Source organism: Quercus lobata, chromosome 8 (assembly GCF_001633185.2).
Source record: "Quercus lobata isolate SW786 chromosome 8, ValleyOak3.0 Primary Assembly, whole genome shotgun sequence".
NCBI lineage: Eukaryota > Viridiplantae > Streptophyta > Magnoliopsida > Fagales > Fagaceae > Quercus > Quercus lobata.
In genome coordinates this window covers 21151750-21209020 of record NC_044911.1, presented here as the reverse complement: position 1 = coordinate 21209020, position 57271 = coordinate 21151750, and the positions used below count along the sequence as shown (strand labels likewise).

General features: G+C 32.7%; 1 protein-coding gene across 3 annotated transcripts; it reads left to right on the top strand.

Moving 5' to 3' along the window:
* Window positions 1–3168: 3168 nt before the first annotated feature.
* LOC115957591 (probable leucine-rich repeat receptor-like serine/threonine-protein kinase At3g14840) lies at window positions 3169–39164 on the top strand. 3 transcript variants are annotated; one of them, XM_031075876.1, is made up of 24 exons: window positions 3169–3346; window positions 3572–3731; window positions 17351–17422; window positions 17515–17586; window positions 17671–17742; window positions 18262–18333; window positions 18553–18624; window positions 18733–18804; window positions 18890–18961; window positions 19072–19143; window positions 19238–19309; window positions 20467–20541; window positions 21210–21272; window positions 22396–22452; window positions 22532–22567; window positions 22761–22801; window positions 23664–24040; window positions 24137–24332; window positions 24966–25100; window positions 25456–25574; window positions 25741–25951; window positions 26060–26297; window positions 31101–31251; window positions 38528–39164. In XM_031075876.1, exons 1-24 carry the CDS (start codon window positions 3256–3258, stop codon window positions 38918–38920), a joined length of 2991 nt encoding a protein of 996 aa, XP_030931736.1. In that variant the 5' UTR covers window positions 3169–3255; the 3' UTR covers window positions 38921–39164. The 3 variants fall into 3 exon arrangements, with proteins under 3 accessions (XP_030931736.1, XP_030931737.1, XP_030931738.1); XM_031075877.1 differs by lacking the exons at window positions 3169–3346; window positions 3572–3731 and having other exon boundaries at window positions 17671–17738; XM_031075878.1 differs by lacking the exons at window positions 3169–3346; window positions 3572–3731; window positions 17351–17422; window positions 17515–17586 and having other exon boundaries at window positions 17716–17797.
* The last annotated feature ends 18107 nt before the right edge of the window (window positions 39165–57271 follow it).

The following is a 57271-nucleotide window of genomic DNA, read 5'->3' as shown; positions in this document are numbered from 1 at the left end:
TAGCCCAAGCTTAGCTAGAGTGTAGATTTATTGACAATTTTTTTCAAAGTGAAATTGGAAGTAGGAACGAACAAAGAAATAGCAAAGATTTTGTTAAATAACTGTTACTTCATATCAAGAGATTATTTATTTGATATGGTTTTATGATTATTTCCTGCCATTTTAAAAAACCCTCTTACCCTTTCACTTTTTGTTGAAATTCAGATTTGCTGAGTTTTCCCTGTCAAGTATGAAACTTAATAATTCATGAATATGCCAAATTTCAACTTGGATGGTTTAAAATCTGAAAGTTTAGACTGTATAGTTATGGGTTTACCCTCTTTCTATTGATGTTATGGTCTGAGATTATTATTTCTGGTAGTTATTTTGCGTTGTTGGAATTTTGCTCATGAAGAACAGAAAAAGGCTTATATTTTAGAAGGTGATTCAGGTATTGTTGCTTTCTACTAAGCATTCTAAATTTTTTATTTTTTTGTGGGAAAGGGTCAAAAAGAAAGAAATAAACTAAAGAATAGAGGGCATGGTGTGTGTATAGTGTCTTAGGTAAATTTGGAGAACTATGTTGAATTGTTCATACACTAGAAGTTTTTTTCCCTGCCTAAAAAAAAAAAGAACCAAGAAATTAAACCAGAAATAATAGTCCATTTGAAGTGAAGGAAATGTCTATACTTCGTGAAAAGAAGGAATTTTACCTCTGTTCTCTTATGTAAAAGGTTAAGAAAACAAAAATATCCAAACTACTTGATGTGTTTAAATTTGTTAAAGATGAGATTTTAGATGCAATTCCTCCAGCATGTATGTGCTTCAACTTTGGACATCAGTTTAGTAAAAAATTTCTAAAGAACCATTTGAATTACAACTTATCAAAAAAAAGAAAACTATTTGAATTACAAGAATTATGTGCTTTTAATTATTAATAAAAAATTTCTTGACACTATAGTGCCTATGACCATTACACGCTTGAAACTTCCATGGAGGAGATTTGGTGGCTAGGATTATAAGATGCATTCTTAGAATTCAGACTACAAAAGATTGAGCAAAGTGTAACTTGGCAGAGAAAAAATATGAATTTATTTTTCTTTTCCAATTTTGTTTTAGGTTGTTTTGTGGTTTTCAACTTTTCATAGATTAAATAGTGTTTCTTCCAATAGATATTAAAATATTGTTTCTTTGTATTTATACATTGAAATTTTACCATATATTATTACTGAATATGTTCTCCTTAGTTTTTGTGATTGTTATAGATTAGCAAAAATAGTTTGAGTGGATTGTGGATAGAAGTGCACTTCTACTAAAGAAATTTTTTTTTGAAACGTGGAGCTCAAAAGGTTGTATTTTTGCTTCTATCATTTCAGAGGTTACATTTAAATAGGTCTTCATTATGCTATTGCCTCTAGTTGGACAAGAATCATCCATTTAGCACACCAAAGAATCCATTTTGTTCTTATTGTGTATACCATTGTAGTTGGCATGTTCAAGATGGACAAAATAAAAATAATGCATGTGAGAAGATATGTAGTTGTCATCATTTTATTTTCCAAGTGCTATTGTGCTATAGTTTTTGCAGGTGAATGATGATGGCCCAATTCATCCAAGTGAAACAGAGCTGGCACTTACAATTCATCAGGGCTAGAATATGGCTTAGCTCACTAAATGTTTTTTTGGTTTAATGAGTTCTTAAACTTTAATTTCTGCTATGGGGAATTTTGGACTTTTGACAATGTTATTGAACCTAACTCTATATCCCACAATTGTCATTTTTGTTTTTTGAATTGATTGGCATTATTAATAAAACAAAGCCTTTAATTAATAAACATATTAACTGTTGTATTTATTATATTGTTATGTCAAATTGATGGTATTTTAAATGTGTAAAATGTTCCTTGCGCATTGCATAGGTTAAATGCTAGTAAATAAATAAAATTATTGGTGCTGTTCCCAAATTTACCTAGACTACCAGCGTAGAGAAATTCTTTTAGAGGATGTAAGTAAAGACAAAAGACTAAAAAACGCCTTTACTGGAATAAATAAGCTGTTTCTAGTGCTTGCTCCTTTTCTTTTAGCTTCTGATGTCCCAAGTTTGGATACATTGCTCCCATAAGAAGTCATTTTAATTCCTCCTGTGTAGTATCAGATGCAGCTGTAAGTTCAGACTTCGGTTATACTTAGAACATGTACTTACCGATATATATACTTGTTATTCGAATGTCTATCTTACAATTTGCTTCCCGTATGTGATCATATAATTTGGGCAGTATTGGCTTATGTTTCTTTGTATTATTATTGAAGACCCCTTTATGAGTGGCAGTGTGAGTCTGTGCATGTATGTTATTATCTACACGTTTAATTGGGGGATATTGGGTCTAGGGAAGCCACACCTTTTCTCAGCCTTTGGGCTAATATCAAGTGTAGGTCCAATGAAGCCCTAAAGCAAGCTAAAGAGAGATTCTTTGTTGGAGGGATCATTGGATAAACCGCAATTATTGTCTGAGTTTGGTTGGCAAGTGCAAAATCTAAATTATTCTTAGGCTAGCAAATGACACCGCTGTGTTTGATGTTGCCTTATTTGGAAAAGGGAAAAGGGGGTGGGGGGGTGTGGTGTTAAAAGGCTTTAAAGCATGTTCCCAACGCCTATTGTTTAAATATTGTTGGAATATAATTCCAATAGACTTAGATCTATAGTTGCAGGTTATTTGTACATCACACATTATCTACCTATATATAAGATAAGAACCTTATACTTTATTACTTATAATTTAATACACAAATTTTCAAACTTCCGCATTTATAAACAGAATGTCTTTCAGTCACTAATTTACAAAGGGAGACAACGTCGAACTTAGAAGTTAGCATGAAATAGCTTTGAGTAGCCATGAATACCGTTAGATGAATTTGAAAAATTAAACAAGAAATATTTTAGGTTAAATGCGAAATTGGTACTTTACAATTTCAAAATTTTCAATAGAATTTATTATTTTCATCATAATTTGCAATATTGCAATTATTGAATCAATCGGGTGGGAATAGCTTGACTTAATAGTTGACCTCCAAGTGTCTTAAGGGTCTCCCATTTCATACCCTCTTTTGAAGAATTTTATATATATATATATATATATATATATATTCTTAACTTTATTGTCTTACTACTTTTATCTCCCATAATCTCTCTCTAGCATATGTAACGATTTTACACCATTTTGGACACCGTATATTTTTGCCTTCGAAAGTTAGGTTTGTTTATCCAAAGAATTCAAGATGTTCTTCATTCGACTTCTCCTTGCTTCAGCCGTCACCTTTTGCTTCACAAGTTTTGTTTTTGGAGCCACTGTATTGGTAGATGATGAAAGTATGTTCTCACTCTCTCTCACGCGCACACAGTTGTGCATATGATAGCTTGAGTTTCTTTTTTTTCTTTTTCTTTTCTTTTCTATTTTCTATAAAATTATTGTTTCCATGTGTATGGAATGGAACTCAAATTTGGTAGAAAATATTCACTAGTATAATTGATTTGATTTTCTTTTTAACCTTACTTTTTTTCTTTTTTTTTGGGGGTGATGATAACGCTGCACAGTACAAGCTTTACGTGATATAGCGAAGACTTTGAGAAAGACGGACTGGAATTTCAGAGTAGATCCATGCAGTGCACAATCTGTATGGGTCAAAAATAAAGATAATGCTGTTCACTGCAATTGCAGCATCCCCAATACCATCGGCTGCCATGTTGTCAGAATGTAATAATGAATGTATGCTCTCTTTCTCTCTCTCTTTCTCATACGTGTACGTGCACCAAACATTTATTTATCTACCAAACCATTGAAGTACTGTGTTATTGCCAAACCAATAGAGTTGCGAGCGTGGTCGGATGAATTTATTTTGTCCAAAAATAGAACTATGCATATAAAAATGTGATTTTTAACCTCATCCAAAATAAATAAATAAATAAATGTGATTTTTAACAATTAAGCATTTTATTTCGGTACCAATCTTTGACATATCGTTTTGGGCAATGCAAATATATGTGTGTCTATATATATATATAATATTTCATATCTTATTACTATAGAAAAAAATTCATAAAAGTTATTATTTTTAATACATTTATAAAAATTATTATTTTAAAATTGGCCTAATAAATTCATTTAAATTATTATTATTTTAATTAAAGTACTAATTAAGCTTATGCAACAATGAAACAACTGAAATAAGACTGCGGTGGTTTTAATATTTCAGCTAGCATGCTACCCAAGCCAACTCCATCTCTAACACATTTTTCCCCCCACCTACCTGTTTCACTTTTTTATCTTTTTTTTTTTTTTTTTTTTTCTCCTCCACACACATCTTCCAAGTCTCTCACCCTTCCACTTATCCACTTCTCATTGTTAAATATCTTCTCATCTATATCATTTCTTTCATTTAATGTTTTGGTTTTCTTTATGTTCATCCCCAACCCAGGCCAGTACTTGTACCAGGCAATACTTGTAACTCATTTTTCACTCTCAGTTTCCTCATTAGCAACATGCCATGCATTATGGTCTCATCGTCAGCCTTTTTTTATGTGTATAGATTTGTTTAGGTTTTAAGATTTTTTTTTTTTTTTTAAAGTCCAAACTTCATGCCAATCAAATCTTGCATTTTGGCTGGTATTTACCGAAACACCCGAAACGATGCAAGATGGCTTGGAATTTTCTCCAAGGTGAAATGGAGAGGGGTTGGATGGTTTACCATTCCCATTTGTTTACCAGTACAGTATTTTCCATCCATTTCGGCCGAAACAGAACAAAATTCATAACATTGGATAAAAATAGTGTTATTAGTGATACCATGTAAAAAGATGTTACGTGAGTTATAACTTATTGTCTTACTATGTTGCAAAGTTCTTCATATCAGAAAGGAAAAAAAAAGTTTCAAAGCTAAAATAATATACAACCAATTTTAAGAACATAATTTATAAAAAATAAAATAAAAACTTGTTGAAATGACAATGTGATGGGTACCAACCTCATTTTTATATAGTTACTCATTGCTACTCTTTCTTTTCTTTTCTTTTTTTTCTTTTTTTTTTTCTTTTTTTTTTCTGTGTATAAATTATATATATACCATCTCAGGAGCGGAACTAGAATTTTATGAATGGAGGGAAAAATAATAATAAATATAAAATTGAACTAATTTATTAGTATCATACAAGAAATATGAAGAATTGGGGGCTATCATATTTCTTTTGAAAATTTTAGGTAAATTTAGGGCTAAATATATAATATTTAAGAAGTTTGGGGGGCCAACCATATATTTTTTGAAAATTTTAAGAAACTTTAGTGGTAATTTTATAAAATTAGAAAAGTTTGGGAAGACCATGGTCCTCCACCCTTCCAAGTGGATCCACCCCTATACCATCTTAACCGATGTAAAATAAATTGTGAATAATTTTGCCGCACTAAGATTTATTCAACAAAATAGCCTGACATTCATGAGTAACATACTCTTTCACCACTCCAATCAGGGCTTTGGACTTTGTCAAATTTACATTCAATAGAAAAAAACAATAATAATAAATAAATAATATTGAATTGAGTTGTGGTGATTAGTTTCAATAAAGTCTTCTAAAAAAAGGGGTCTGTGGACAAACTTTATATCCTTTCACAAATTACACAAAGCTTGCTTAGCAAAAGGAAAAGCCGAAAACGGAAACATATTTTACTTCTTGAGGGAAAAGGTCAAAAAACTGATATTGAATTGTTAGACCTGGTCTTCGTTTCTGCAATTATTATTCCGCAATAATTGAAAAGTATGATGATGAGACCTGGTCTCTTTTTTCTAACGCGTCGTGCAATTGCCCCCTAAAAGAATTCATGATAATTGTCAATTGAGTCATAAGTTAAAAGTTGTTAGACCTGGTCTCTTTTTTCTAACGCGTCGTGCAATTGCCCCCTAAAAGAATTCATTATTTGACGAAGACTTTATTTCTCCGAAATTAAAAGTATACGACCGTGTTGGCCGGTTTGGTGTCTCTATCAACTATTGCAACTTTTTTTTTTTTGGTTAAGAGAGGTACTTATATTAAACAAAACAACACAGAAGTTACATAACCATATTAGGCATAGTACTGGCACAGCGCCTTACATAATACATTCCAGCAGCATCAAGGTTAACAAAAGAAGAAATTTCAGGCGTTGGGGGATTGTTAAACACTACAAAATTATCCTGCTATAAGTACCCCATTCTAGCCATAGCATCAGCGCAACTATTCGCTTCCCGAAAGGTATGGTTCACTTTGATTTGCTGAAATCTGGTGAGAAGGGACCTGTAGTCAAGTAACAGGGGAGTATAAGTTCTGTTACGCAGCAAGTTAGAGAGTAATAGGTCTGTAACTATCTTAGCATCACACTCGATTTCAAGGAGAGGAATGCCCATTCGGGCAGAACTTTGCAACTTGCAATATATCTTTAAGCATTAGCATTAGGGCGTAAGTTGTTTCTCAAAAAATATATATATAAAAAATGCATTAGTGTGTAAGTTTTTTTTAGCATCCGTAAACAATAAGACTACATTTGATAGATTATAATAGGTGTTGTAATCAAGATAGTCAATACCATACCGGTACCAGCCATACCGACTGGTATTTACCGTACCGGTATGTATACCAGTATTGAAACATCAATGTTTCGTACCGGTTTAAATACCAGCCATACCGGCCAATTTTGGGCAATACCGGCCGATACAGAAAAAGTTTTTTTTTTTTTAAGTTTTGTAATTTTTGAATTTTTGTTAGGGTAGAATGGTAACTTATTTGCATTAACTTATTAGTATTATTTCTTTTCTTAGTATACAATGGTAACTTTTAAGCTTTTTATTTTTTATATTGAGTTTTTTTTTTTTTTTTCTTTTAATTGATACTAAAGTCTAAAACCATGAATAATTAGTTCTGAATTGAGGAAATGTTTTATGGTAAAATTTTATATTTATTATAATATATATATACACACACACACATACACACATACATACATACATACATACATATATATATATATATTTATTTATTTATTTATTTATAAATATAAAAAATAGCAGTAAACCCGAAACGGTACACCGGTATCCGAAATATATTGTACCGCTGGCCAAACCGGTACAGCCTCTGGTACAGTATTGACTCCCTTGGTTGTAATGTAATAGTTATTCCTATGGTTTAGCTATTTAGTAGTTTGGTTATGTTTTTATTAAAGGAAATAGTCGTTCATTATAAATAGCTATTCTTTAAAACTAGTCGCTAACCCATGTGATGCACGGAAAAACTATTGACCCTGGAAAAAAAAATCCAACAATAAGTAAATAGACATTCTGAAAAAAAAAAAATTAATTAATTAATTAATTGAAATTAATCCAAATAAATAATGAATCAACCAAAAATATAGTTTTTAATAAGAAAACAAAAAATCACATGAACCTAAATAAAAAGCATTTAAGGTGAAGAATTAAGATCAACCTACTGAGACGCAAATACCAAAAACCCCAAGACTTAAAACTTTAAAATTTATAGAATCCTCAAATTCTACTTCAGAACCAAACTAAATTCAGAAAATTTATATATAACATACCAAATAAAAATTTTTGTTCCCTAGGTTGGAAGACATTGGTTGCATCTTTGATTTTTTTCCAAAAAAAGAAAGAGGTTTTATTTGCCATGTACAATATAAAAATATAATTAGTAGAAATTTTAACCCAAAAACCAAATCCACGATTATCAACGTGAGTCTCTTTTTTTTCCAACGTTAGGCTTTTTTTTTTTTTTTTTTTTTGAGTCCTATCATAATTTTTGTTTTTATATAGATTATCAACGTTTGAGTTTGAATTTAAGTTGGACTTGTTAGAGAGATAAATTTTTACTCCTTGTTAAGTTTTGATTAAACAACCTTCTCAAAAAAAAAAAGTTTCGATTAAACAAAAATAATTTTATCTAAAAATAATAATAATAATGAGTTTGAGTTTAAGTTGGATTTATTAGGGAGATAGAGTTTTACTCTCGGTTAAGTTTGAACTAAAAATAATAATTTTATTTAAATATTGTGCTGACGTGGAAAATTGTGAGAGTTTTAGAGGTTTCGGTTATATATATATATACATATATATAGATGAGGAATAGTTATTCATCTCTAAAAGACTTGTAATAGTTATTCCTTAGTAGGTGTATTAATTTCTAAAAATTAATATATTTCTAAATAAACAAACTTTTCATATGCACATAACAATTATGAAAATAAATAATCATTAAAAAAATAAATAATCTCTCTTTCAAATTTTTTTTAAAAAAATTACTTTTTAGGATATTTAATTATATGAGTAAGATATTTCTTAAAATATATCTTAAGTTTGATTTAAAATATGTTCATTCCATTGTCTTCTACGTTTTATTATTATGTTGTCACCAAACAAATAAACAGTAATTACCATTACAATCTATCAAACGTGCCCTAAGAGCACTAGCATCCAGGGATGCCAAAAAAAAAAAAAAATCACATCTTTAAACACCACTTTATTTATTTTACCTACTTATTTCACAACTCATCATACATCCCAGTTTTTTATTTTTACATACAACACAATAAAATAATAAAAAGTACTGTCTCTCTCTCTTTCCTCCTAGTCTCTGTTTCTCTTTATCCACAATCACAAATATCACACTCTAACCACAAATATAACCAACCACCACACCCACAATCAAAATTAGCCGCCTCCACCATAATCAAAGCCAACCTCCATTGCCACCACAATTAGTATCCATCCAAAAATCAATCCCATAGAAGGAAAAAATAAATAGATAAAAAATAAAAAAACAACACAGCACAACAACCACCACCCACATAGCCCACCACCACCTAAAATTCAACAACAACACCACCACCACCAACACCAACATCAACAACAACCACTGCCAAATCCATACCCACAAACCCAAATAATATAAAAACTAAAACTAAAACCAAATCAAAACCACAATGCACAACCACCTACCACAAAAAACACAACAACCACCACTGCAATCTACCACCACATAGATCGGACTCCACCACCTCATGACCCACCAAAACCCAAACCCATACATCCACAACCCACTCCCAATTCCCACCACAAACCATGCCCACCACAACCCCACGCCCACAGGCAACCCACAACCTAAAACCTTCCACTACCAAGGCCAATCTACAACTACCCACCCAAGGTCAATTCAAAGCCCACCCACCCAAACTGATCTAAAACCACCCTAAACAGCCAACCAAAATCTTGGGAGAGATAGAGAGAGGCAAGTGTTATCATGAGAGGAAGAGAGGAGAAAAGAAAGAAGAGAAAGGAGTTTGAAAGTGAGAGGAAGAGAGAGAGAGTGTGTGAGTGATGAGGAGAGGCATAAAACATGATGAAGAGAGAGAAAGATGAGATATTTGTGAATAAAATAATATATATATATATATATATATTTTTTTTTTTACATCCTAAGCTACAGTTGGTTCTCATATATGACAACTAATTGTTCACAGATGGTAAAAAAAAATTTAAAACCCATCCCCAGATGTAGCTTCTTTTTGCCCTGTTGGTTGCTAAAATAGCAACTTGGGGGTTTTTACACCCTCAATGCTAGTGCTCTAAGGTTGTATATATACAATCCTACTGTTCATGGATTATTAAAAAAAAAAAAAAACACACACATTTTAATGGAGTGAGAGAGGAAGAGAGGAATTGAGGGAAGAGAAAGATGGGAGAGAATTGATTTGTTTATATTATTTGTTGGTATAGTTTATATTATATTAATGAGTTGTATGTAAAAATAGAAACTGAGATATTGGGTGAGTTGCAAAATAGAATGGTAAAATAGATAAAGTAGGTTCTTACATTCCTGGATGCTAATGCTCTTAGCTAGTTATTAGAAGGAAAAACAAATAGAATAGTGCTACTCAATTATATATGCCTTTTTCTCCAAAAAAAGAAAAAAAAATTATATGTGCCTACATAGTTGTCAAAAATATGTGTATATAGTTGTCAAAATTGAATTAATATTATGAATCGATTTTTAATTTTTTGTATAGTATATTATATCATATCATGTATAGTAAAACACACAAACACTTCATATTTTTTTTTAAAAAAAAGATAGATATACATAATATTACATATAAAATGTATGTTTATTATAAATTCAAAATATATTCAACTAATAATCAATTTAATAATCACTTATGTAATAATATTCAAGAAAACTAACTAAATTAATCAAATTAACATATGTTTATAACATATACATTTAAATGGATTAAACTCAAAAATAATAATAAATGTTATATATGAGTCAAAATAATAATTACTTTTCATCATCTTGCCTAATCAACTCCATCTAAGTCAATGTTATTGTCATGCTCATCATCTTGCAAAACTATTTATTCATTAACATCTTTTTCATCATCATCAACATTTACTATCTCTTTTCTTGCTCTTTTATTCTATTTTTTTTTCTTTATATTTCTTCTTGGCATTCTTGCTTCTTAGACTTATAACAATAATAATAAATTTTTTTTAATTTAATACATTATTCATAGCATAGAAAAGAAATTTGTAAATATGAAAGTGAAGTGTCAAGTATATAACTTGAATTTTGTAGGAGAAAGAGAAGAGGGGGAATTAACAAAAAACTTATTTTAAACCCACATGTCAATGTATTGTACGATATATACAATTATTGATATGATACAATTCATATAATATGTACTTATGTATCATATGATTCATGAGCACTTCCATTACAATACAAAATCTTATGTACACCATACAATGAGTATCATACGATACAAACTATAGGTGGAGACATAATTTGCAACTTTGTATATGAAAAAAACCCACAATTTCGCCACTTGGGTCAACCATTGATTAGTGTTGGTAAAATAGCTAGTTGAGTTATAAGGTTTAGCCAATAATAACTTTACTTAATGATAGAATCATTTAAAAAAATTTTACTTTCCACTTCAAATTCACCAATCACCATTGGTAGCACTAACAAATTGAGCTACAAAACTCTTAGCCAATCATAACTTTACCTAATAGAATCATTTAATAGCATCAACTTTTCATTTCAAATCCAATTAATAAATAGAATTTTTCTTATTAATTAATCATAGAAATAAAATAAACTTATTTACCTTGAATGTGGCATGTGAGACAATAAAAGAGTGATGGTTTGTTGGTGACTGGTTGGAGAGAGAGAGAGAGATGTTTGATGGAACTAAGTGAAGATATTTTTTAAATAATGGAAATAATTTTTTAAGTTAGAGAGAGAAATAGAATAAAAAAAGGTATATGAGTGTCTTCTTCTTCTTCTTCTTCCTCTTTTTTTTGGGGGGGTGGGGGCGGGGAGGGGAAGATGGAGTTCGAATCATAGATATGGGTGGTGGCAAAGGATGTTATTACTACCGGATTATCGTTTGAACCCTCTTCTTTTTGTAATCATACACAGACCACTTTCCTTGGGAAAATGGGTATGAGATATAATTTTGTTTTAGAAAGAGACGAGGGAAGATGACACAAAACTGTTTATGGTTTTCTTGGTCATATTTGTAAATTAGCAAATATGACCCACGATCTCAGCCAATCGCAGGCACCAGTAAGGCTGCCCACTTCCATCCTATACCTTCATATTTTTATCATCTCCAATGGCAAAAACACCATCAATTCTTGAAAAGTGGGTTGTCTTGATTGGCAAATCACACAGCAGTTTAGTGGATTTGACCATATTTCAACATATCTTCTTTTCTATGATCTCCCATTTGAAGAAAAAAATCCTAGCACAAATTTCAAGTACTCAAAATGATTTTTAGTAGAAAACATTTTTGGGAAAAACTGTTTATTTTCTAATGTTTGTCTATGTTCATAAGAATGTTTTGGAACACAAATCCGACAATTGGCTTGTACGAAAAACCAAAAAACTTTCTATATATTTTTTATATGATATTAAATTACAACTTTGATTCACCACTTAAAAATATTAATACCTAACATATAAAATCATCCTAAAAATATGAAAATCAAAATGAAATAATTTAAAATTACACTAACAAGTACGTACAATCAAAATAAGAGTGCAATAATAAAATAAAAAAATTAATAAAAACTATCAATTGAACTTCTTTATATATATATATATACAAAATAGGCTAAAATACAAAGTGCATCCTCTAAGTTTTACTAAAATATATTTCAGTTCTCTAACTTTACTTTCGTTCTATTGAGTCTTCTAAGTTTCAAAGTTATTTAATTTAGGCCTTTTATCCAATTTAGTTTAACAAATTTGTCATTAAGTATGCAATTAACTAATGAAAAAAAAAATTTGAAAAAAAAGTTCTTACGTTAAAAATCTATAAAATATTTTTATTAATTTTTTATATTTTTTATGTGAAAAAAATATTTTTTAAGGGCAATTTTTTTACAAAATTGATAGAAGGCCTGAATTAAATAAATTTAAAATTTAGAGGACTCAATTGAGCGAAAGTAAAGTTAGAAAACTAAAATGAATTGCAACCAAACTTAGACAGTGCAATTTGCATTTTAAGCCTACAAACTGCTATCAACTTTTAATTTTAGGTGAGACCCAAACTATGCATTCACCGAATTACACTTTTGCTTGCATAATTACAAAACACTTGAAACGTTCAAAGGAACGCTTGAAAATGTTTTTGCATGACTTAAACAAATTTGGTAGCAATTGCCAAAGTTTTAAGTCATATTGTGATTGCTTTGAAGTTTTCCTAGGGTATCTTGGTCATTTCCATGGTTTCATTTTTTTGTCATTTTAGGGGCATTTATGTCACATTCAAGATTTTAAAGATATTTAGTCATTTTGTTGGGGAGTGCATTGGTTGAGTTGAGAAATTCTTAACCAATTCATTACATGTGTGGAAACCAACCCAGCCAACATGGGTTGGGTTCGGTTAGGTTGGATCAGTAGGTTGTGTATATATATTTTATATATTTTACGCCTTGTAAAAAATTAGTCTTTCTTAAATATTTAAACTCTTTTTTTCAATAAATTGTTACTGTTCATATAATATACTTAGATTATATCAAATTCATTAAAATTAACTCTTATAATACCAAAATCTATAAATTTAAAATAATGATATTAAAATAAACTTATATAAATAGTGGATTAAATGGGTTAAAAAACTATCCACCTGAACCCTACTCAACCTAAGACTCAAAATAGAATTCAAATCTAACCCAACCCACTAACCCATGAAAACCAAGTCAAGGCATCGAGCTTGGTTAGTTTTTTTTAGGTTGGTGAGTTTGATGCACAGCCCTAATTTTAAGTGTATATTTGTCATTATAGATGTTTCCAAAGTATTCTAGTCATTATAGAGGATTTTGATCATTTTGAAAGTTGAGTGGCATTTTGGATGTAATGATGGTATTTCGATTATTTTGGAAATATTGGTGGATATTTTGCCATTTTGAGGGTTTTAGAGGTGTTTTGGTTATTTTAAAGGCCTCATTGTAGTCAATTGGGGGTTTTAAGGGTATTTGTATTATTTTGGAGATTTTTAAGAATATTTCTATAAGTTTGGAGGTTTTGTGGTATTTTACCGGTGAAAGTGATGAGTTGAGTAACGACCGCATAACAAAACTAACCATAGGTAATTAAAATAATACTTTTCAAACTACAAAGAGACAACATAAAATTAGTCCTAATCAATAACCACAGGCTGGTAAATTGTTATCAACCCTTAAAAATATTATAAAATTCCAACCCCTTTGTCCCTTTTTGGTATTGTCCTTGGTGGTAGGTGGCATCTTGGGACCACCCCAATAGATACCTCCTTATAGTTACCGAGTGTGGGTGGGGTGGGAGATTACACATATATGACAAAATAATCAAACCTTGAAGAGTTATGAACACCTATGTTAACAATAAAAGAAAACAATAGGTGCTCTGTTTGTTTTGACATTAATAGTTTTTGGAAAATGAATAATTTTAAAAAAAGTTTTTTTTATAATCTAAAAAAACTATCTCATTTTCCTATGTTTAGTAGCATTCTTAAAATGAGTTAGGAAAATATTATTTTACTTTCCTTATTAAGCTTGGCATAATGAGTTGTTTTTTTACGCCAAGCTAAAAAAAAGAAGGTGGAAATTACACTTTATTACCCTAAACTATACTCTTGATTACACTTTGCACCCTAAACTTTTCAAATGCATGTTTTACACTCTAAACTATAGCTCTTGTTACATTTTTCACCCTTGACGTTAAGTTTTCTGTTAACTTGGATGAAAAAATATGGTAATAAAAAGAACTAATTGTCATTCTTCTCAATGCTTTAAAAACAATAAATAAATTACATTTTACCACCCTAAACTATATTCCTGATTACACTTTGTACCCTAAAATTTGAATTTCCATCCAAGTTAACAGAGAACTTAACGACAAGGTGCAAAGTGTTACAAGGATCATAGTTTAGGGAACAAAACGTACATTCGAAAAGTTTAGGATGCAAAATATAATATAGAGTATAGTTTAGGGTGGTAAAGTGTAAACTATCTCTTGACTTCTTTTCAAATTTTTGTAAAATTCTCTTTTCAAAAGTTTAACCATAGTTAGTATAAATATTGCCAATAAATTTAGAATAAAAAAGCAAAATTCACCCACACCCATTGGAAAAAAAAAATGAAGCAAAACTTGTATTTAATATTTTAAAATACACTTTAATTAAAATTTTAAAACAATGGATTTTAATTTAGGGAAGATAGTTTGGAAACCTGCCTTTAAGTAAATGGCATGTTAGCATACAATATTTTCAACATTAACTTAACAAAGTTTGGTTAAACGGATGTTAAAGGGGGGAAAATATTTTTCCCCTCAGGTAGGGCTATAAACGAGCAGTGCTCTGCCGAGTTACGCATGTTTGAAATTAGCTCAATAGTAAAAGTCAAAAGTTCAAGCTTGGCTCAAGCTTGAGATAAGCCAAAAATAATGTTTGAGCTTTAACTCTTGGAAAAGCCAAGGAGTTTCAGCTTGGCTTAGCTTGACTTAATTAATTAGTTAAGCCAAGTTCAAGTTTAATATCAAGCTCAAACTCAAATCAAGCTTTTGAGCTTGAGATCAGCAAAATTACATTATGAAATGCTTAAATATCTGAAAATCAAGTAAACAAAAATAAGAAAATAGCATACTCATTTTTATCATGTTTTTGGTCCCACCTATGATTAGCCACCGTTTAAATTACAACTTTACATTATTAAACCCATCCATTCATTCTTACTTGTCTATAAGTACAATTGTTCAAAATAGAATTTTTACATCTATGAGAAGGTGAAGAACTAAAAAAAGACTTGTTTCGTAACTGTTATGAATGAGAAATGACTAATATGTTTCATAACTTTACATTAAACTAGTCGCTAACCCGTGCGATGCACGGGAAAACTATTAGAAAATAATAAAGCATGCATATATTAAAAGACAATTTAAGTTCATGTGTGCTTGTAAGGGATACATACCTAAATAGTTCTTGCGGTAGAAATAAAAGCCTTACCTTTGAGATAAATAACTGATGTAAACAAACTAACCTTACATAAAACAAATTAAAAAAAAAAAAAAAAAACATAAAACTGATGTCACGAGAAATTCAACCACATAGTAGTAATATATAAATCTCTTGAAACCTAAACCTAAACATAAGGACTAAATATATAAACAAACTAACCTTACAAAAGCTAAACTTTATAAGCTAAAATCTATACCGTGCATTGTAGATCTTGAATGCTTTAGGGCTTCCTACGTCTGGAGAGAGAGAGTTTGCAGAAACCGTGGTTTTATATTTCTTAACTTGAGAGAGGGGTAAGGTTGCTAGGGTTTTGTAGATCTTGAATGCTTTAGGGCTTCCTACGTCTGGAGAAAGAGAGAGTTTGCAGAAATCGACATAAAACAAATTAAAAAAAAAAAAAAAAAAAACTATAAAACTAATGTCACGGGAAATTCAACCACATAGTAGTAATATATAAATCTCTTAAAACCTAAACCTAAATATAAGGACTAAATATATAAACAAACTAACCTTACAAAAGCTGAACTTTATAAGTTAAAATCTATACCGTGCATTGTAGATCTTGAATGCTTTAGGGCTTCCTACGTCTGGAGAGAGAGAGTTTGTAGAAACAGTGGCTTTATATTTCTTAACTTGAGAGAGGGGTAAGGTTGTTAGGGTTTTGTAGATCTTGAATGCTTTAGGGCTTCCTACGTCTGGAGAAAGAGAGAGTTTGCAGAAACCGACATAAAACAAATTATAAAAAAAAAAAAAAAAAAAAAAAAAAAACCATAAAACTGATGTCACGGGAAATTCAGCCACATAGTAGTAATATATAAATCTCTTAAAACCTAAACCTAAACATAAGGACTAAATATATAAACAAACTAACCTTACAAAAACTGAACTTTATAAGCTAAAATTTATACCGTGTATTGTAGATCTTGAATGCTTTAGGGCTTTCTACGTCTGGAGAGAGAGAGTTTGCAGAAACCGTGACTTTATATTTCTTAACTTGAGAGAGGGGTAAAGTTGCTAGGATTTTGTAGATCTTGAATGCTTTAGGGCTTCCTACGTCTGGAAAAAGAGAGAGTTTGCAGAAACCGTGGTTTTATATTTCTTAACTTGAGAGATGGGTAAGGTTGTTAGGGTTTTGAGGAGTTATAATTTTTATTTATTTTTTATTTTTTATGCTGACGTGGAAAATTGTGGTGTCAACAAAAGTTTCAGTTTTATATAGATATATAAATGATAGATGACAAAAGATTATACGTGGCCCACTTAAATTTATTTTTTATTTTTAGAATATAACTAAATATAAAGTGGTGTTTGGTTAGTGGTGGAGTTTGTTTGTGACTTCCAGTTAGCTTAACTGGTAAGATCTCTGATGGTTGTATAAAAGATTTGAGGTTCAATCTCCGCCTACACCAAAAACTGATTGGCGTTTTGGTCTGATAATAAAGAGCTATCATTAGAGCGGACGCCATAAGTTAAAACTCTATTAAAAAAAAAAAAAAAAATTGGTAGTGATCCTATATGAACCGTATCATTATTAAAATATGTAAATAATGATATGGCCCTTTTTTTTTTTACTCAAAAAAGAAAAAAGAAAAAGGAAAAAGGAAGGAACCAATGTATTGGTACGACTTCCTATCCAAAAAAAAGAGTATCGGTATGACTAAGACCAACCATATTTATTTGTGTCTTCTTTAATTGGTATGAATTTTTAATTTAATTTTTTTAAGGAAAAAAATAAAAATTAAAAGGAAAAACACATTTTTCTACTGCTGGAAATACAGAGTTCTGAAAGGACAAGATCTCACGGGCACTCTGCCACCAGAACTGGTGAACTTGCCGTATCTTGAACAAATGTAAGTACTAGTCAATATAATAAATAATTAACTTGTCTGTGTTTTTGTGATTTTCATCTCTTATTTATAATTTATGGCATCTCCTTATACAGTGACCTGACCCTTAACTACCTTAGCGGCACAATCCCTCAACAATGGGGCTCCTTCACAAGGCTTCTCAACATGTACTATCTCTCTCTCTGTCCCTGTGTGTGTGTGTTTTTTTTGTGACTTTCATATTGTTATTCATGGCTTCTCTTGTATTGCAGTTCTCTTCTTGGAAACCGGTTGACCGGTTCCATTCCCATAGAGCTTGGAAATATCTCCACTCTCAAAAGTTTGTGAGTTCTTACTCTTACTGCACTCCTCCACCATTTCACTCTGTTTCTATACAATGTATGATGCCCCCTTATTGATATTGAATTAGTTGAGTGTGTGTAGTGTGGATGTGTGATAAATCCCATGTCGGGGCAAATTTTGCCAAATAATATTATTTGGATAATAATGATTTAAATTGGTACTGTTTTGAAATCATTTGGGTATTTAGCAAAACCCGATTCTGAAGTGTTGAAAAACACAAGCACTTAAAATTCAGTCAAGTCAGCTGAAATCGTGTTAAAACACAATTTTAAGTGTTGAAATTGTATCTCTAAAACATGATTTTATATTAGAGGCTATATTCTCAAATAACTCCAAAACGGTACCAATTTAAATAAATATTATTTAAAAAGTATTGTTTTACAAAATTTCTCCCCATTTCAGGCATATGCTAAACTAGTTATTTTAAGGTATAGCGTAAATGTAGCCAATATTTTCCTTGTATATTTTGTTATAAAGGAATTCCAATTTGTTATCAACAGGGTCCTTGAGTTCAATATGCTTTCTGGAAGTCTTCCTAGAGAGCTTGGAAACCTAATCAATATAGAAAGGCTGTAAGACCCTTCATTTGAATTACTATATTTTAAAAACTTATTGCATCATACTTTATTTCTTTCTTTTGGTTGGCCTCCCTCCCTGTAGTAAGATGTAAAAATGTCATTATGATCAAGCAAAATTAATTTACATTAATTTTTTTTTACTTGTATATGTGTATTGATGCATATCTTTTTTAGCTTATTGGCTTTTCTAAATTGGTATTGTTATTGTCATAGACACTTTACTTCAAACTATTTTACTGGGGAGGTACCTGAAACGTTTGCAGGGCTAATGACAATGAAAGACTTGTAAGTTTCAAGATCTTTCTTCTTCTTCCTTTTTTTAACTATCTTGAAGATTTTATACATCTATTTTACCTTCTAAATTCACATATTTTTCTTCCCCCAATAATGCAGTCGGATTGGTGAAAATAAATTTTCTGGAAAGATACCCGATTTTATTCAGAATTGGACAAATCTCGAAAAACTGTGAGAATTTGACTGTTTTCTTTTTAAGAAAAGAATTGAACTTGATGTATTATTTACTTACTAAATCAAAATTTCTTAACAACAGGGTGATTCAAGCAAGTGGTTTGAATGGGCCGATTCCTCTCCACATTGCTTTTTTGGAAAACTTAAGTGACTTGTCAGTGTGGCTTTGTAAATCTGTAGCTATTTATTGTTTTATAGGCAACTGCATTTTATTTTATTTTTATTTTTTTAAATTTTTACTCCTATTCAAATTTCAATATCTAGGAGAATTAGTGACTTAAGAGGACCTGAAGCAAAATTTCCACCACTTCATAATATGACAAAGATGAATACTCTGTGAGTTAGATACTTCAATTAAAAGTATGATTTTATTATTGTTATTATTGTTATTATTTTGCAACTCAATATAAAATATTTGGTTCTGTTTCAGGATACTAAGGAATTGCAATATTACTGGGCACCTACCTGAATACCTTGGGAAGATGAATAAGCTGACAACCTTGTCAGTATATAATTCTTTTTTACTTTCTTGTTTGCTGTACATTTTTTCCTACTAATTTAAGGGTCATGTAGGATAGGCTAAATCAAATTATTGACTCTGCATTTTGGCTGTCTGATGGTAGCAATTATCCAAAAGGCATTTTTAAGTTTTAACTACCAACCATGGATATACATGCATATATGGTAGCATAAGTACAAGACATCTATATATATGCTGATGGACTACAAATCCAAATGTTTTTTTCCTTTTTATTCCTTCTCAGAAAAGAGTACTAATTTTTTAGGAGAATAAGGAAAAAGTGAATCTGGTGATTAGCCAGTCAGAGGTTATGAAAATGAAGAGAAAGGCTTCTATGGTAAAATCATATCAGGAACCCACAAGAAGTGACTTCCTTGAGAATGGAAATAAAATTTTTCATTAACTTAGTGAAAAAAGAAAAAAGAAAAAGAGTTGTATCTTAAAACTTTTGAGTTTCCTGTACCCCTGGAGCATTACCTTGTAAGCAAATGATATCTGAATGCCCATGTGGAACACAAGCACACGGTTTTCTGTGTGTGTTTGTCTAAGTCATGTGCATGTGTTGTGTCTCATTCCATCTCAAATGAATTAGATGCTTGATACAAGTATGTTTACTCAATAGTTATTGTTGGTACATATTTTGTGAAGTGATATGCATGAGCAGGAAAATGACAAATTTGAATAGCCATTTTGGCTCAAAGTTACCACTGCACATAAATCAAGTTCATTTTTATTTTCAGCTTCATTGAAAGAAAAAGGAAGAAGAATTTTTTGTTCTCATTTATTTAAAATCCAAATCATGCTCAAGTCTACAGTAGGATTTTTCCCCCCAACTTGCTTGAAATTTTTTTTTTTTAAAAGAGATAATTTTTTATTTTCATTTATTTAATAACCAAATCAAGTACAAGTTTCCAATAAACACTTGTTTATGAGATAGTTATGTAAATAAATAGTCTTTTAGTGTGTGTATTTTTTATTTATTTTTATTTATATTTTTTCTTACGTTTCTTTCTATTGCAAACTTCAATATATTATTTGCATAATACAATTTTTCGAGTAAATGATTTGGATTTTTTTTCTTTTCTTTTTGGGAGAGTTTTCTGTTTCACTAAAATTTGATTATATAAGTTCTCTTGCAGAGACCTCAGTTTTAACAAACTCACTGGAGGAATTCCAAGCAGCTATGACGGTCTTCTAACAGGGATCGATTTCATGTAAGCGTTTTGACTTTAGATGTAGATTTCCTTACACTGAAGTAAAGGAAGCTGTCTAAGAAATTGTGTGAAAATGTTTGATTTTGTTCCATTCTGAACATACCAAGTAGCCACTATATCAATTTGATTAATTTTACAAATCCAAAATTTTGGCCTTAAAACATCTCGAGTAAGATAAACAAATTTTTTGCATTAAATTAAAATGCAATATGAATTTTGGGCCTAAAGTTGGCTAGTGTGTGCCTAATCCAACAATAGGCTTCAAGGATAGAGTTGTCAAAAAGCCTTTAGAGTAAAATCTGGCCATCCATAAAATGATTACTGAAGTTAAATGTAGACCATTCTTGGGGTTCAAGTGATAGTCTAGTAGAGATGGCATCCTTTATGGTGCCTCATGTCCGTGGCTCAAACCTCCCTCCCCCTTCCCCACTATGGTGGATGTAATTGACAGTCCTACTTCTATTGGCTAGAGGTGGGGGACCTTTTTATTTTTCCTCCAATTCACCACTGTTAATATATATTCTAAAATCATGAGAATGTGTACATGTGTGTTTGTATTTCAAGTTAGCCATTTCACTGAGCTCAAAATTTGTGTCATTGGCAAGTCATATCAATGTGCTGTGTAACTACATAAGTTGTTCTGAATCTTGTAGATTGAATTTGTTTAGGTATCTAACTGGAAACTTGCTAAGTGGACCAGTGCGTGATTGGATGCTAAACAAAGACAGAATGTAAGCTTCTCTTCCAAATTAATGTGAAGGAGTTTGTATCATTTACATTAATAAATTTAAATTCATGCATTATTTGTTCCCCTTTAGTTTGCTAACTCCTGTGGAGAATGTCTTGTATAATGTAGGCAATCTAGGTTTAACTGTATTCTCAACATCTGTTGATAACCATTGGTATTAAGTAGTTATTCGCATGTTTGGATATAATTTCTTCCATCTGATTTGTTGTGGATGGTTATATATAAAGGAACTTTTTTTGCAATGAATAATGTTTCTTTAAAGGTTAATTTACAAAACCATCTTAGATAGTTAATCAATTGTAGCATAAATGAGTGCATCAAAATATATTAAATAGTGGAGTCATAGGAAACATGTTGCCTATACACTTCCCTAGCATTTTACAGAACTCATAAAAGTATTGTGGGGATTCCAAAAGTTTCTAAATGTTTCCAACTCTCCATAGTCTTCAGCTATTGTATATTCATTAAAAAAAAAAAAAAAAGGAATTATTTATTCGATAAATTTTAATCACTTAATCGCTTCAGGAGCATCAAAAGCCTAATCTTCTACTTCTACGTGATCTTTTCCTTTGCACTGATGCATATAAATTGTCCTATCCCTTGCAATCCCTCACCCATGCATACATCAATTATCCTATCCCTTGCAATCCGCCCATGCATCATCCAAGAATTGAATGTGATGAGCCGTATCACTAAGCTCCAGCTATCGTATTATATCTCCTTTTTAACTTCAAACTTTAAATTTTAGTATCTTTGTATAGTTCATAGTTTAACATGAAGGAAAGAGTCTCCTTATTTTAGGTTAGCTCTTATGATCTTGATATTTGCATATGGGGTTGGTTATTTACATTATCAAAAACACAAAGGTGGGCTTAGGTAATGTAATGGTAAGCATCTTTCTCATATAAGAGTGGTTTAGCTTATATGTGGGAGTTTGGATGAAAGCTTTATCTACTAAAATATGTAGGATTGAGTTTCACTGAATTAAAAATGAAATATTATTACCCCTTCCATATATGTTATCAACTATCCTGTGTAAAATAAAAGTTTATTATTCCTGCTTCATTCTGTTAGGTAATGAATTACATCATAATTTTTATGTGCAGTGATCTTTCGTATAACAACTTTCCCAATGGAAGCTTTATTTGTGATCACCAAAGCTTGTAAGAATGCTTTTGTCTGTGTGTGAGTGTGATCTTTTATTTACTAGCTAAGCTTTGGACTTGGTGATATTTTATGTAGGAACTTGTTTACAACCTCTTCAAAGGGGAGTGACACGTAAGTTTTTTTTAGTTTCACCTTTCAAAGCATGCATTACAAAGGTTTTTTGAAATTAACTTTCTGGTATATTGTCTTGATTCATTTTTTTATTTTATAATCTTCAATGTAATATTGTCTTGAGTCATGTAACATATATTTAATCACAATGTAATATTGCTGACTTGCTTTGGTACCTGAATTGCCTTATCAGTGGAAATATTTTGTGTCTGAGGAGTTCTTCTTGTTCAAAAAGTAAGTTCTTTTATGGGCTATTATAAAATTGATTTAGTATTAAATTCTTCAAGATTTACCTATGTTATACTTATGATTGCTTTGGTTCAGATCTGTACCAGTTCCTCAAGTATATCCTAAAGGGTTTTCTCTCACGCTTGTAACCATACTGAATAATGAATCTGTTTTAAGAGATCCTACTTTACATCTATGTTTTAAAATTCTTCTAAGCTACACAATTTTGCGGTTGCTAAATCATTTTACAGTTTCAAGTCTTTCTTACAGACTTGCAGTCTTTAATGTGACTAGGCACTAACCCTGTTTTAATTTTTTTGTGTTCGGAATTGAGGGCCCCTCCCTTGCTTGTGGTCCCCAAGATTGGAAATTTATTGTAAATGCTTCCAAGTTTATGAATCTTTCTCATCTAATTTATGTATTACTAAACATTTTAATTTTTAATAAATCTTCCAAATTTTGTCTTTTTGAAGTTTGCAAAATAATGCTAATGCACTGGGATTGAACTTTTGTTGTTAGGATCCATTTCTAGCCTTTATGTAGTTATCTAGCTATCTTATCTAACAGTGGCATAAGTCTCATTGGATATAGTAACACATGAGTGCACCCCCCTAATAGTACTAAACACAAGAATGAGCAGTGTCCTTGAATGACCGTCTCATTTGGCTTGATTTTGCACCAAATGAAACTCTGTCTCATCACACACTCCTCCCCAAACCGCATTTTCCCCCAACTCCCCCCCCGCCCCCCCCAAAACAAAAAAAAGGGAAAAAAAATATTTTTTCCCTGTTACTAATTTGCATTAATATTAATTTAAATATGTTTAAAATGTTCAGCTGTTAGTAATTCATTTTTCCTGTTTCCCCAGTTGTCTACTACCTCCAGATAAATTGTGGCGGACCAGAAGTAACTATAGATGGAAATACTATGTATGATGATGATACAGAGCCAGGTGGACCTGCAAAATTCTTTAACAGAGGAAATTGGGCATTTAGCAGCACTGGTCACTTCATTGATGATAACAAACCAAAGGACATTTATATTTTGGGAAATTCCTCCAAACTCACTATGGCTAATCCTGAACTATACATGACTGCACGCCTTTCTCCTCTGTCTCTTACTTATTATGCTTTTTGTTTGGGAGCTGGAACTTACAAAATAAACCTCCATTTTGCGGAGATAAAGTTCACCAATGATAATACATATAGCAGCTTGGGAAGGCGTGTATTTGATATTTATATTCAGGTATTTAATGACATTATGCTCTGACCTTCATCAACCAAAGTTCTTATGTTTATAGCTTGTTACTAGCTGGTCACTAACATGTTTAGAATATTGAAGGGAGAGCTAGTGGAGAAGGATTTCAATATTGCAGATGAAGCTGGTGGAGTTGGCATGGAAATCATAAAACCTTATCTTGCAGTTGTGAATAATAACACCTTAGAGATCCGTTTTTATTGGGCTGGGAAGGGTACAACTGGCATCCCTGGAGGAGGAGTCTATGGTCCTCTTATTTCGGCAATTTCTGTTCATCCTGGTGGGTTTAGAGTCTTTAGACCTTGCATTTGCTTCTTGTAATCAATTTCGGACGCTTAGAAATAGACCATGTATTAACTTGCAAATCCATGTTTATCTTCATTCTATAAATTCAACATTGTCAAGAAATTCTTTTAGGGTAATGCCCTAGGATCTACAATCTACTCATTTATTTAACTATGTGACTAAAGTCTTTTGGGTTTTGGCTTTTCAATCAAGAATTTTTTTTTTTTGGGGTCTAATTTTATTAGTTTGATATATAGGACCCTAGAATGTGTCTAAAGTCTTATACTATTATTGTGATGATTAATGCATTCCTTCCATCAGTATGTGGTACAAATGCCACAGAATTCAGATGGAGTGGATTTTATTTTTATTTTGCTTCTTAAAATCTCTACTGGATTCAGGACAAATTAAGCTGATAATTGTCCTTGTGTTTTGAAAAACAGTCGTGTTCATTTAAATTTAGAACTTGTGAAAAGAGCGAGTCTTGATTATTTCTTCGTTGAAGTGGTTGTAATGGTTTTGATGGTTTTTTGTGTTCCTTTACGCATTACATAGTTGGCTGGAAAATGATTTTACCCCCTATCTGAGGCATCTAATATTATATCTTTTGAACTATTTCTTTCAATAGACTCTACAAATGGCAGCGGTGTATCAGTAAGAGTAGTAGTTGGAATAGTGGCTGTAGGAGCATTTGTTCTATTTCTGGCTCTGGGTATCCTCTGGTGGAAAGGCTGTCTAGGACAGAAGAGCAGAATGGGACAAGGTATTTAGTATTGTAAATGCATATTGATCTGTTCCTAAGGAAAACTTATATGTTCAGTGAATTGGATTTTGCATTGGAGCTTTTTGCATGTGTATATATATGCCCCTGATACGCATGCTTGTAGAATGACTTTAACTATTCAAAACATAATAAAAGATATTAAATATTTACCATTATATGCTGCTAGAAAACATCATTTTGCCTGAATGCCTGGTGTAGGAATTGACTGCATATGGGTGTTTTAGAAGTTATGATTTATTACATCTGCTCAAATGTTTTGACAAAAACTTAAAAAAGTGTAAAATTTTTCAATTTTCCTAGATATAATTCATATGTGAATTTGATTCTTCTACAGATCTAAAGGGTTTAGACTTGCAAACTGGTTTGTTTACCTTGAGGCAAATCAGAGCTGCAACTAACAACTTTGATGCTTCCAATAAAGTTGGACAAGGTGGTTTTGGTTCTGTTTATAAGGTATTTAACACTAAATTTAACATTGATAAATTCTATTTGAACTTTCATTATTGAGTTTTGACTCCACGCAAAAAAATAAAAATAAATAATAAAAAAAATAAAATCCCTATCCTTGTTGCAGTTTCTTCTTTCTTATGTTAAGATGTTGAAAATTATATTCGCACAGGGCCTCTTGTCAGATGGTACAACAATTGCAGTAAAGCAGCTTTCTTCCAAATCAAAACAAGGAAATCGCGAGTTCGTAAATGAGATAGGCATGATTTCTGCTCTTCAACACCCTCATCTTGTTAAGCTCTATGGATGTTGTATTGAAGGAAATCAACTATTACTAGTATATGAGTACATGGAAAACAATAGCCTTGCCCGAGCTTTGTTTGGTAAAAATTTACTTCATACACTTGATGTTTTTGGTATTTGTAACATGCTGTAAGTAAGATAATGTATATATGAATAATTGATTTTCTATTAAATTTGACAAATTAAAGGCTTAGAAGAATGCCAGTTGAAGTTGGATTGGACAACAAGACATAAGATCTGTGTTGGGATAGCAAGAGGTTTGGCTTATCTTCATGAAGAGTCAAGATTGAAGATTGTTCATAGAGACATCAAGGCTACTAATGTTCTGCTTGATAAATATCTTAATCCTAAGATATCTGACTTCGGTTTGGCCAAGCTTGATGAAGAAGATAATACACACATAAGCACCCGCATCGCTGGAACTTAGTGAGTTACTGCCTTCATTAATTTCTCTTTTATGAATATTATAAAAAAGTGCTGATAATAAAATTTTATTTATATAAGGGAAATATAGGTGTTTTTTCTTGTAAGAAAATATCATAAGGATAATGGTTATGTGACATTAGGAGGACAACAACAACAACAACAAAAACAACCAATTTTTAATCTCAAAATATTAGGGTTGGGTATAGATCCTCAATAGAGTAGTTAGAGTTGGCTAGATGCATTCTTTTTTACTTTCATATTCATTGTTACCTCCTTAATTGACATGTCTATTTTTACTAATTCTACTAATTTTATTTTAGGTCTTCCTCTATCTTTTTCCATTCTCTTAACTTGAATCAATTCTCTCTTTGTCATTGGTGCATTAATCACTTTCCTTTCTACATGATCAAAATTTTTTAAGCTATTCTTCCTCATCTTTTCATTAATAGGAAAAATCCTATCTTTCCTTATATTTGCACTTATTTATATTAACACCCTCATTTTAGTTATGCTAATTTTACGAGCATGTTGCTTCTCAAAACTCAAAATTTGTACCTAAAAAAAAAAATTCACCATTCAATACCATTGAGCATATCTACTCTTACAAAAAATTTTCCTTTAACTATTCTACTACACAATGCTCCTTATGCCCTTCTCTACTTCATCCACAATGCATTCGCATTCTCTTCATTCTTTTCATCTTTATGAAATTATTGGAAACTGATTCTAAAGACATACCTATTCTTTAATAAGAATGAGATACACAATGATAATATTCTGTGTCTCTTGTATAATAAATTCATACCTTCTTCAATATCAACTAAACCCACATAAACTGTACATGTAGCTAAAGCATGGATATGTTGATTTTACGTTTATTGACGCGGTCTCATTTATGCTACCATGACCATATAATAATCACTTTTGTAAATCTGATTATATAATAGGTGCACCATTTATGTGGTTAAAGCGTAGACTACTGTTGTCATGTATCATGTTCATTGTAATAATCAAAATGAGATACAAAATGATCAAATTATATGGGTGAAAATACCATTTTGGTTCCTACATTTTTTACTTACTATTAATTTGGTCCATATATATTTTGGTAGCAGTCAATTTAGTCCCTGTTATTTTCAACTTGTAGTCAATTTAATTCATATTATTTTCAATTTATAGTCATTATGGGTCCAAATTTGGGTTTTTTTTAGTTGTTGAGTTGATATGTGTGTCTACTAGAGTTGGAGATTGGTAAATTTGATTTGTGTTTTTGTATTTGGTTGCCAAGAAAGTTCAAGAAAATGCAAGAAAAGTGATGATTTGACTATAGGGAATAAATTGACATGTTGAAAATATCAGGGACTAAATTGACTTCGACCAAACTATAGGGACCAAATTGACAATAACCCCCAAATGTAGAGACCAAAATGGAATTTTCACCTCTATATGTGTCTTGTATCATAAATTCATACCTTTTTTTTATCATCAATTATACCCACACAAACTCTAAATGTAGCAGGAGAATGGATATATAATTGTTCAAGTTAAACATAGATACAATATTTTAGATATGGTTCCTTAAGTAACCCTCCTAATATTCAGCCATCTGTCCACTTAACGAAAACACTATGTGGCATTAACACCATCCATTTCTTTCTTCTTTTTTGTTTCCCCTGTATGTGTTAACACCATATACACAAAAACACAAGAAATCCTAGAACCCCAATTTCTCTGACTTCTCAATTTTCACCCTCAATCGCTGACTTCTAAGTTTGTGAAGAAATTAAGCTCTGCTTGCTTCTTTCTCTCTCCCTTTCATAAAAACTGGTCCAAGACACGAACAATCACCCAATATAAAAGGTACACTTGAGATGTTCAATTTGACCACATGGAAAGGAGGTAATGAAAGTGCCCACATCTACTGCTTTAAGAGTCCAACATAGCTAAACTAATAAAAAAAAAGAACACATAAAGAAGTCATGTGCCCAAACCCAGAACAAGCATTGCAGGCATTGAACTTACATCATAGAGCCGATAACCAATTAAAAAAACTTATATTTTATGGGGAATCATTTTAATGGGAAGGAGTTAAGTTTTTCTCATGGAATGGGTTTTTTGGTTCTCTTGGGGAAACAAAAGTCGGATGGTGTTTACATTGTTTAGTGTTTTGGTTAAGTAATCAGGTTGTTGAAATTTAAGAGGGTGCCTAAGGAACCATACTTAAGATATTGTATCTAAGTTTTTCCCTGATTGTTCTATGTCCTACACACAACAAACACAACAATTGAAGTTTATAAACATGTTCTCATAAATGTCTGCATTATGACATATTAATCATTTTGGTATAGTTGATTATAGTCATCAACCATCAACATACTGTGTGTTTGCCAAAAACCTAAAGTAATAAGCATAGGAAATCTGTGATCAAACACCGAGGTCACGTTTGGAATAGAAGACACATAGAGAGAGTCAGAGAGTTCTAAGTGTCATAGCTTATGACACTATAGTGGTGTGCCTCGAATTTCATAACATGTTGACTTGTTGTAAGGAGGTGTTTAGGGATCCATATTAGTTCAGTTTAAGTTTGCTTATGGATTTATGTATTCATTAGACTTCTCCACCTACTAGCTTAATCCTTTTGGTATATTGGAGATGGAAAGCATGTGGTCTGCCAAGAGGGTGAGTGGGATGTTCATGACCTGGGTCTCCCCAGCCAATATCTGGTCAGCTGGAAGCAAGGTTTCACCGTTGAGAGCTACCCTATAAAATTAAGGAAGGTGGTGGTGGTAGTTCACTTGAAACTAACCTCATTTGAGTTTTTTGTAGGGTTTGAAGTTGGGGTTATTAGCACACAAAGAGAAGAAATTGTGCATCGGTAGTAATTATGGAATTGGAAAAATCCATCGGTTTTGTGAGGATTTAGAGCTGAGATTTGTCATCCTCAAATCCTAACTTAAAATCCAATTGGAAATTTTAAATTCTCACACCAGAATTTGTAAATATTGAACCCAAATGATGGCTATGATTGGCGCACCCAAACACACGGTATCTTTCTCAACTTGCCACTCTCTCCCTAGAAAAAGCAAGTATTCATTTTCGTGCATAAAAAATGGTCCATTGATGCAGACAGTCAATAAGAGTTGTTCTAGTTTTGATGCAGGGCCTTCTTGCCACATTTCATTGGTTACTTTAATTATTACTGAGTCTTTGAAGTTTTTTGGTTAGAAAGTTGTTGGTTCAGTTTTAATTAAAAGTATGGTTGGATAAAGGCAACTTGGTAATTTCTAGATTTTCTGGAACGTGTTGTCATTGGCTGTTGGAAAGGCCCATGAGTCTTATTTTGTGTTTCGAGTCCTTTTCCTATTAGGTTTAGAAGTTCTTAAGTATTCTTTGTTATTAATAATCCTAGTCTTTATAGAATTAGGTTATTTAGGAGTCCTATTCCTTCTAGAAAAGGTTTTAACAATAGCTTATATTAAGGTTTTATTGTAGTCAATAATATTCATAATGAAATTGATTCTAACATATTTCCTACAACTTATTTTAAGCTTTGAGAGTGTGACTACCTTTCCCCTACTTAGGTGTGATTGGCTTAGGGTTTACCTTTCTTTAAATCTTGTTTTATTCACAGTTTTAATGCCAAACATCCATCAACATCAATCCTAATTGAAGAACCTTTCAAAATCTCATCAAGAAATCCAATTTAGTGTTGAATTCCAAAAAATCCTACATCATGAATGCAAGTTGTCTTTCATTCCACCTCATGCTATTTAATTTTGTTCTAGTTGTTTTCTTACAAATTCCCTTTAGATTGCCTCATATATATGAAAAATTTCCCTTTAGATTGTTTTCTTAGCGTGCTAGAGTAGTAACAATTAAACTTCTAAAGGTCATATAGGTCACAATTTTGGGTTACTTATCAGCTTAACTTATCTTTATACCAAAATGATACCGACAATGCCATGTACATGAATATGGATAAGATAAGGTTGAATTTATGTTGTATGTTGTGGTCAACAAGTAAACACTCAAGCCAATCTAAGAAATCCCACATTGTCTTGTATCATTATAGCCAAAAACAATCTGAAAGAAAATCCTTCATATCTTTTCACATAATCTCGAGACTTATATAAGAATTTGTTCCATTGCTAGTTTGCTACTACATCGACAAAACCAACAGGATGCTGCTATCGATGTCAAGTGTCAGCATCTCATTATAATCTTTATCTAGGAAATTTTAATTTAATATTTGTAAAGGTTGCAACTCTAGAGGTGGCTGGACTATGGCATATGGCACCATGAGTTTGGTCCATGAAGGTTTTGTTGGCTTTTAACAGCATTTCTTCTTGATCTTCATCCTGTTGAGACCATTTTCATCTTACTTTTACATAGGTTTTCATTTAGGAACTTCATTGATGAATTCGCAAATGCTTCATTAAATGACATCAAACTCACAAGAATTTTGACTTTTTGAAGGAAAGTATTAAGGAAACAAATCTAGAATAGAAGACATTCAAGGAAACTATTTATTAATTAGGGAAGAAAACGAGAGAAAAATCAAGGGAATTTTTACACTCAGTTTGGTTTGAAGGAAATGGGTGAGGAAACAAAAGGGGGAAAAAAAACAAATGTTTATAGGAAAATTTTAATATTGAGCTTAATGCAAGGAAAATGTTTTGAGTATCCTTCAATTCAACTTTGTTGAATATTGCTATAATAAGCATTCATCTACCTATTAAAAAAAGGGTAAAACATTGAAATATGCTTGGTGGAAAAGTTGTGCATAATTTTGTGTTATTGCAGTGGATATATGGCACCTGAGTATGCAATGCGGGGTTATTTGACTGACAAAGCAGATGTTTATAGTTTTGGGGTTGTTACCTTGGAAATTGTTAGTGGGAGGAGCAACACTAGTCACCGACCAAAGGAGGAACCTTTTAATCTTCTTGATTGGGTAAGTTTGATCTTCTACTCTTTTCATTTTATTGCTTTTTATTGTTCTTGTTTAATTTTTATTTGGGCTCTTTATGTTTTTGGGAAAACACAAGTTAGGGGGTATTTTATATATATACACGCAAGTTAAGGTCATTTTGATTTATGCCAAATATGTTTAAAATTTTGGATTTGAATCCCTACTATTAGATATTGGTTTAATTCAAGCCCATCTGCCTATATTCATTTTTGAGATGGCGGTTAAATGTTACTCAAGCTCAAAAGGACAAAATTTTAATGCACCAAAACTATGTCATTTTGTCTAGGTCAAGAAAAAAGTCCATACCCAATTTAATTTTTTTTTTTTTCTTGCTAAGGGCCTTGTAGCTCTACAAGCAGTTCTTAAGTGCTTTTAACCAAGACACTTATAGCATGGTTTTAAAAAAAGACCAGACCAGTTGGTTCAACCAATTCAATAGTGAACCGGTGCTAATACCAGTCAAGATATTCACAAAAACTGGTAATGCATAAAAAGTCCACTCAAAACCAGAGAACCGGTGATTTAATTGTCCTGAATTGGCAACCGGGATGATTGAACTGGTTTTGAGTGAAGAGAGATTTTTCAGATCTAATTAGATATTTGGTCAACGATTTGAATGGTTGAAGTGGTTAAGGAGAACACAAAGACTAGGAGAAGCTAGATCTTGGATCTAAACGAACAATAACTGTAAACAATTTCGCTAGAAAGGAATCTCAAAACTTGGATTTGAAGTTTGTGATGCGAATGGTACACTTGCTAGTATTATTCTTTGCAACTTATTTGTTAGATTCTAGACTTCAAACTTTAGATGGCTCTATAAAATATTATTATTGTGTGGCTCTTTTATTATTATTTTTTTCATCATTTGTACTGCTCTCTTTCAACTTACAAGTTACAAGTTACAACACACAATACAAGTTATAATAACAACAACAACAACAACAACAATAATAATAATGATGATGATGGTTAATTCCATTAACTTATTGTAATATTTGGGTTAATATTAACTAGGACCAAAACATTTCAAAACTGATTAATTTGGTCTCTTAACTTAACTTAGTCCCGAAACACCGTTAGGCTTGTTAGTAATTTTTTCTCTTCTCTCTTACGGACCAAATTGGATTAGGGACCAAATTGGTCAGTTTTGAAATGTTTTGACCTATTTGGCATTAGCCTAAACCTGAGAATAGGTTATTAGAATTTACCCCTAAAATATAATAAAAAAAAAGAAAAAGAAAATGCAAACTATTTGGTTCTTCTCCCATCTGATATATTATTATCCCATAATTGTGCCAATAATTTTATTGTTTTGTATTTTCTTTTGGTTCAAATACTCCTAAAAGGTCTTTTTTATTTTTAGATTTTCTTTGTTAAAACATGTAGAACATATTATTGCTTCCATTTTTTTAGTATAATAAGATGGAAAAAGTCACTCACAAATTATTTTTGTAAGGACACAATTTGTAACGACCCCAAGATAATATTGGGCGCGTACGTAAAGAGGGCCCAAACAATATCACTTATAGAGCGTAGGTTTGAAAGGCTAGGTTCTAGTCACTGGACGGTAGTTCGAGTTGGCTCCGGTCAACGAATCTCGTCCGAGGAATCTGGGGAGCTCTATGCTCTTATTATTCTCCTCGTTTCTAGGACACCATGGCTGGGAGGATGGGTTTTTTTCCCCCCCCCCCCTCCCCACACTGCCTCTCTTATCCTTTTATACTGGCATTTATCCTCTCACCAGCGTCCACGTACAAGCCCAATTTCCCAGGACTTATGACCTGTCCTGTCAGCCCATGCCTAGAGTGGTTGGGGGTGGTTGTAAAAGCTGAAGAGCGTGGCTCTGTCAAGTGCAGAGTATTGAATGGTAATAATGACAGCTTTCCGTTTATCCTTGGTCGTTATACTATCCATCGTCTCCTTTTCTATTGACATAGATATTTTAGATTTTTTCCCAAACTGTTCTTATACCGTTTTTGCCCTTTCTTCCAGGAGGACCTCGGATATGCCGAGGACAGAATCATCCTCGGCTGTGTCTCAAGATTGTTTGGACTTTTATTACCCATCCTCGACTATAGCCTTCCTTGGCTCGGGCCTTGGGCCCCAATGTAAAAATGGGCCAGGGTCACAAATTATTGGGCCCCACAATAGTCCTTCAAAATCCTGCTGTCCGACTTCTTGGTCGGAGAGGAGGGTTTTGATGATGCCAAGCCTTCATTATGGTTCGTTTAGCTCTGCCCTTCATTAATGTTGGCGTCTCTTCATCTGCTTAGGAAATGCGTTGGGTTACGAGAAATTCTTCTAGATTTACACACGATGCACTCCCGTCGTTTCAGTGTACGAGGCGCGTCTTTAATAAATTTCCTTTACGAGGCCAATCAAATCTGACAATTACAGATGACATTGGGGAGTTGAACATACGCTACCTTACTTGCAAATCTTCTTGGAGATATATACAGATTAAATGCCAATGAATTCACCTTCCATATAAGAAGCCAAACGAGAGGGTATTCTCTTCGCGTAAAGACTCTTTAACCTTCCTAAAGCCTCAACCCTCAAGCTGTGCTCTAAGTCTTCCTTATCAGCATAGCCACAGCTTATAATGTGACACATTTGAAGTAGAAGGAGGGATGAAAAGATCACATCCTTCTCAGAAGCGTTCTGTCCCTTCGAAGCTTAAGATGGCTTGGTCAGGACAGGGATGGCAAAGACTCAAGATACCTCTCATCCTCCCTTCAGCGAAAATCCGAAGCAGGGGCTCGTCGCGTCAAACTTTTGGTGCGATTGAGTTGGGGTCACCCATTATCAGTACCAGCCGCTCTCTTATGAGCATAGCTAACATGGCACCAGCGTGTTAGAAGTCAGGACTGACGCAGGGACAAAGTATCCCTGCTTCTTCCTCTCTTCTTTCACTAGTGCCTCCTTTTGCCTCCCTTCTTCTTCTTTCCCATCACCAGATCCATCCTGGTGCTTTTCCTTTTTCCTCTTCTTCTCCTCTTCCACCAAGGGAGGTCCTCCTCTCAATATGGGTGCCGTTGGGGCAGAATTTGGAAAGACTTCGGAGCAGAGCTTAAAAAGACTTCTGGCTGTTTGTTTGTTTTGTTTTTTCTTTATTGTTTTTGTAATTCGTTTTCTATATAGGCTTGTTTAAACCCTTCGTTGTACGCTGTAATACCTTTTTATATTAATAAAAGTAATCATTGTTTTATTTCGTATATTCTATCTTTTCTTTCTGAAATGGTTATGCCGTGAATAGACGTACTACCATATGACTTCTTTTTTTGTTTTTACATTTCGAACGATGCTTAGGGCCGAAATCCCCGTTAATAAAAAGACCTTGCTCTGCGCTTATTGAAATTATCCGGCATAATAGTGCTGATTTGAACAAATGATACTTAGGGCAGAAACCCTTATTAAAAAAAAAGAAAAAGATATTATGATGAGCTTATTTGAGCTGTCTGGCATAATAACGCCGACCTAAGAAAACAATATTTAGGGCCGAAACCCCTTATCAAGAAAAAAGATGTTATTATGAACTTATTGGAGCTATCGTGTACAATAAGACCGACCTGAAGATGGGTTGTACACCCCAAACTTGAACGAGATGATGGCTGAATGCTCGGTGCCGTGTAGGAAGTAATCATCCGAGGATATATAACCCAAAGTGAACAGCCCCTGCAGGTCGCTGAGTAATAAGGCGTTTCGCCATCTGCGCTTATTGAAATTATCCGGCATAATAATGCTGATTTGAACAAATGATACTTAGAGCAGAAACCCTTATTAAGAAAAAAGAAAAAGATATTATGATGAGCATATTAGAGCTGTCTGGCATAATAACGCCGACCTAAGAAAACAATACTTAGAGCCGAAACCCCTTATCAAGAAAAAAAATGTTATTATGAACTTATTGGAGCTATCGTGTATAATAAGACCGACCTGAAAATGGGTTGTACACCCCAAACTTGAACGAGATGATGGCTGAATGCTCGGTGCCGTATAGGAAGTAATCATCCGAGGATATATAACCCAAAGTAAATAGCCCCTGCAGGTCGCTGAGTAATAAGGCATTTCACCATCTTCCTAATGACCTTCATAGCCTTAGCCTTTTTTGGTATTTGGTCCGAGGACTGAACGACTTAAAATTCTTCTTAAGTAGCTAACTTCCCCATAGGTTTGAGTCCGAGGACCATGCAATACCTTGGTTCTATCCAAAACTTGATTTTTTAAGTAGTTGGGGGAATTAACCCCTCGGCTATGGCGTGGAACCTTGGTTTAGGGGGATTAACTTCTCGGCCAAGCCCCTAGAACCATCCGTGCTGCTGACGCTACGAAGCGCAGCCCCTAGTGAAGAAACGTAGCCCCTAGAGGAACTTTACGATAGAACACTACATCCGGCTATTGGAAATTATGTGAGGGATTGTCTCAACTCACCACCTGTGCCAAGACACAAGCCTTCCCCATAGACGGCGCCAATTGTAAGGACACAATTTGTAACAACCCCAAGATAATATTGGGCTCGTACGTAAAGAGGGCCCAAACAATATCACTTATAAAGCGTAGGTTTGAAAGGCTAGGTTCTGGTCACTGGACGGTAGTTCGGGTTGGCTCCGGTCAGCGAATCTCATCCGAGGAATCTGGGGAGCTCTATGCTCTTATTATTCTCCTCGTTTCTAGGACACCATGGCTGGGAGGATGGGTTCCCCCCCCCCTCCCTACACTGCCTCTCTTATCCTTTTATACTGGCATTTATCCTCTCACCAGCGTCCACGTACAAGCCCAATTTCCCAGGACTTATGACCTGTCCTGTCAGCCCATGCCTAGAGTGGTTGGGGGTGGTTGTAAAAGCTGAAGAGCATGGCTCTGTCAGGTGCAGAGTATTGAATGGCAGTAATGGCAGCTTTCCCTTTGTCCTTGGTCGTTATACTATCCATCGTCTCCTTTTCTATTGACATATATATTTTAGATTTTTTCCCAAACTGTTCCTATACCGTTTTTGCCATTTCTTCCAGGGGGACCTCGGATATGCCGAGGACAGAATCATCCTCGGCTGTATCTCAAGACTGTTTGGACTTTTATTACCCATCCTCGGCTATAGCCTTCCTCGGCTCGGGCCTAGGGCCCCAATGTAAAAATGGGTCAGGGCCACAAATTATTGGGCCTCACAATTTTAATTATCTAAAATATTTTCTAGTTAATATTATTAGTTATTATAAATGTGTAATTTATTTGTTTAATTTAATAATTATTTATTAAATTATTTATGACATTACTGGTTTAACCATCGGTTTAACCTTTGTTGGACTAGATAGTCCCCTTTTTAGTTCTTTCTCCATTCTAGTTTTTAAAATTATTGTTTAGTTCAAATCCCTTCTAGCTCTCAATTTGGGTTAACTGAGTTGAAGTGACATCACCGATCATGATAACCACAATTACCACTTAGCCAATCAAACCACCAAATCTCAAAATCCCCAAGTCTCTACATGATCGACCCAAATCTCTTTGCACTCCCTAAACTAAGAGCCTTGCAGTCAAATTCAAAAAACACAATAGCCTTTAGCTATTTGAATTTCACTCTATTTAGATGCCTAGAAACGTTAGGATTTGAATTCTTTTCTTTTATTTTTGATTCATTTAGTTTTTATGTATTTCTTTTTTTAATTTAAAACTTTTTTGTTAGACTATTTAATTTATGTGAAATAATTAAGATGACATATCATGATTTTTTTGGACTAATTAGCACATGTGACAAGCATGAGTGGTATTTAACAGACACATTATCAGCGAGCATGGATGAAAGGGCTTATGTCAAAATACTAAATAACATTAAAGGTTCAAATCTAAATTTTTAAATATTAGGGGGCAAAATCTAAATGATCCCATACTCTAAGGGCTCAATTTACAATCTAAAATTTTGATGGTCACATTTTCATTTAAGGCTAATTCCATATTGATAAAAAGTTTTATAATTAACATTAAGAAATTTAACTCTTTATTTTTTTTTTTTGATAAGTAATAAAGATGTATATTCGAAAATACTACCTCATGTAGAAAATCATAAGGCAGAGATAAGAAGTACAGAAAAAGATGATAAAAAACAGAAAGAAAAGATACTAATTACAAAGAAGGGAGTTAAGGAACATAGAGAGAGAATCACTAGAGGTGAGTCCCCAAGCCCTAGACCAATCAAAAAGGGAGCCATTAAAAGAAGCCAATAATTGATCATCAGAACTATCCATGTCCTCAAACATCCTCCAATTTCGCTCCCTCCACAAACACCACATTAAGCATAGCGGAGCTAAATTCCAAATACTAGACAAATGCTTCCCAAGCCAATCCCTCCAACCAAAGAGAGTATCCGCAACTGATCTTGGCAAGACCCAAGAAATCCCAAAATATCTAAACACCAAACTCCACAACCGGTAAGCCTTACCACAATATAGTAACAAATGATCCACCGTTTCCCTAATACAACGACACATAATGAACTAGTCAACGAAGTCCATCCCTCTACCCCTCAAATTGTCACCTGTAAGGATTTTATCCCATACAGTAGTCCACACAAAGAAGGAAACACGCCGAGAGGCCTTAGCCTTCCAAACACTTTTCCAAGGAAATATAATGGGCATGGGTCCTCTTAACTTATTATAAAACAAGCGGATATCAAAATTCCCATTCTTCGTCAACTTTCGTTGCATACGGTCTCCATTCTCAGTTGGAGGTAAATTAGAGCCCAAAGTACGAAGAAATGCATCCACATCACCCATTTCCCAATCATTTGGTCTCCGAATGAAGCGAACATCCCAGCTTCTCCATCCCTCTATCCCCAACCGTTCAAGAGAAGAGGCCATTGATGCCCCTTTATTGGAGGCAATCCCATACACAACCAGATAGGTCAATTTAAGTGGAGAATCCCCACACCATTGATCTGTCCAAAGCTTCACTCTATCCCCCACCCCTACCTCAAACTGAATATTTTTACTAAAAGCTTTCCAGCCCATTCGGATACTTCTCCACAAACCACACCCATTAACCCCTTACTCCTAAATTCTTCTTTCTTATTTATATACTGGCTAAGCATATGTTAATATGTGTTTATTCCCAATATGAGCGTAGATTATTGACTAGTAGCAAGTTTAGATGTGTCTCTACCAAGAGCCTTATAACTCAATTGATATCTCTTTGTGTTTCCAACATAAATATCTAGGATTTAATCTTCATCCCCCGTTATAATTCTTCATTTTTATGTTTCTGTTTCTAGGCACACCTTTTGAGAGTGGAAGGGAATTTAATTAAGCTAGTTGATCCAAGGTTGGGCTCAGACTATAACAAAGAAAAGGTGATGGTCGTGATCCATGTGGCTCTCCTATGCACTAATGTTTCTTCAGCGGCTAGACCCACTATGTCTTCAGTTGTGAGCATGCTCGAAGGCAACATTATTGTTCCGGATTTGGTTTCAGATATGAGTTTATTACATGATGAAATGAAAGCGAAGGAACTGCAAAAGTATTATCAAATCAATGAGGAAATCAATATGAGTGAGAGCACGAGGCAAACAATGTCAATGGACGGCCCGTGGACTGCTACTTCTTCATCTACTGCTGATCTCTACCCAATCAATCCAGATTCTGGTCTCTTGGAAAATAGATTTTAGAGAATCTTAGAGGTTTCTCATCATTTCTTAATGTTACAAATGATTTGATGCCCAACTATTTTAAGAAACATGAAGTTGAAATCATAGAACTTTATATTTTTGGTTATTTTTTCAAAACTCAGAGAGGAGAGCGAGACACAATATTGATAGATGGTGGAATTCTCTTGCAAGATGAGGATGATAATAAAAACTAGCCTCCTTACACGAGAAAAGTGCATGTTCAAAGGCTTTTGCCTTTTTTTTACATGATTTTGTATTTAAGAATTTGAAAAAAGTTATTGTTTTGATAAAAAGAGAACAAGTTTTGCCGATTTTAACCTTATCCCACATGGTTTAGAGGCTATAAGAGCATACAAGAGTGGAGCTAAAAATTTAGCTATTTGATACCTACAAAAGTGACTTTATCTATTTTATCTCTTTACACGAACATCAATGAATTTATATTTTTAGCTATTTGATTAAAATAATACAAATAACTCATTAGAATAATAATAAAAACATCCGCCACAAACTTCAACAACCAACCACAACCACCTCCACCATCAGCCACACCCACACCCACACCCACACCCACCACCACTAGTCCACAGCAAGGAAAAAAAAACAAAAACAAAAAAAAGTAACCAAGCAGCCAACAAAATACAAAACACAACCACAATCACTACAAATATTATTGTATATCATTCAATAACAAATTTCATGAACAATAAATATATAAATTATATAATACTGCAACAATATACCTCAGACCCAACCAGCCAACCAAAAAAAAAAAAGCAGTCACAGACCCATTCTCAGCAATATATCACATTCTACAACAACATATCACTTTCTAATGTTTTTATTATCTAATGTTATATGACTTATATCCTAATGTTTGTTTCTAATGTTTCTTTTATTTATATCAAAGACTCACAATGATTCCGATTCAGAATCGAGGCAAGCGAGAGGTGAGGTAGAGAGAGTGAGAGTTTGAGAGACTTACCAGCTGCAAGGAGGAGGAGCTCTAGTCGTTGGTCTGTGACGACAAGGTCAGAGCAGAGACTTCGAGATGGGTCTGCGGCGTGGGTCGACGGAGTGGGTCAAGGGCGTGGGCCGGTGACGTTGAGCTTCAGGTGGGCCGGCGGCGATGAGACAGAGAGGTGAGAGTTGAGGGTTGAGAGAGTCGAGACAGAGGTGAGATAAAAAAATATATATATATATATATATATATATAAAATAAACGGAGGTAGAATAAAATAATAATTTTTTTTTAGCTTTCAGTTATGCCCAGCAGCCCTATATAGCTGTGCACTATAGCAATATAGATAAAAAAAATTTACCTATATCATCACTATTGCAGCACCCTTTTTATATATGTTAGTGCTAAAAATAACTTTTTAGCTTTTTAACATTATTATTGTGGATGCTCTAACAGAGGTGTTTGACAAGAGCTTTACTAAACAAGGTTTCACATTAGCTACAGCCCTATATTTATTTCCTTAATGTTCTGCCTTCCCCATTTTTTGTTAGACCATGTGTGATGCCCTAAGTTGATTGGATATTAATTGAATGTGTGTTTTGTGAGCATGTTTTGAGTCCTACATCAAGCACTTATTGGGTCAATATGGGTTTTGTTAACAACAAAAATGAGTCTCGACAATTGATACCGGAATTGTAATACTCAAACTAAATAACGTCTTGCACTAGAAATATCAAAATAAGAGATTCTCTTGCCTAATTCGAGAGTTGATACCTAATTCGAGAGTTGGATTTGGAATATGCAATTATCCATCCAACCTCCCACGGGTTTTAAAATTGTCAATCGAACATTTCACAACTTAAGGTTTCAAGCTCCATTACTCTGGTTTCAAGGTCCGCTCCTCTTGTAACAAAGGTGTAGAGGCTTTGCTAGGAAAGGTTTAAATTTTGCTCCAAGTCAAATTAAGAAAATGTGCAACAATGTAGCAAGAGCAAGGTTTATAATTTATAAAAAATTCCCGCAAGTCAGTAAACTCTAGAGAAATTTAATGTCCTTAAAAAATTTTAATACCAACTCAATTGCTGTAAAACTTTATTCTATTTTTTTTTTCTCCATTCTAAACTTTAGTTACTTTTCATGGTTTTAAAACCCAAATAATCAAAGAATCGAAATTGGGTCTGGTTCTCGGTTTTAACCAAACTGAATTAGGGTTCAGTTCCCAATTGAACCGTTTGGTCCATTCAAATTTTAAAACCATGTTTATTTTATAAGCAAATTCAAATAAATACATGACAAATTATAATTAGTAGAATACAAAAAAGTGGGATACAAGATTTGTATTCCTCCATCAACATTTGAGTAATGATGCAGGCTCAATAAAGTGGTATAGGATAAGCATTTCAAAGTTTTTATAACGAGGAGTGCAAGGTTCAACTAGGGATGTTCGATGTCTCGCCTCTATCTCGTCTTCAAGATAAGAAAAACCCACGGCAATACAAGTTGAATAAATTTTTTCATCACTATGAGGTGGTTTCAACATTAATGAGAAAGTGATGAAAGAGAATTGAGAGGGATAGTGGTGAAAGTAGCAAAAGAGTGAAGACAGTTTTTTTAGGAATTGTAATAAAAATTGTGCAAAAAACTCTATAAATAAGATATATATTCGTCGCAGAGCCAAAATTTTAGTCTTATGAGAAAAGATTAAAATAAAAGGTTGAATAAAAAATTAATTTAAGAAAAATGTTAATTAACATAAGTAAGAAGTACTTATATAATTAAACACAAAATTTGATTAATATAGAAAATATAGTGTAAGTGTAAGTTATAATTTTTTTTTTTGTGCTTAGCTAATATCAATTTATTATTATTTTTGTGCGTCTAGTGTTAGAGTTGAGACTAAATGATCATTGATATGTTTAAACTACTTCATGATCAATAAGTATATATATTATACGAGTAAAATTATAAATAAAAATAATTAATATATAATTGTTAATAGATGAAGTTAAAAGACTAATTGTAATATATTCAAACAAGTCATTTTAATTATTTAAAAATAAAAACTAAACATAAATAAATTTGGAAATATTAGAAGAATGATAATCAAAGTTGTGGAACCCGAACTTGGCCAAGCGTTCGACCAAATTAACCTTGAACCTTCCCCAAGACCAATTTTTAATGCACAATTCAACCCACTTCTATATTTTGGGTGTCTGGAGTAGAAACCATTGGGCGACAAATCTTTTGATGGTAAGTTATGGAAAATTATTATATATAAGGACAATTTTTATGAATTAAATTTACTAAAAAAATAAATAATATAGCATAGTTAGACCTCAGTTGAACTCCAGTGTAACCTCAAAAACTTTGAACCTTTCTTTTCTAGTTCTTTAAACTATCTGAGTTTTAAAACCATAATGATAATACACTTGATCTTTTTAAATGTTCTATAAAAGCCTTGATTTTTTAAAGAGATTATATTTATATTTTTTGTATAATAATTTAAGAGTATCAATGTACGTTATATGTATCTCAGTTTTCATTATCATTGTTTGTTATATGTGCCTATTACAGCTTTCATTAGGTAGGTTTAAAAAAAAAAAAAATTTTAAAAAAAAGCCTTAAAAAATACATGGCATATGGAAAATTATTAGGTACTCTCGAGTACCATAAATGCGTACTCCCCCCCTTTTACATGAATGGTGGGTCTCACCATGAATTTAATTAGTGAGACCCACTATTTATGAGAAAAGAGAAAATACGCATTTATGGTATTCCAAGAGTACACAATAATTTCCCACATGGCATTGTAGAAGAAGTAAAAGCAACAATAAAAACAAATAAATATGTGCATCAATGTTGCGATATATAAATTTATGGCATAAATGCACTTTTAGTCCTTACATTTTGGCTTTTTTTCATTTTGATCCCTACATTTTCATTTTACCACTTTTAGTCCCTAAACCAATTAACGCGTGACATTTAAGTCCTTACCGTCACCCAACTGGCATATGGAAAATTATTAGGTACTCTCGAGTACCATAAATGCGTACTCCCCCCCCTTTTACATGAATGGTGGGTCTCACCATGAATTTAATTAGTGAGACCCACTATTTATGAGAAAAGAGAAAATACACATTTATGGTATTCCAAGAGTACACAATAATTTCCTACATGGCATTGTAGAAAAAGTAAGAGCAACAATAAAAACAAATAAATATGTGCATCAATGTTGCGATATATAAATTTATGGCATAAATGCACTTTTAGTCCTTACATTTTGGCTTTTTTTCATTTTGGTCCCTACATTTTCATTTTACCACTTTTAGTCCCTAAACCAATTAACGCGTGACATTTAAGTCCTTACCGTCACCCAACTAACAGAAAAATCCTACGTGGCTAACAGAATGCATAAGTGGCATGTTAGACTAATAATTTACTAATAAAAAATTTTATTTAATCTTTAAAAATGCCACCTCAACTCCACATAAGTTTCTAAATTAAAAAATAATAATTTTATTAGTTTTAATCAAATAAAAAAGATAAAAAATAAAATCAATTAAGATCTGTATTCATCTTGGTCATGAACACATAAGAACAACAATCCAAAATATTCAAACACAAGAACAAAAGAATAGAAACCCATAATATTCCAAAATTTGTACCCAAATTCTTCCACAAAAGTCAATTATATATTCAACCAAAATTATTATCCAAAACCATCTCTTTCCTAAATACCCATCAAAATTCTCAATATAGCAAAATGGAGGAGAGGTAGAGATGTGGCTTCGCTGTGGGGACTGACCTAGGCTTCACAACACCCACAAACCCACTACCTAAGGCTTCACAACACCCACTACCTGAGGTTTCGTTGTTAGAAATAATCTGGGCTTCACCATGAGGACCGATCCGAGCTTTGCACCTGAGGCTTTGCCATGGGGACCATCACAACAACATAGCTAGCACAACCACCGATCCTTCACAACCACCACCACCACCAGTCTGGGGTTTCACAGCAACACAACACACCCACAAATCCATAACCCACAAATCCAAACCTACCCACCACCCCAAACCGATCCTTCGCCTCCACTAATCCATAAAACTCCATGGTCAAGCTTCAGAACTTAATCCACAAAACCCCCATTTCAAAGCATTCAATCGGCTGGGAGAGTTTATCCAAAAAAAAAAAAAAAAAAGAATTGGCTGGGGGAGAAAGATCAAAGAGAGGGAGAATGTGAATCGACATAGAGAGAGAGAGAAGAGAGTGAGAAGAATGAAAATAACTTTTTTAATTTAATAATTTTATTTTATTAGCTTTGACATTTTAATAATTTCATACTAACTTTTAACAATTCAGATATTTGTTTTTAATTGTTTTTTTAATATTTTAATTAGATTAATGTTTATTTTTAATTTGTTCAGACCTGGCATTTTTTTTGTTAATTTAAATGCTGACATGGATGTTGACGTGGTATTTTTATTTTAAATTATTAGCCACGTCAGCATCTAACATGACACTTATGCACTCTGTCAGCCACATAGGATTTTTCTGTTAGTTAGGTGATGGTAAAAACTTAAATGTCATGCGTTAATTGGTTTAAGGACTAAAAGTGGTAAAATAAAAATGTAAGGACTAAAATAAAAAAAAAAAAGTCAAAATGTAGGGACTAAAAGTGCATTTACTCCTAAATTTATTGGGACCGGCTCCCCTCCCATTAAAAAGCCTCCCATTATCTCCCATTTTTACACTGATGAGGAACACGTGGCTAATAAAATGTTGGAAGGTCCAAATCAAACCAACTCAAACCCTTCAGCAGCCTCCCTGCCAAACCCACCACACATACACCACCACCCTTGGCCATGGACAGCAAGGAGCCATAAGAAAGGTCCCGTAGACACCACCAAAGTATGAGAAGCGCTAATGGTGCTATCAGTCACCCATACACCAACGTTTATTCTGTAACAAACCGCTCTAGATCTTTTGCTAAAACATTTGAAACTTTGATATTAGAACTAGATGTTATAAGAAAATCTAAAGCTAGAATTGAGGGATTTTCTCATCATTATCTATCGAAGTCGCTAGGATTTTCTCACTTGGAAAAATTGATTCAGGTACAATGCTCATGAATTAAAAGTACACAAGTTTCAGCAAAAAGTTCTAATTCTAACATCAAAGTTTTTTTTTTTTTTTTTAAACAAAAAAAAACCCTCTTTTATCTCACAAATCTTCATCTCATTAGAAAGTTCACTTGTTAATTTTAATTCTTTGTTTCTATTCCAAATTCCACACTTTGCACTGTCTGGTCTTTGAGAAAGTGTAAGAAAAGATTGAAAAATTGAAATCTTGAAGCTTTTATTCTAAAATGGAAGTTAATTTTTATCTGGGTAGTTTTTTTTTTTTTTTTTTTTTTTGTTCGTTCATATGTTTACTTAAAACCTAGATGGAGCATCGATAGGAATAGCCATGTTTTGTAAAATTCATCTACCTAAGGTTTTTCTTTTAAATCTCAAATTTTAAAAACTAAAGCAAGGAAAATGCTGGAATTAAATTACATTTTCCTCAGTTTCTCGGTATCAATCAGTGGCCACTTTGACAGCTTCGACACCATTCTGATGGATTCTCGCCGTCTGTTGCCAAGGGTGTTGTTGAATGGGTGGTGATTTCCAGGTTTAGCTAGGACTCTAGAGAAGGATTTGGGTTTGAGAAGAAGAGAGAAAAATTATGTTTTGATGTGGCTTCCTTTTGACCCTTAGATTTTTTATTAGCCACATGTTTCTCATCAGTGTAAAAATGGGAGATAATGGGAGGCTTTTTAACGGGAGGGGAGCCGGTCCCCATAATATTTTAAACTACATTCAAGATAATTTTTTTTATTGGAATCTTTTCTTTTAGACGTGGGGATTTGGGATGGATTGGGGGCCCCTTACTCCTTGCTCATGATTTTTTTTTGTAGGAGTGAGGACCATGGAACGCAGGAGATATATATGTATATATATATATATATATATATTCATCTTGTTATCAATACGATAGTGATGTAAGCAATTTAGGGGGTATTTGGTAATATTATTCTAGTAACGTTATTTGTATTTTTTGAAAATATGTGTGGGTGAAAGAATGTGTGAAAAAATGTGTAATGTTGTTTAAATATTGAAAACCGTTGTTTAAAATACCTTACCAAACACCCAATTATTGACTTTATAATTGTGAAAGTTTGTGTTTTGAATCCCACATGTCTTTTGTCTTTTTATTTATTTTTTCTAAGTAATTAGTGGGGAAGTAAAATGTGGAGTTTGAACTCAAGTATCGGGCAAAAAAAAAAAAAAAATTATATATATATATATATACAAGCATAAGTTGCATCCTGGGAAAAAAAATGAAAAAAAAATACAAAACTATGGGTGTATTATGTAGGATTTAATTATATGGATGATTTTACTGGTTTAAAGTGATTATATCGAAAAGTCATGACTTTCTATATGTATATGTTCTGAAAATTTTTATAATAGACTATTAGTTGGAGTATAATTTAAATTTGTAAAACTTAGATGATAAAGTTTTATCTAAATTAAATTCTTGTTAAATCTTATCCCTTAGTCAAGAGTATTTTCGCTTAATATCCTAATAAAATATTAATTTAATAAGATGTAACTTGAGGGAAAAACAAAAAAAACAAAAATAAAATTGTGAGTTGTGTGGTATTTATGTTTAGAAAATTTTGATTGTAAACTTAGTTTTATTTAAATTAAGAGAAATGATATGTCTACAACATTTCTAAAACAATTTTACAACAAATCCTAAGTGGCAGGTTGCTACTGGTTATTATTGTTGGGGCAAAAAAGTAATTTTAGTGTTAGTTTCAAATTTGAACCAATAACAACTAACCACCTGTGATTTGTTGTAAAAATGTTGTAGAAATGTTGTAGACATAGGATCTCTCTTAAATTAAACAATTGTTGAATGTTATCCCTTAATTTGAGGAAATATACCATAACAAATAATATAAATTAATTTACTAATTAATTATTCTTAAAATGTTGATAATAGAGTTTTAGTTGGGGTAGATACCAAAATGATGGTTTTTTTTTTTTTTTTTTTGAGAAAGATAATGTAGGTTGTTGTTTGGGATTTAGGTTTAGAATTTTTGGAAATAGACTTTTAGTTTGATTAAAATTTAAATTTGTTGAAGTTTAACGATAAGTTTTATCTAAATTAAACAATTGCTAAATATTATCCCTTAACTTGAGGAATTATATCATAACAAATAATATAAAATTAATTTATTAATTAGTTGTTTTTAAAATATTGATAATAGAGTTTTAATTAGAGTAAAAGTCAAAACATGGGTTTTTTTTTTTAAGAAAGAAAACGTGGGTAGTTGTTTGAGATTAAAGTTTATAATTTTTTATAATAGACTTTTAGTTTAAATAGAATTTAAATTTATTGAAATTTAAAAGATAAAATTTTACCTAAATTAAATAATTTTTAAATATTATCCCTTAATTTGAGGAAATATATCCTAATAAATAATATAAAATTAATTTACTAATCAGTGAGTGTAATGACTCAAGGAAAAACACTAGTCAAATCTGCGTTATACCTCAAAAGGACTAGTCACAATTGAGGCTCCTAGGAGTTGTTGATAAAACTTAGTTCAACTCAGTAAATACCCAATGTGAGACTTATCACACACCCACACACATCACACAATCAATCAAATTAGGGCATCACAATCTCCCCACTTAAATCCATAACGTCCTCGTTAGGGCCCACTTTGTGGGGTAGTGTCTCCGAGCCCACATGGCATTACCGAGCCGACTTTGATACTATATATAACAACCCAAGGAAAAAGCGCTAGCCATATCTGCACTATACACATCTGCGCTATACCTCAAAATGACTAATCACAATTGAGGCTTCTTGTAGTTGTTAATAAAACCCAGAGATCTACCTAGTAAATACCTGATGTGGGACTCATCACACACCCACACACATCATACAATCAATCAAATTGGGGTATCACAGTGAGAGTAGTCATTTGGCAAAACCAAGGTTCCTAAGCTCAACTTTTATTATTATATATATACTATATGATATAATATGATATGATATGATTCGTAAGTTATGTGGTATTTAAGTTTAGAAAATTCTGTGATAGACTTTTAGTTTTATTTAAATTCAATATATGTTAAATATTATCCCTTAATTTGAGGAAATATATCATAACAAATAATATATTAATTTACTAATTAGTTGTTCTTAAGATGTTGATAATAGACTTTTAGTTAGAGTAGAATTCAAAAGGTTGTTTATATATTTAGAAGAAAAACGTGGGTTTTTGTCAGCGATTTAAGTTTATGATTTTTTATAATAGACTTTTAGTTTGAATGTAATTTAAAATTGTTGATGTTGAAATAATATTGTGGGGCCCAGCAATTCGTGGACCAGGCCCATTTGCCCTTAGAGAGTCCGAGGGCCCAATCCGAGGAGAACTGTGGCCCAAGCTCCATGACGCCGAGCACGGACCAATTTTTGGGAAGCAGCCGAGGACAGTCTAGTCCTCGGCAGGCCCATAATCCGCCCAGAATAAAGGGATAAATTCGTAAGGAAATCCAAAATACCTTGGGGCGATTACCCTAAATACCCTTCTGGATAAGGCCCAATGCCTGACAGAACCGTACTCTACAGCTTTATCAAGTCATCCCCAACAATTCCGGGATTAGACTGATGGGACCAATGTCAGTATTTGTAAAGACTGACCCTACACGTGGACGAAGGACATCGAACGCACACTAGTATAAAAGGAGAAGTAAGTGAATCTAGGAAGGGGGGGGGGGAAAAAAGGAGACTTCATGAAGAAGATCGCCGGAACGATCCATGCACAGAACAGAGAAAGTCCTCCGTTGGACAGCCGGAAAGGACCACAAGGGTCCTCGGATCAAGTCCGAGGAGCCCATTCTCAAAAGTGGCAGCATGGCGGGGTTTTAAACGTTTAGGCCCAGTCCATTTTCCACAGGGATCTTCCTGAAATCCAGACCGGACCATCCCCCCGTGACCAAGCCCAAGCTTTTCAAGCCCACTCTCTACAAATCGTATTGTGAGGGATCTCTCCCGCGTGAACCCAAAAATGTCACTGGGCCGCGCAGGAATCGTGTCCTTACAAATATGTTTGATCTAAATTAAAAAATTGCTAAATATTATCCCTTAATTTGAAGAATTATATCATAAAAAGTTGATTTATTAATTATTTGTTCTTAAAATATTGATAATAGACTTTTAGTTGGGGTATAAGTCAAAACGCGGATTTTTTTAGAAAGAAAACGTGGGTTGTTGTTTGGGATTAAAATTTAGAATTTTTTAATAATAAACTTTTAGTTTGAGTAAAATTTAAATTTTTTGAAATTTAAATGATAAAATTTTACCTAAATTAAAATTTTGTTAAATAGTTTTACTTAATTTAAGGAAATATATCCTAAAAAATAGTATAAAATTAATTTGCTAATTAGTAAGAGTAGCTACTTGGCGCAATCATGACTTCTAAGCTTAACTTTTATTATATAGTATACTAGTCGCTAACCCGTGCTATGCACGGAGACTTACCTATTTGTGTGGTAGACTAAAATAATTTTATAAAAAATTTAAGAAATTACATCATTGCATGATTTTCTATTGTATGACTTTAATTTGTGTTACAATTTGATGAAGAAACCATTGCTTGAATGTGCAATGGCTTACAAAAAAATAACTTAAAAATTCAAATATTAAAACTTTTGAAAGACCAAAAAATATAAAAGAATTAGATGATTCACTGCTTAGAAATTATTGAGACAAAACAAAATATATATGACTAAACAATAGAAAAATATAAGAGAAAGATGGGTTATATTCAAAAGAATAATTTAAATTATTGCAAGCTTTCTTATCTTGTAAAAAATGGGCTAAAGAGAGTTTGATGGTTCATGTACGAAAATTATTTTTTAAAAAATACATGAAAAACAATAAAATAGTTTTTTTCTTTCTTTTTTTACAGTAGAGGAGAAGAAAATAATATAAGAAGAGCTCATACCTCTACTCGGCTTTAAAAAAAATATATATATATATTGGGTTTGCTTTACTTTTATAGTGTTTATGAATAACCTCGCAAATTTGGAGATAAATTATCAATATTTGAGTTTTAGTTTAAATTGGACTTGTTAGAGAGATAAAGTTTCACTACTTGTTAAGTTTGAATTAAACAAAAATAATTTTGTTTTAAAAAAATGATAATGATGAGTTTGAGTTTAAGTTAGACCTTTTTTTTTTTTTTTTTTTTTGAGAAAGTTTAAGTTAGACTTGTTAGAGAGATAGAGTTTCACTCCTTATTAAGTTTGGATTAAACAAAAATAATTTTGTTTTAAAAAAATGATAATGATGAGTTTGAGTTTAAGTTGGACTTGTTAGAGACATAGAGTTTCACTTCTTGTTAAGTTTGGACTAAACAAAAATAATTTTATTTAAATAAAATGATAATTTTATTTAAATTAAACGATACTTTTATTTAAATATTATGTTGATGTGAAAAATTGTGAGAGTTTCAAATTATTTAAATATAATGATAATTTTATTTAAATAAAATGATACTTTTATTTAAATATTGTGCTGACATGGAAAATTGTGAGAGTTTCAAAAGTTTCGGTTATATATATTTTTTATTTATTTAAATAAAATGATAATTTTATTTAAATAAAATGATACTTTTATTTAAATATTGTGCTAACGTGGAAAATTGTGAGAGTTTCAAAAACTTCAGTTATTATATATATATATATATATATATATATATATATATATATATATATATATATATATATATATATATATATATATATATCAACACCATTAAGTAATCACTTAAATCCTAATAAACCTATCTTCTTAATTCAATCCCTTATGATAGTGACCTTTTTTATTCATATAAATTCTACCCACACACTTTTTTTTTTTTTTTTTTTTGAGAAAAAGGTAAGCGAAATTTTATTAATAAAAAAACGAACTACAAAAACCAAACAAAAACCAAACTCAAGAAAGATCTGACTAGAAAACAACATCCACGTCCTCGGGTAAGTCTTCTATCCAAACCTTAAGATCTGCAGATAAAACTGCTTTTTTTAGCTAAACTGTGAGCTAATCTATTCCCATCCCTCCTAACATGTTGGAACATACAACTTCGTAATACTCCACCAAGTCTTTTTGTCTCATCAATGATATGGCCAAACAGCAGAGGACGGGCCAACGCGTAGCAAAGCCTGAATAACAGTAAGGCAATCACCTTCAACAATAATGTCAAACAAACTCATCTCCCTAGTGAAAATCACAGCCTTTCGAGCTGCCAAAGCTTCGGCCATCTCAGTTGACTGCACCTTGCCCAAATTCTGACACAGTGCCGCAATAGCTTGCCCAGAATGATCTCGACAAACTACACCAATACCTGCTAAACCCAAATCCTCAAAATAAGTTGCATCAAAGTTTATTTTGAAACGATCCTTAAGTGGAGGAGACCAGCAAACCACAGGACGAGGAATAGACGCACCATGCTCCTTAGAATTCACGTTCCAAAATTCATCAACCATCCTTTGAGCATGTTCACCCAGCTCATGAAGTTGCCAAGATGGCTGACATTCCCTCATTCGGTTTCGATGCTACCATAAACACCATGCCACAGTGACGAACAGAGCTACCTTCCTATTCGACCCAGTACTGAAAACTTCCTCCAATAATTCATAAAAGGTTCGAAACTTCTTATGAACCAAAGACTGAAACTCCTAGAGCGACATCCATATTGACCGCACTTGATCACAAAGCCATAAGCAGTGCACAATCGACTCTGTATGCTCACCACAACCATCACAATTCTCGGTAATTGGGATATATCGAGCTTTTAAGTTCTATTTCATAGGCAAAGCATCCTTTGCAACGCACCAAATAAACTGCTGGATCTTATTAGGAACTCTTATCTTCCAAATTTTCTTCCACACCAACCCAGTACTACCCGAAACTAATTAACTCAGCTGAAGAATAGATTCGGTAGATACTAGCATACGGTAAGCACTCCTAACACTATAATCCCTATCACTGGTTAGAGGCCAAATCAGAGTGTCTTCTGCCCCATCCTCACATACTTGAATCCTCCTCACCAAGTCTGCCTCCCACAAAATTAAACAACTCTCAAGACGACCCGGGTCCCAAACTCTTGTATCAGGGAAGAACAAATCACAAACCCGATGAACTAAAGAATCAGTTCTAGGAGAGATAATCTTATTATGATTAAGATCAGGCAGCCACCTATGTCACCACACATCAATCGAATTTCCATCACTAACCTCCAAATAGCCCCTTGTTCAATAACTCCACGTGCTTGAAGAATACTCCACCAGGCATAAGAGCATTTAGGATGAACCTCCGCCTCAAGTATATTACCATGAGGGAAATACTTAGCACTAAAAACTTTAAAAAGAAGGGAGTCTCAATTATGAATAAGATGCCATACCTGTTTTGCTAACAAAGCATTATTAAACTTCTGGAAATCCCAAAACCCCATCCCACCAATTGATTTTGGGGAACAAAGAGAGCTCCATTTCACCCAATGAATCTTCTTCGCATCCCCATTACCCCACCAAAATTTTGAAACCATGGCTTCAATATCTTTACAAAGGCTGACTGGAAGCTTGAACACACTCATCGAATAAACTGAAATGGATTGGACCACTGCCTTAATCATAATCTCCCTACCAGCTTGAGACAACAGCTTTTCCTTCCAACCTTGCATACGACCCCATATTCTTTCTTTTATTTGAGTAAAGCACACCGTCCTATTTCTTCCAATAAAAGAAGGTAAGCCCAAATATTTCTCATAATGCCTAATGGCTGGGACATCAAGGGCTACTTTTATGGCTTTCGAAGTTACTTCATCTGTTTTCCTACTGAAACAAAGAGTAGTCTTTTCCTTATTAATCACTTGGCCTGACGCGGTCTTATAATAATCTAATAGCTCTTGAATTTTATTGCACTCATCTAAGGTAGACTTGCAAAAGATTAGGCAATCATCTGCAAAGAATAAATGAGTCAGTTTAGGCCCATTTCGACAAAGGGAGAAACCCTGAATTTCACCATTCACTGCAGCACCTCGTAAGAGTGCATTCAACCCCTCGGCACAGAAAAGAAATAAATAAGGAGAAATAGGATCTCTTTGTCTTAAGCCTCAAGAAGGGACTATCATACCCTTCGGCTCCCCATTTATAAGGATATCTTTACTCCGGTACTGTTTCATAAATTTTTATTTAATTTTTATAGTAATCTTTTATTTATTTTAATTGCAATGTTTGTATTTCTCACCAATTGTATGCTCTATCACAATGCAGAAGGTTTCCTTCTTCTTCTTCCTTTTTATTTTTTATTTTATTTTTTCTAAATTCCTAGTTCGATTTTGCTCTATCCTAGCAATGATTGCTCCATAGCCTTGATGAGATACTTTTTATTTTTACTTTTACATCATTCACTGGACATTTCAAAATAGAATAAAGAACCAACAATTTAAAATAAAGGAGTAATTTGTCAATATTTAATTTTTCTGATATAACCTTAAATTTATTTAAAAATTCAATTCCATTATTTTTCTAGATTTTTAATTAATGAGGGTAGTTTCGGAAACTTATATAGTTTAAACTTTAAAGACAAAACATTAAATGATATTTCCTTAATGTTAAATTTTCTAAATAGTATAAACAATTTGAGATGTAGGAATATAGTTTATAATTTACTATTAAGAACTTATGATATGTTTGGTAAACTGTAATAGATACTATACTGTAGTAGTTATTTTAATGATATAGCTATTTAGTAGTTTGATTATGTTTTTATTATAAGTAATAGTCATTCTTTATGAATAGCTATTTTTTAAATAATTATTCCTCTATAAATGCTTTTAATAGTTATTTCCTAGTAAGTGGGTTCCAATTAGCTTAATTGGTAAAATCTCTAATGATTGAATAAGAGATCTGGGGTTCAATCTCCGCCTACACCAAAAACCAATTGGTGTCTTGGTTTAGTGATAAAAAGCTATTATCAGAAGCGGACACTATAGGTCTCTCTCAAATTAAAAAAAAAAAAATTATTTATTAGAAAATATAATTGTATGAGAAAGATATTTCTTAAAATATATCTTAAATCTAATTCTAATGTTACAACTCAACCTAACTTATGAATCTGTTCAGTTTTTATAATAGCACATTTTATTCTTAGTAATAAAAATTACCAATATTGTAGTAATCCTCATTCAAAGTATCAAACGAGCCTTTATTAAATTGTAAAAATTTTGGGTAGATAGTTTTTTTTTTCCTTTTTCGGTAAACCAAGATCTTATTACTTAAGGGAAAAAAATACCAGAGTAAGGCATAAGCCTCTCAAAACACATGCCAGAAAAATCATAAAACAACAAATTGATCTCCAAATTAGAGAATCATAGATAATAAAATTTTGTTCTAGCTTAGCTCCATATTTGGTAAGCCTACCAGCACATTGGTTGGCTTCTCTGTAGCAATAATTGGTTTGCACCTTGGGAAATTGGCTCACCAAACTTTTGTAATCCGCAATAAGAGAGGAATGTGCAATATTCAAATGAGCTTGACCCGACACCCACTCCACAACAACTTTTGCATCCAACTCTATCTCTAGTGATTTAATCCCAAGAGATGAACATATTATGAGCCCATCTTGAAGTGCTCATAGCTCGGCCTCAACACTAGTGGCAATACTAATAGCTTTGCAAAACTTGCAACCCAATCTTTGATTATACCACCACCGCCAATAGTTCTTCAAGCCACCAAACCCATGCCTCTCTTCTTCTTTGTCAGTCTATCTTCTTCTTCTCGATTCCTTTCTTCAACCCACAACCAACATGGCACCACCACCACAACCACCAAACCGATTTTAGCAACCCACCACAAACCCACACCAACACCAATGAACCCACCCACAAACCCACATCATTGACAACTAGCAACCCACACCACAAACCCAACAACCCACCCACGACTCCTATGCCATGTGCATTGTTGCCTAAGAAGCAAGGTGTAACTTGTCTCTTCCCCTATGATAGGCTGCCCATTGATGATGTTCAAATAAAGGCTTGTTCTTATGCCCACAAAAATAAATCAAAAAAAGAGAGAAGACAAGAGAGGTAGAGAAAGGGAAAGAAGGTGAGAAAATATTTTTTTTAATGAGAGAAAAGAGAGAAAGAATAAACTTTTTTTTTTTTGCCTTTGTTGCTATAGTAGACTGCCAAAGACAGAAGTTTACTGTAGCAAGGTTGATAAAATTTTTAACTATGGCACCATTGATGTAGCATGTATTTTGTTGTTTATGGTGCTAAAAATAGCAATTTAACTTTTTAGCACCATCAATGCTAATGCTTTTAATACCTTATCCTACCACCAGATGTTCTTGTACTTAAATATATATTAAAAAAAAAAAAAAGCAATATGACAAGCAATAAGACTCAAACTACTCTCAATTATCCAATAAGTATATAGATTCTTGAAAATCTCAAATTGCCAAAGCCTTATAAGTCAAAAAGGTTTGAGATCAAGGTATTGCATATTGTGCAATTGCTCTCAATAGTTGAGATTGATAGTTAAAAAAAGGTGTAAATGAATTTTTGATCCCTAGATTTTGGACTCATTTTCATTTTGTTCCCTACTTTTCTATTTGTAAATGAATTTTTGATCCCTAGATTTTGGACTCATTTTCATTTTGTTCCCTACTTTTCTATTTTATCGCTTTTAATTCCTAAAATAAAAAATACGTCCTGTTTTGGTCCTTACCATCATCTTACTAATGGAAATTGCTTGTGTGGCAGACAGAGTGCACTGTTGCCACACTAAATGCTGACATGGCCATTAAAATAATAAAAAAATTGTATTAAGCATTTTAAAAATGCCATGTTAGCATTTAAATAAATAAAAAATCACATAAATTTTTTTTTTTTTTTCAGAATTTCTAACTTAAAAAAAAAAGGATAATTAAATTATTATTTTTTATTCCTTTCATTATTATTTTTTTTGGAAGAACGTTCTTTGTGTTCTTACCTATTATATGACTCATATTGTGATGAGAATTAACAAGCATTTAAGGATCCATTGCATGTTCTAGTTGGGCCTATTACAGAGCAAGATTCAAGAAGATCAAAGAAGTACTTAATGGGCTGATTCAAGAGATTTGGGCTGATTCTAACGCAAGACATTCCAAGCTTGGCCCAAAGAAGATGACGGCGTAATAAATTTAATCCAAGCTATTGAGGGCTGATCTGGCTTAATTAGGCGTGATTTTTGGGGTGGATTAATGGCTGATTGACTTTCCAGCTCCATATTAGTTAATAGACATTTTTCCTATTCTAGAACTTCAAATTTCAGACCAAATCTACCTTAATTTTAGGCTTTTATTATTTAGAACGTTTTTTAGCTGTTTTCCTATTTTGGATCTGCTAATTTCAAACCAAATCAAATTTTATTTAGGGTTTTATTATTTAGCACGTTTTTATATTTTCTATTTTCAGTCATGTCTTATAAATAGCATGCACTCATTGTAATAGGGGATTATTGGATAAAAATCAGAAAAATGTGAGACCTTTCTTTTGTTTCTTCAAGAACTGTGAACTTATCAGAGATTCTTCCTTATGGTGTTCAAACTTTATACCTTCGGTTTGTGATTCAATTATAATCAGTGGGTCAAGGTCTACTACTTATACTTTTAGTTCACGTTTCACTTATAAACGTTGGGTCAGGGTTCTATCAAAATCTGAATTTTAGCTTTCTTGGGAAAATATTCCAATATTATTTGTTGGGTCTCAAAGTGTGTCGATTGAGGTTTGCATCATTTGGTATTAGAGCTCAGGTTCTAAAATCAGTTATCTATCCCTTTATCTTTTGTTTCCTGTTATCATCCTTTCTTGTTCCTTTTGTGTTCTTTATTCCTCGTTCTTATTTTGTGACATGCACTAGGTTAAAATCGTGCACCAAGCTCCCAAAAAAAAGAAAAAAAAAGAGACTTCAGAAAAGAAATAGAAAACAGAAAAAAATATTGTTTGTAGTTTCAGTTCTCTCAGATCAAAATATTGGTTTCTTTTGTCCTCTTCCTTTGATTTCTGTCATATCTTTTTGCCATCGGTATTAGTTTAAATACTACAAGTTGAATTTCTTGATCAAGTTTATTAGTTTAATGTAGAATTGAAAAGGGGAAGCTACGAGTGAAAAAAGGCAAGAGAGTGTGAGACTAATATCAGGAAAAAGCCAATTTAAGAGTGAAACACGAGTGTAAGTGACATAATTTGAGTGCAAACACGTGAAGGAGTGTT

Bases quoted from the DNA above. Each gene is read 5' to 3' on its own strand.
- LOC115957591 (XM_031075876.1), top strand. From the start codon at position 3,256: ATGTTCTTCATTCGACTTCTCCTTGCTTCAGCCGTCACCTTTTGCTTC. The intron at 3,347-3,571 runs GTATGTTCTCAC...AACGCTGCACAG, and splicing joins TGTATTGGTAGATGATGAAA to TACAAGCTTTACGTGATATA. The intron at 17,423-17,514 runs GTAAGTACTAGT...CTCCTTATACAG, and splicing joins TTGCCGTATCTTGAACAAAT to TGACCTGACCCTTAACTACC.